This window comes from Periplaneta americana, chromosome 6, assembly GCF_040183065.1.
Source record: "Periplaneta americana isolate PAMFEO1 chromosome 6, P.americana_PAMFEO1_priV1, whole genome shotgun sequence".
Taxonomy (NCBI): domain Eukaryota; kingdom Metazoa; phylum Arthropoda; class Insecta; order Blattodea; family Blattidae; genus Periplaneta; species Periplaneta americana.
The window spans coordinates 56,049,965-56,117,475 of record NC_091122.1 but is presented as its reverse complement, the minus strand read 5'-3'; the positions used below and the strand labels follow the sequence as shown (position 1 = coordinate 56,117,475).

General features: G+C 35.5%; 1 protein-coding gene across 1 annotated transcript; it reads right to left on the bottom strand.

Annotated features, from left to right (window-relative positions):
* Nucleotides 1-9,306: 9,306 nt before the first annotated feature.
* Nucleotides 9,307-46,027, bottom strand: LOC138702244 (serine protease gd-like). The gene is made up of 6 exons (XM_069829832.1): nucleotides 45,857-46,027; nucleotides 37,709-37,807; nucleotides 35,264-35,437; nucleotides 16,848-16,969; nucleotides 13,454-13,621; nucleotides 9,307-9,501 (listed from the first exon to the last, which is right to left on the bottom strand). Exons 1-6 carry the CDS (start codon nucleotides 46,008-46,010, stop codon nucleotides 9,307-9,309), a joined length of 912 nt encoding a protein of 303 aa, XP_069685933.1. The 5' UTR covers nucleotides 46,011-46,027.
* Between the last annotated feature and the right edge of the window lie 21,484 nt (nucleotides 46,028-67,511).

Below are 67,511 nucleotides of genomic sequence, written 5' to 3'. Positions count from 1 at the left end.
AAGAAGATAGAAGGAAAACAGAGAAGAAATTGGAGAGAAGAACAGTAGAATGTGGAGAGGAAATAGAGGAGAATATAGAGTGAAATTATAGGATAAAATACAAGGAAATTAGAGAGAAAAATAGGTAGAAGTATAGGTGGATAATAGACGCATAATAGAGTAGAAAATAGAGCAGAAAATAGAGGCAAATAAAGGAGAAAATAGAGGAAAGGCAGATGAGTAAACAGAGGAAAAAATGTCTGAAAAGAGAGAATATAGAGGAAGTAGGTGGAAAACGGAGAGAATATAGTCCACACCTGTGGAGTAACTATCACGCGTCTGGCTGCGAAACCAGGTGGCCCGGGTTCGAATCCTGGTCGGTGCATGTTACCTGGTTGAGGTTTTTTCCGGGGTTTTCCCTCAACCCAATACGAGCAAATCCTGGGTATCTTTCGGTGCTGGACCCCGGACTCATTTCACCGGCATTATCACCTTCATATCATTCAGACGCTAAATAACCTAGATGTTGATACAGCGTCGTAAAATAACCCAATGAAATAAAATAAATAAAGAGAGAATATATAAGAGAATATTCACAGAAAATGTAGAAAAAAAAGAAACGGGAAATATAGAGGATAAAATGAAGGAAAAATGGATGAGATTGTAGACGGAATTAGGGGAGAATGTTGAGAAAAATAGAGGAGAACACGCTGGGAAAATAAAGAAAATATTTATGAGAAAATAAAGGAAAAATAGACGCCAATATGGGGGAAAACAGTTGAGAAAATACAAGGGAAGTAGAGCATAAAATAGAGGGAAAGTAGACGAAAGTTTGAAGGAAATAGAGTAGAAAATAGAGAGAAAATAGGAAGAAAATTGAGGGAAAATATATGAAAATATAAGTGAAAGCAGATGGGGAATAGGAGAGGAAAATAGAGGAAAATATACAAATAAAATGGAGGAGAAAATAAAGAAAAACAAAGAAGACAAGATAGTGTGAAAATAGAGGAAAAATAGAGAGAATATTAGAGGGAAAAATATAAAAGGGCGAAGGAGAATATAGCTGGAAAATGGAGAAGGTAGATGAGAGAATAGAGAGAACAAATAGCGTAAAATAGACCAAAAATAAGGCAGAGGAGAAAATGAGGGAAAATTGAGAGAAAATAGAGGAGAAATTGTCGAATAGAGGAGAAAATAGAAAAAATATATAGGGAAAATAGATGAGACAATAAAGGGAAAAGAGATGAGAAAATAGAGAAGAAAATACATGAGAAATAGAGGAAAATATTGGAAAAAAATATGGGAAATTAGGACAAAAAGGGGAAAAAGAGAGTAGAATGTACGTAGACGAGATAGTAAACGGACAATAGAGGGCAAAATACAGGAAAAATGGAGAATAAAACAGGAGAGAGCTCGAGGACAATATAAAGTGGAAATAAAGGATTAACTAGAAAGAAAAATAGAGGAAAAAATTGAGGGGAATATAGAGAAAATAGGAAAATATAGGCGATAAAATGGAGGGAAAATAGAGGCAAAATAGACGGAACAGAGGTAAAATAGAGAAAATAAAGAGGGTAAATAGAGGAGAAAATGGATGGAAATTTGAAGGAAAATAGCAGATAAAATAAAGGAGAAATTATATTTAAAAATTGCAAGACAATATAGGGAAATAGAAGATAATATGGAGAGAAAATAGGGGATGAAATAGAAAGAAAATACGGGAGAAAATGAAGGCAAAATATAGGCCAAAATAGAGGAGAAATTATGAGGAAATAAAGGACAAAACAGACGGAAAATATAGGGAAAATAGAGGATAAAGTAGAGGGCAAAATGTTATGTTTTATTTAACGACGCTCGCAACTGCAGAGGTTATATCAGCGTCGCCGTATGTGCCGGAATTTTGTCCCGCAGGAGTTCTTTTACATGCCAGTAAATCTACTGACATGAGCATGTCACATTTAAGCACACTTAAATGCCATCGACCTGGCCAGGGATCGAACCCGCAACCTTGGGCATAGAAGGCCAGCGCTATACCAACTTGCCAACCAGGTCGACTAGAGGGCAAATACAGGAGATAATATAGGTAAAATAGAGAAGAAAATGGAGGAAAAATGATGAGAAACTAGAGCAAAAACTAGACTAGTAAAGAGTAAGAACTAGAGGAGAAATTACAGAACATACAGAGGAAGTAGAGGATTAAAATAGAGAGTATATAGGAGAAAATAGATGGAAAATAGAGGGACAATAGAGTAGAAAATACATGATAAAATGGAGGGAAAATGGAGGACAAAATAGATTAGAAAGTAAGCGGAAATGGAGTGAAAATAGATAAGAAAATAGGAGAGTAAATACAGTAGAAAATGGAGGGAAAATGGAGGAGAATATGGAGAGGAAATAGAAGGGAAACTAGATGGAAAATAGAGGTGAAATAGAGAAGAAAATAGAAGGACAATAAGAAGAAATTTTTTAAAAATAGTGTGGAAAGCAGAGTGAAAATACAGGAGAAAATAGAGGGAATGAAGGGGAGAAGATAGAGGTGAATAATAGAGGGAAACTGGAACAGAAAATAGAGATAAAATGGATTAAAGAATTGAGGTTAAATATAGGACAAAATAGAGGAGAAATTAGAAAGAAAATAGAGAAAAAGTTAAGTAAAAATAGCGGACAAAAAGAGCGAAAATAGGGTACAAAATAGAGGAAAAATAATGGGAATGTAGAGGACAAAGTAGAGGGTAACTAAAGAAACAATAAAGGGAAAACAGATGGAAAATAGAGAAGAAATAGAAGATGAAATATACGAAAAATAGACAACGTAGCGGAGAAGATAGAGTAAAAACATAGAGGAAAAAAATTGATGAAAATTGAGGAGAAAATATAGAACAAAATAAAGCAGAAAATATAGGAACAGTAGAGGCGAAATTTGAAAGAACGTACAGGAAAAATATTCGAGAAATAAATGAGAAAGTCCACACCTGTGGAGTAACAGTCAGCGCATCTAGCCGCGAAACTAGGTGGCCCGGGTTCGAATCCGGTTGGGGCAAATTACCTGGTTGAGGTTTTTTTCGGGGTTTTCCCTCAACCCAATACGAGCAAATGCTGGGTAACTTTCGGTGTTGGACCCCGGACTCATTTCACTGGCATTATCACCTTCATATTATTCAGACGCTAAATAACCTAGATGTTGATACAGCGTCGTAAAATAACCCAATAAAATAAAATAAATAAAATATATGAGAGAATAGAGGGAAAGGAGAGAGAAAAGAGTAAAAATAAATTAGATGAAAAGGAGATAAAACGGAGCAGAAAATAGAGGGAAAATAGAGAAGAAAAGAAAATAAAGGTGAAAATAAAGAGGAATATAGTGGGTAAATGGAAGAAAAACAAAGGAAAGAATAGAGGAGAAACTAGAAGATAATATAGTTGGGAAATAGAAGGAAAAAGGGAGAGGAAAATAGATGAGAATATAGAGGACAATCTAGAGGGAAAAATAGAGGAGAAAACTGATAACAAAATAGGAAAAAGTGAGAGAGAATATAGAGGGAAAATGTAGGAGGAAATAGAGGGCGGATAGAAGAGAAAATAGAATGAAAATAGATGAGGATTAGAGGATAAAAGACGAAGGAAAGAATATAAAGAAGAGAAAATTGAGGGATAAATACAGAATAAAAAATAGAAAAAATAAAGGATAAATTAGACACAATATGAAAGAGAATATAGAGGGAAATAGAGGAGAAAGTGGTAAACAAAAGAGAAGAAAATAGAGTGAAAATAGATAAAATAGATGAAAACTGAAGAGTAATATAGAGGGAAAGTAGAGGATGTAAGAGGAGAAAATTGAGGGAAAATAGAGAACAAATATAGGAGAGAGTAGAAGAGAAAATATACGAAAAAATAGAGAACGTAGAGGAAAAAATAGAGGGAAAATGGAGGAGAAACTAGACGAAAATTGAGGCAAGACAGAGGAGAAAATAGAGAGACAACAAGAAAAAATAGAGGTTAAAATGAAGGATTAAATAGAGGGAAAAACAGGAGAAAATGAGGGAATAGAGGAGATAATGGATAGAAAATTGAGGAAAAATGCAAGAGAAAATGGAAGGAAAATAGAAGAGAATATAGGCAAAATCACCGAGAAAAGAAAACAGAAGAGAAAATGGAGATAAAATAGAGGAGAAAATAAAGGAAAAATATAAGAGAAAATAGACGAGTAATTATGGCGGAAATAGAGCAGAAAGCAGAGGAAAAGTATATCGAAAATAGAGGCCAAAATAGAGAGAAAATAATGGAAAAGTAGAGGAGTAAATAGATGAAAATAGAGAGAAAATTGAGGGAACTTGGAGAACAAATTAGAGGGAAAATGGAGAAAATAGACGAATAATAAAGCAGAAACTAGAAGGAAAATAGAGCAAAATTACAAGACAAAATTGATGAGAATATAGACGGAAATTAGAGCAGAAAAAAGAGGGAAAATAGATGGAAAATGGCTTAGGAGATATAAATCAAAATACAGGACAAAATAGAGGAGAAAATATACGAAAAATATAGAACGTAGAGGAGAAATTGAGTGAAAACAGAGGAGAAAGTAGAAAGAAAATGAGGAAAATAAAGGAGAAAATAGAGATAAATTAATACAGAATATAGAGGGAAAATAAAGAAGAAAATCGAGATAAATTAATGGAGAATATAGAGGGAAAATAGAGGGAAAATAGAGAAGAAAGTACACAGAAAATGGAATAGGAACTGGAGAGAAGACAGAGGAAAAATAGAGTATAATGAAAGGAAAAAATAGCGGAGAAAGTAGAACAGAAAATAAAGATAAAATAGAGAACAAAACAGAGGAACTGTAAAGTAGAATAACAGAGGAAAAATAGAACACAAAATAGAGGTAAAATAAATTAGAAAATAGAGGAGAAAATAGAGGGATAATAGAGGAGAAATAGCGGAAAAAAGAGGGAAGTAGAAGAGGAACTAGAAGAAAAATAGGGGAAAAATAGAGGAGAACATAGAGGGAAAATAGAGAGAATATAGAGGAGAAAATAGAGGGAAAATTAATGGAAAATAGCGTAGAAAATACAGAGTAAATTACATAAGAAAACAGAAGAGAAAATATAAGAAAAATAGAGAACTTATAGGAGAAAATAGGAAAAGTAGAGGAGATAATAGAAGGAAAATAGTGGAGAAAATAGAGAGGAAAATAGAAGAGAAAGTATAGGTTGAGTGGAGGAGCAAGTAGATACAAAATATGAGAAAAATAAAGAAGAAATACAGGGGAAATAGGGGAAAATTACAGGGAAAATGGAGGGAAAAGTTAAGGAAAAAAGAAGTGAAAGTAGATATTAAACAGTGGTAAAATAGAGGAAAATTAGGGAAGATCATACAGAAGAAAGTAGTCGGAAAATAGAAGATAAAGTAGAAAAAGGTGGAGGAGAATGTAGATGAAAAATGAAGAAGTTATAGGAGAAAATAGAGGGAAAAATGGGGGGAAAGTAGATCAGAAAATAAAGATAGGCAGAGGATAAAAAGGAAGAAAAATTGAGAGGAAATAGAGGAAACAATAGAGGAGAAAATAGAGGAAGAATAGAGGTATAATAGAAGAGAAAAAAGAGAAAGTAATGGGAAAATAGATGAGAAAATGGAGAGAAAAAGATGTTAAAATAGAGAAGAAAATAGAGGAAAATATAGGAAAAAATAGAGGAAAGTAGAGCAAAAATAGAGGAAAAACAGTAGAAAGTAGGGGAAAAAAGAGATAATAGAGGACAAAATACAGGGAAAATCGAGAATATAAAGAGGATATGGAGGAGAAACTAGAGGAGAAGAAAAAGAGAAAATAGATGGAAAAATCTATGAGAAATTAGGGCCAAAATAGAGGTGAAAATAGAGGAGAAATTAATGAGAAAATAAAGAGAAAACTGAGGGAAAATAGATCGAAAATAGAGGCGAAATTAGAAAGAAAATGGAGGAGCAAATAGAGGAGAAATTAGAAGGAAAATAGAGAGAAGATAGAAGAGAAAGTAGAGAGAATAATATATAGAAGATGAAATAGAGGAAAAATGGAAGAGAAAAGAGATGGAATTAATCTCAAAATCCTAGACAGAGTCAAAGCTAGATACATAGAAAGAACTCTATGCACATCTCAAAGTTTATTCCAACCATACTTAGCCTATATACTAGTTGGCCGGAACAACGTCTTTCATAGAAGACCTGATGCTAACACATAACTTATTGCCAACTCCAGCCAATATAAAGTTCCCAGACGAACAACTCCAGAAAAACTCGGAAATTTTTCCACACTCCAGCCATGACCAGCGAGGAATGGAAAGCAGCCAACTCCGATCTACGCCATCTCTACGCGAGAGGGGCAATACCGTATCTGCACCAGAAAAGGATTTCACCAGGTATCCAGCAACTGTGTGTGTGGAATTTGTAGCCTCCAGTATTCGTCATATCACATATTCGAGTGCACACTAAGAACTCTGCCGATCTCACATTAAGCAAAGGACGAAACCTCATTTTAATCTGTACACATTGTTTAATAAATGTATGGAATTTATTTTAATTTTTATTTATTTCAATTTAGTTTCATTTATTTCATTTCAAATTCAATCATTTAAATTTATTTTATTTTAAATGATTATTCTCCACAAATTTTATAATATATCATAACATTGTACAGCCCCATGTTTGTAAATGTATTTAATTTTAGTGAAAAAATGCAAATTCATGTGAAGAAGAAGACATGCATGTAATAAACCTAACTATGCCGGCTTTCGACTAATTTTTTAATTAACCATACATTTAATATTAGAAAATACATAATGGGTATTTACTTATTTTGATGGACACCAGGGCTGAGGTTTGACAATTTTAATCGGATTTTTTTTTTTAATTTTTTAACGGTTTGTTAGATGAATTAAAATGCGTGTAAAAATTTTCAGTTCAATCGGACTCCTAGTTTCGACGTTAATTTTATTTGAATTATGGAAATTTGTGTTACATCAAAATGTTTCATGCGTATTGTATTTATACACAAGAGTCCTGATTCAAGGCATTATTTTAACGTTGAGAAATTCATTATATCTAGGTTAGTTCAAGTACGGTACAATACATTTGTGAAAATCAGACATTTATTCATATTTTTTAGTTACATAATATATATTTTTTTAGCTTTTAATTTTTTAGATACTTAAGATTTCTCAACATTAGATCTCAGATAATGCATAAGAATGTATGTCCATGTTTGAATTTGGTAAACACTCCACGGGCTCGGGTCAAGCAGAATTTTCATTTCACAGCTCCCGAATATTTACTTAAAACTGTCAATTAAGAGTTAGGCTGTATCACAATAATGACATAAAAAATACACGTTGAAGAAGCTAAAAATAAACAACTAAATACAATAAAATTGTAAATTATCTCAGCCTAGGCTAGTCTATTCTATTCTAAACCACGCTTTGGTTTTCGCTGCCGTCTGGCAACCTCCCAGTGTTAGGAATCTATGATGAGCTCCATTTAAAAAAGTATAACAGGATTTGTCGGTCATAGACTTAAGTCTGTCATCATATGGAATACTGCAATAAATAGTTTATAGTTGTTGTACATATACCATTTTCCTTAGATTCAGTTGAAGTAGCACAAGATAGAATTTCAGGTAGTGTTTACAGATCTTTACAGGGATGTATATAAGAAAGCGGATACTTACAATTCAACATTACACACCTTTCTGCAAATCATAATCATGCACTATAATAAAAAGAAATACTGGAAAGATGTCGGTAATTTCATAGAAGCAGTGTACTGGGTACAAAGGCAAACCATGAAGCACATCTCAATGACATCATGCTTAAGATGCTATGACAGTTGGGGGGGGGGGAGCGACAGCGTAGCCCCCCTCCCCAAACAAAATTACATTATTCCGAATTAGGTTGGGATATGGCTAATACATTACATTATTATGTAGAATATGGGATTGAAAGCGGATAGATTCTCGGCTGAGTCAAAGGAATCACCTGAACTTCCCGTGCGCTAGTTTCGTCTTCCCTTATCCTATGATAAGAAAAAAATATAATACCATTTCTACTACCTATATATCATTATGAGATCAGTTAGGATGTGTCGTATACGCTTATCCACAATAGCTGGAATTTAGTAAACCTTATCAAATTACAGAGATGTCATACGACCATAACCTCAATAAGTTACGAAGAGATGTAACTCATAATGAACATAAAATTTACAACACTCCCGGACTAAAAGAGTCGATAATTTTTAGTTTGTCTGTCTCTATAATATGTGAATAATTTAAATACCGAACTTGTTAAATTTAGCACAAATTCCAAAACTTGGATATTTGACACTAGTTGAATTAAAAAACCAATCTACAAAACTCACATATCATTAAAAACGAACATATTACTGTATAATAATACACTATACAATTTATTTGTTAAAGTACAATTAACTTACATGTAAAGTTTTTCATTTTCCTGATTAACTTTTAACACTGATTGCCCATTTGCCGATTAAACTACAATCATGTTTACTAATTTAAAAATGTCATTATTAAGCCTTTTATCTTAAATTCGGCACTACTCACGGCAATATTACCATAAATACCTTTCAGTATATAGAAGTTTTTACCTTTTGTAAAAATATTTCCAAATTCATGAATGTCTGTATGGTTGTGAAACTTGGACTCTTACTTTGAGAGAGGAACAGAGATTAAGGGTGTTTGAGAATAAGGTTCTTAGGAAAATATTTGGGGCTAAGAGGGATGAAGTTACAGGAGAATGGAGAAAGTTACACATCGCAGAGCTGCACTCATTGTATTCTTTACCTGACATAATTAGGAACATATAATCCAGACGTTTGAGATGGGCAGGACATGTAGCACATATGGGCGAATCCAGAAATGCATATAGAGGGTTACTTGGGAGGCCGGAGGGAAAAAGACCTTTGGGGAGGCTGAGACGTAGGTGGGAAGATAATATTAAAATGGATTTGAGGGAGGTGGGATATGACGATAGAGACTGGATTAATCTTGCTCAGGATAGGGACCAATGGCGGGCTTATGTGAGGGCGGCAATGAACCTCTGGGTTCCTTAAAAGCCAGTAAGTAAGTAAGTAATGTGAATATCCATGTCTGAAGTGAATATAACTGTGTCATCAGCATACTGGGCGAAGCGACAGTTTTTGTGGCGAGGGAAATCTGTCAGACAGGATTGAACTCTGAAGCTTACATCCAAAGACAAACATGATCCAGGTATGATCTTTGCTCTAAGTTAAAACTTCGCATTCGAAGATAAGGAAGTCTGTTTCTTTTTACCCTTTACGTTAACATCTGAGTGGACGTGATGTATTCTTGCACTCACCATTTAGAAATCCGGCGCAGTATGTCTTGTCAGAGGTGAACTGTGGGTAGAAATCTCGGTCACTGAACAGGCAGACATCTTGTGCCACGATCGGCATCTTTGGCATCTTCAACTCCTCTGTTACTTTCCCTGTTTCATCATAGCCCCAGCCTGCAACCTATGTAACAGGAGATGTGACAACACAGCTTGATAATTATTGCATTTGAAAAGTCTGGGAAACGGACTGTCTTAATTACTGCTGTTGATCGATCAAAATATTTAATCGATTAACGATTTGAATTTAATCGATTAATCTTTTTGATCGATTTGAAAAAATGTTTTAATATACTGTAATACCCAATTATTGTTCAATTTAACTTGTGTTCGGTGATAAGTATAAGTATTAAATGTTGTATATTTAAATTTAAATCCAAACATTTCATCGAGTTTACCTCTCAAATTCTCATATGACATACACTTTTCACAGACCACAGAAAACTGATTATTTTTCTTTATCAAACTAAACACACAACCTTCATATAAAAAATCAGTACAGAAACTGCAAAACTATAGCGGTCGAAACAGAAGACTGGCCCTTATTGTAATCGAATTACCAGATTTTAGAAAGAGAAGAAGGTAGTTACGCTCTCACTTGCACACAGTGTAGACATGGCTATTTTGTAAGGGATGAGGGGGACGAATCTCAGAAAAGTATGTACCGTATTTCATTTGCTAGGAAGATGAGCTGACAACAAGGTGAAAGTTTTCTTGGAAAACCATAAAACTTAATAAGGGTTTCGCATTGTGTTTCAACTTTCAATAGATGTAGACTAGGTCACTTCCTCATATCTCCAGGTCTTTCTGAAGTGTTTGTGCAAAGATTTTCCCTATGCTACCTGGTTTACAGTTAAAAAAGAACAGTACTATTGTGCTTTTAAGTAATCAATTTTCGAGAGAGAAATACTGTCGGAATATTTAGTATGAGTTTGTATTAACAAAATAATAATTAATATCAACTACAACCGATTAATTTCAATTGACTCGATTATTCGATTAAATATTTTTGATCGAATAATCTTAGAGCAGAAATTGATCGATTAATCGATTAAATCCAGGGACGTCGCTAGGGGGGTGCGAAAGGGTGCGCAAGCACCCCATAAAAAATCGGAGCACCCCTTTCTGCACCCCAAAGGACAATTTATTAACAAAATACTAGGCATAAATTATTTTGAAGAACAAAAACAAACAAACAATTTCTTGGATGTGAAAAAACAACTATGTCCCATAGTGTATCGTAATGGATGTGATGAGCAATAATAATAATAATAATAATAATAATAATAATAATAATAAACAGATGTATAGTATGCGCGCAAGTGCATGAGAGAACATTTTGGATTTTTTATGTACCAAATGTTTACAGCTAGCACCCCATTTTTAAATCTCGCACCCCATCCGCACCCCCTTGCTCTGATCCTGGCGACGTCACTGATTAAATCCCACAACACTAGTCTTAATAAATACGTATAATGAACTTAACATATTGCAATTCTATAATTTCAGTCATTAAATGAGGTTGAAAGGGTTCAATGACAAAATTTCTCGTGGATATGGATCTGAAACGAGAAACAAGATAAACTGGAACACCTGTCTACCTTCAGTACTGTCTGAAAAATCCATAGTGACAGTGCCAGAGTGCCCTAAAGTTCGTAGACTAGAGTGACCGGATTTACAAAATAAAAAAAACGGAACACTTATTAAAGTTGACATGAATCCATATTTTACCTAAATATTAATTTATTATTATCAAAAACTTTCCCTAATTTGTTATGAATATAAAACCAATGCAAGAAGGAGAAAAAAAAATTACGTGCAATGTCTTATCTGAAGTGATTTCTTAACAATACAATCGAACCTTTCAACGCAAGTAAACAAACATTGATAATTGTACATAATGGCAAATGAAAAGCCTTGTAAAAATCAACAAACTGCTTCGGGATGAATCCTCTTGCTCCGACCATCAAGCCTATTTACTTGTGTTTATATTATGTCAGTGAGCAAAAAAATGAACAATCTGATGTTATTGTTGCCTGATAGCGTCATAAATTAATAATTAATTACCTGTAGTAGTTTGTTAATTATTTATTATCTTAAGAACCAGATTTATTTATTAAAGAATTAAGAGATAATAATGAATCGGTTATTTGGGAAACTACAGGAGTCCATTTTTTTTAGCCAAAACGAGTTTATTGTGTTTCTAACATATATATATATATATATATATATATATATATATATATATATATATATTTGCACTTTATTCAATATTTATATAAATGACTTACCCTCCCTATTAGAGGAATCAAACATGTAAACAGCACTATCTGCAGATGATATAGTTTTGTGGACTTCCGGATCTTACAGACATAGAGACAAAATTCAAAATTCTGCTCTTAAAGCTCTAAATCAACTACATGAATGGAATACATCAAATTTGATGACACTCAATTTAAGCAAAAGTAACTACCAAATATTTTCACTTGGTAAAAAAGAAAGAGAATTCAATATCCAATACAATGGTCAACACCTTCCTAGGACTTATGAATCCAAATATCTTGGAGTTATTTTCGATAGTAAGTTAACATGGAGCAACCTTTTGAAATACATTTCTGAAAAAGCTCGTAAAAGATTCTCCCTTCTAAAAAGACTAGCAGGAAAGGAATGGGGATGCTCTAGGAATACTTTGAACACTACATACAAAATGTTTATACAGCCAGTGCTGACATACTGCGGAGAAATTTTAATTACTTCACCTTTCATAAACGACATAGAATATGTTCAAAACCAAGCTCTCAGACTCATTACTGGTGGAATCAAAACAACTCCAATAGATTCTATGAGATTCCTCACTAATATTAACAACATCAAAATGACAATAGAAGAAAAAGCACTGATTCAATATGAAAAACTTATTAGATTACCAGGAAACAATTGGCATTCATACAGTCCTCTCTGTAGATTGAAAACTCAAAAAAGTTTCATATCCATTGTTCAAGAATTAAAACAGAAAATCAATATCCCGTACTTTCAATACTTTCTGAAAAATCCATAGTGACGTGCCCCAAAGTTCGTAGACTAGAGTGACTAGATTTTCAAAATAGAAAAACGGGACCCTTATTAAAGTTGACATGAATCCATATTTTACCTAAACATTCATTATTACTGCTTATATTATGTCAGTGACTGTTGTCTGACACTGTCATAAATCAATTAGTAGTAGTTTATTAATTATTTATTATTGTATTTATTTATGTCTTATTTATGTCTGTATTTATTAATGAATTAAGAGATAATAATGCATCCGTTATCTGGGAAACCACGGGAGTCCATTTTTTTAAGCCAAAACGAGCTTATTAAGTTTCTAACATTAATACATGTATTTGCACATTTATAAGAGAAAGTAGACATGTTCGCCTTATTTTAAGTGATGATATCATGACTGCATTTCCCTGAAGAAGATGAAATCAAAAGATTTTTAGAAGATATATTTTCCTGGCCTAGTCATAACAGAGATGACGCAGCTCAGAGGGTGTAGTATGGGACTTCAATAAGATATCTGTGTTTTCACTTTAAAACTTTTTAGAACTTTCCTTTTCATTTTGTAATATGAAGGACGAATGTCGGTACCTATACCATTCACACGTCCCACACCGTGGCATCTCGGTCTAAGGCATCCTGCCTAGGACTCGCATTACGGAATGCGTGCTGGTTTGAGTCCTCATGGAGGAAGAAATTTTCTCATGAAATTTCGGCCAGTGTATGGGACCGGTGCACACCCAGCATTGCGATGCACTTGGGGAGCTACGATAGGTAGCGAAATCTGGTTGTGAATGCCAGCTATAACGGCTGGGGGGATGATCGTGCTAACCACACGATACCTCCATTCTGGTTGGATGATCATCCAACTCTGCTTCGGCATGTGGGCGTGAGACCAGAAGCCGGCTGGTTGGTCTAGGCCCTTCACGGGCTGTAGCGCCACGGACTATTATTATATTATACTATTCACACCCTGTATAGATGGAGAGTGAGGAACAAAGAAAGAAATGCCACATGGAGGCTGAGGTACTGACCGTGCCCTGCTGGTTGACAACGTTGGCCAGGTCGGCCTGCTGGCTGTCCCACAGGCATATGGGGCGCACGTACTTGGTGAAATGGACGGGGCTGGTCAGGATCAACAGCGCCAGGTCTGAGCGGTAGTTGGACGAGTTGTAATCGGGGTGCAGCAGCACCTTCAACACCTGCACAGCAAATGTTTAAACAATGGCAGGAGGGATATGAATCTTATGTCACGGGAAATGAATCAAAGACTATGGAATGATATCTTTCAAAAGTTAAATGGTTAGCAGAGTCTCTATTAAAAATGTCTAATGTACTCACTGCGAAACTTACTCCATGTCTTAGTTATTTACTCTTTCATTTAAGGTAGAAACACATTATTGCCACAGCACGGCACGAAATGTGATTTCCTGTGCTGTCACGTTCTGCATTCAATGTGTGGTATTCGTTTTCTCCATTTATTTACGTTGCTCAGAATCACACTGTTCCCACGCCACGGACGCCACGTCCTCTCCTGTGTAGCACTCGTGCCATCACGTTTAGATTTTCTGTTGCACCGGACATCGGTGGATGGTGGAGAGCACGTGCAGTTTCATTATGGAGTAATACATGATTGAAAAAGTAAGGCAACATGAATTTTTGTACAATTTTATGTGCTCTAATTACAGAGACTTGAACATGAGAAACATATGATGTGAGGAAATAGGAAGAGAATTGAATATGAGCGATGAATACTATAATTATGTCAATTTATCCAGCATTAGTGACTATCGACTGAACTAACCTTTTTATTTCCATTATTATTATTATTATTATTATTATTATTATTATTATTATTATTATTATTATTATTATTATTGGTACAGCAGAGTAGATGTGACTATACATATTAACTACAACAAAACATGTATCTTAATTTTGCGATCTACTTCGACGAACAACATTTAATGACAGAGCAAGAAGAAGACAATGAAAACACAGCAGCAGTTGCAATAAAATTATCGCGTCCTTTATCTGCGCCATCAAGTTGCTATACATTTCCACCACAGGATGATGCTCTACGAACTGCAGGACTGTCCCCATCAACAGCACAAGACATAAGTGTAGTTACGCTCACAAATTGTGAGCCAATAATGGACAATGATTATTATCGCTAAACTATTATCAGGGTTCGTTCAGTTGTACAACAATGGATATTATTCAAGAAGCCACTTCTCGTAGATATGAAACTTCATTGAAATATTATAATAAAGAGTTGTTTAGTTTAGTCAACTGTCCGAAGACAGGTCTGAACCTCACAAGTGATACCAACAAGACACTACTTAAGAGGCAACTAGGCCAGGAGATAATGGGGTAGGGTGGCCAGTTCCTTTCCCCCTCCACTGCATACATCGGCGACTAGCTATATATTACACTAGTCAGACTTCAGATGCACACAAACAATTGTTCTTCCTCTGACACATATCGTCAAGTGAGATGTACTGCCTGATAATAGATGTACATATCAGCCAGAACTTCAATCAGAGGTAGGCCTAATTAAACAGTATTATTATTTAAATTTGTAGCATGAATTCACTTTAAACATACGACTAATTTTTTCTCCAGTGTTCACTGCTATTCGAAATTGAGTGTTCTGTTTCTATATTTTCGCTTTTATTAGATTGTAAATAAATTCAAATTCTTCTTTATTCATTCTAAAGTGCATATGAAAACTTGTTCCAGTTTAAACAAGGTGTGAAATTCACCAAATTCCTCCGGTTTCAAGTTTATGTCATGCACCCACTTCCAACACTTTTTTTCCTGAATGATAATAGGCGAAGCCGCATTTTCGATGTCTTCTTCAAACTCTGAAGAACTGCTGAACTAATAATCCACTCACCTTCCATCTCTGCTACAGAAAAGCAACTGAATAAAAGAGCGACTGAACAGACTGTAAGTGTGAAGTGACATGGCGTGGCGATAATGTGCACACAACGCGACACAGCACATGCCTTCCAATTTATATGATCTCACAGGAGAACACATGCCGTGGCAATAATGTGATTCCACCTTTACACACTGATTCACTGATTGATTAACAGGCAGACAGAGAGATGAGAAAGAAATACAGAAGTCATGTCATGTCAGGTAAGGTACAGACAGACAGATAGACAGATATTTGTTCGATTGGTCAGTCAGTCATGGTGAAGAAAATGTTCTCGTTACGCAATTTTTTGTCTTATTAATTGTGCTAACAAACGATTAGGGAAAATACGGGAATTTTACTTGAAGCAAGTAAAGTGATAGGTTTGGAAGTAAATCCCGAAAAGACAAAGTATATGATTATGTCTCGTGACGAGAATATTGTACGAAATGGAAATATAAAAATTGGAAATTTATCTTTTGAACAAGTGGAAAAATTCAAATACCCGGGAGCAACAGTAACAAATATAAATGCTACTCGGGAGGAAATTAAACACAGAATAAATATGGGAAATGCCTGTTATTATTCGGTTGAGAAGCTTTTATCATCCAGTCTGTTGTCAAAAAATCTGAAAGTTAGAATTTATAAAACAGTTATATTACAACAGGTTGTTCTTTATGGTTGAGAAACTTGGACTCTCACTTTGAGTGAGGAACATAGGTTAAGGGTGTTTGAGAATAAGGTACTTAGGAAAATATTTGGGGCTAAGAGAGATGAAGTTACAGGAGAATGGAGAAAGTTACACAACACAGAACTGCACGCATTGTATTTCTCACCTGACATAATTAGGAATATTAATCCAAACGTTTGAGATGGGCAGGGCATGTAGCATGTATGGGCGAATCCAGAAATACATATAGAGTGTTAGTTGGGAAGTCTAAGGAGAAAAGACATTTGGGGTGGGCGAGGCATAGATGGGAGGATAATATTAAAACGGATTTGAGGGAGATGAGATATGATGGTAGAGACTGGATTAATCTTGCTCAGGATAGGGACTGATGGCAGACTTATGTGAGGGTGGCAATGAACCTGCGGGTTCTGTAAAAGCCATTTGTAAGTAAGTAAGGTATGTATCAGCTCCAATTGGAGCAAATAATGTTGTTAATTCATATTAGATCAGAAAAGTTCTCAGAGAATTATATGTATCAGTGCTTGTTCCTTAATCGTTATGAATGTTATGGTAAAGCATACGTGAAAATGGCGCTGTTTTGGGGTCAATATTGACACAGCCATAAAAAGTTAGATATCTTACAACTTCCCTCTCATAACCTGATGGCTAATGAGCAATACATGTACAGGTCTTGAGGCTGTAAGCAAGGAGCAAAGAAAGCAACAATTTGGTCAGGCGGAAAATTTTCAGGTAAAATTGTAAGGGGACAATTTTTTGGTCAGTCAGTTTGTAAGGTAGCCAATCAAGTTAGGTCTATTAGACTCAACTCGCTCACCTGTTTGACTTGCAAACCACCTTCACTCCACTGGTTCAGGTGGTACTTCCCCAGGTAGACGAACAAAATCTCAGGGTCTACTGGTCGAACCACGCTTGAGCCTTTGCTTGCACAGTGGGCCGCTGAAAATAAGCAAGAATGCCAGTCCTTAACATGTGTACACAAACTGAAAGATGCTTTCAGCATGCAGTTTTTGGGTACATGTACAATGTTGTGGAAGGATATACCGTTTAGTACACAGAGTGGCGCACTTAACTCTTTCACCTTTGATAGCAAGTGAAATATTTCAGATATACACAAACCGACAATTACAAGTTAAATTACATCGAAGGGACATCTGATACATGTACTGTATTTTATACATGAAATAATTTTCGAGATATTAGAGTCAACTTAATTTTTTAAAATGGGAACCAACTATGTTTTACATTGCAAATGTTGCGTTAGCACTTTCTAATAAGAACTGACCACTTTACAGACTGTTTGAATGTCACCGGTAAGAGTAAACGTAAGCAATGTCTGACGCACCCTTCCTTATGTCAAAGTTCATAATGTTGACGTAATTGAATTTATTTTATTGGGTTATTTTACGACGCTGTATCAACATCTAGGTTATTTAGCGTCTGAATGAAATGAAGGTGATAATGCCAGTGAAATGAGTCTGGGGTCCAGCACCGAAAGTTACCCAGCATTTGCTCGTATTGATTTGAGGGAAAACCCCAGAAAAAACCTCAACCAGGTAACTTATCCCGACCGGGATTCGAACCCGGGCCACCTGGTTTCGCGGCCAGACGCACTGACCATTACTCCACAGGTGTGGACACGTAATTGAAGATCGAATACACCCATCGTACTGTACAGCTCGATTCAACGTTATTGGCCACTGTCCTTGGTTGTTTGGCTAGTGAGCTAGCTGTGTGTTGCGTCATAAGAAAGAAATTTAATCACAAATGTGCATAGGAGGGGAAGAGGGAAGAGGAAGAATGAAAATAATATCTATGCTCGTAGCTGAGAAGAAACTGTAAGTCATCATGACATTGTTTAGTCAACAGACATAGTGGTTAGTAATGGGACGTGTGGAAGAATATCGTGTTTTAAGGCAGAGTGTACCGCGACATGATAAGAAGCAAGTGTTAGGTGTTATGATTGCGCGGCCTGACCTGTGTGACCCAGCCTGCCAGTAGTGATGAGGAACTCCCTCTTAGTCTGTCTACTTACTTTTTACAGGGGCCAAAATCCCTGAATCAAGCTGTATATTACTCAATGCAATCCTTATTTCTTCATATCATATAAATTACTGGGTGTTCAGTTCAAAGTGTGTCATGGCTCGCTGTGTGCCGTCATATGGCTAGTCGATGAGCCTAGAGAATTCAATCTTCCTACACTTCCGCAGAGGTGTATTACCTACGTGTCAGAGAAGTTGCTTAGCAAGTACGGCGTTCATTCTGAAGAGTATTTACCAACATATAGTGACGTACTAAAAAATCCAAGATGGCCGTACTTCAGTCTTACCAACTTTGAACGTAAAGCACTAATATTAATTCTTTTCAATAAATTGAAGAAATTGTCAGTGGAGAGTATTTAAAAATTGTGGATGATCAGAATAAAACAAACTCTGAGAAAAAGTAAAACAATTTATACCACGAAAGATGGTATTATGTGCCATAAATCAAATTTGAAGAACAATTTAAATGGTCATGTCTTAAAAAAAGAAAAGAAAAAAAAAATTATTCTTAAAAACTACATTACCATCATCACTATTATTTTCCATTTCTTTTGCTGCACATATTCCTCCTTAATAGATATAGACACGTATGTATAAATACAATTTAAAGATACAATAAGAATTGTGAAATTTTATTTTTAACTAACCAAGTAATGAAAATTTAAAAATCATACTTACTGTACTTTTCACGACCAATCTCTATACAAAAATAATAATTAAGCTTTAATTTTGTATAATAAGGATTTGTTTCAACCAAATGAAAGGACAACTTAAGTATTTTTATTATTTCAGGATTAATGGAGAAGGGCGATGTAATTATATATATATATAATATTGTTGTATAACATTATGGAATGCTGACAAGTTGATGTATTGAATCAGCATTACACAATTCTAATATCCCGACTTTTGCCTCAGGACTAAGGGAATACTTCTTCGACAAAGGACAGATTGGAAATAACTTTATTTTATTTCTTCATTATACAAATTTAACATAAATCACAGTTAGGCAACAACAAAAATACACAATGAACAATCAACTGTATTATTTTCTGTGTAACAGCACACTTACTTTATTTTTCTGAAAAATATAAAGTGATATAAAAAGAAAATAACTATGGTTTTGGACAGACATATTATGTTTGCTCCAGCATTTGCATCAGCCAATAATTCTTAAAGTAGTCATTATATTACCAAATTTCCAGACGTCCTCTTCCTTAACCAACCTCTTGATAATGTTTGGTGGCATCATAGGATCCTTTGAGACTAAAAGAAAGACAGAATTTGGTTTAACACAGAAATTGTCAATGTTAAAAGGGGATCTGTGCATGTTTTATATAAGAAAGTAATTACACATAGCCCCATTTAACAATAACTGAATTAATTTTTAGTAGAATTATAGTGGACATTATGGTGACAACACTGGACTGGACAATTAATCATGTAAATATCAATAGAAAAAGGGGGGGGGAATTAAAACTAAAATAAAAAATATATTATGTTGTACACAGAGTGAAAATTAATACTGCATAAATAACATTGTACCGGTATCAAAAATATGACATCAGGCCTTGAAATAGAAATGTTGAAAATAAGCCAAACTTTCAGTGCAATCTAGCTCAAGGATCTGGCAAGTTTCGTAGCAAAATACCACCCTCACAGAATTCTTTGCTTTTGAAGGTACACAAATCTAACTATATCACATTTCGTGAAAAAAATAGTGGTACTGATACAATACATCATATTATCAGACACTTTTACTTTCCTCTGAATTAATAGTGGCCTCTGATATGCCTGTCTAGCTGGAAGTCATTGTGCAAAATGTTAAACCCTCATGGCATGGATGTCGGAGAGGTTGGTGTATCTGAGAGACCAACGAAATAAGCCTCACTGGCTTCTTGGAACACCACGATAGCTAATCCCTAAAAGTGAAACTCTATCGTTACGTCCTACGCAACAGAAAAAACACAACTTGAATTTATCAATGATGAGATCGTCTATGGCCTTCTATGCCCAAGTAGAGTCGGGCAGACTGCCTCATATTATCGCCCGTTCTCGGTTGCGTAATCACCGCAGTCCCGAGCAGTGCGCGAGTACCTAACGTAGCCAAATGACTCATTGATAGAGAACACGAGATTCTCTTGGTCCCGAGATTACCGATACTAGGCAGTGTTGCCAACTGGACGGAAATTCCGTCGAAATTGACGGAATTTCAACGTAGCGGACGGGAAAAAAAATGGCTTTGACGGGTGACGGATTTTCTGGCGGGAATTACGATTTACATCGTCTTTTGACATTTTTAGCTGCTGCCATTTTTAATTGTTTAATTTTTGGGAGATTTTGCTTTTTATTTGAACAACCCTGCCTGTTCCGTGCTATGTTTAAGAATGTCCTGTTTCAAATTTGCTCGTAATCAAGTCAATGTTGACGAATAATTATTTTAATCAGAATCAGTAAGTAAGTTGTGTTAAAATTGCTTGTATATATATTGGGTATTATTATTTTATTTTTAATTTTGACGGATTCTGACGGATTTCCAGGTGTTATACTGACGGGGGTACAATTTATGTGTTGGCAACACTGATACTAGGTCATTCCCGACAGTCTCGGAGGTCTAGGCGGGACTGTAGTACTGATAAGAAAGCAATATCGCTCGGGCCGTGCTCCTATAGGAAGCATTGGCTTATGCATTTCCCGGTTCTTTAAATATATATCACGTCGTAGCTCCTATAATACTTAATCAATCGCGCTGTATTTTTTTGGATTGATAGCTCAATGTATAAGGAAAGCATAGAAAAACAAATCGAACTGAAAATCTTTTTTGGAAAGTGAAAAAAAAATAATTAACTTCGATGGAGATTGATCTGTTCAGACTTCACATCTGGTAAGCGGCAAACTTTTTTGTTTTTCACGTTAGATGGGGGGTCAAAGCGAGACAAATGTTGAGAAAGGATGGAAATTACTTTTAAAGGTGATGGCCACTCAAAATCTTAACTGGTTCTCGAATAACGGCGAGTTAACTTGTTAGCGCAGGACTCATGACTCAAACGTTTGTTCCGTAAAATTTGTACGGAACCCTTCAACGCATGAAAACTCGTTATTGTACGGATAGTATTAATTGGTATTTTAATAAAGGTAGTTGAAAATGAGGCTATGTAGTCCAAGATGGTTTACACTTTATAGTAATTAGGCTACCTTTTATAGCAACTAAATAAAAAAATTGTTTGTAACACAATGATATGAAAAATGAAAATATTAAAAGCTGGTTCCCAATAAACCGAGAACGGAAACGGCAACGAGAACTAGAACGGAAATATTTTTAAAATAAATGTATTTAAAGGTAAGCATTCACAATTAACTATTCAGAATGCTCACATTTAAATACTGTATATTTATTTTAACATTATTTCCGTTCTCGTTTCCGTTCCCGGATTATTGTGAACCAGCCTATACTATAGAAAACTACAGTTTCTATTGGTGTGTACGTTATAAATTATTGTTACAGAACAATCATTATTGTATTCTAACCATGTTACAATATAAAATTATATAGGCCTATATGATTTACAATAATTATCCTATGTTATAGGAACGAGAATAACAAATTAAGAATTAATCAGATTTCTAATACTTGTACCTAATGATAACTTACAAGACAGTAATAAATAATAACCATCATAATAATCCTGATAATCATAATCTTAATCATCCTAATGATTACGATAATGATGATAACAGTAATACTAATAATAATAATAATAATAATAATAATAATAATAATAATAATAATAATAATAATAATAATCGCTATAGAGTAACGGTTAGCACACCTGACTGTGAAACGATCGGCTTCCGGTTCGAATCTTGGTTGGGACAAGTTAAGACTGGTTCACAATAAAAACCGAGAACGGAAACGACAACGATAACGGAAATATTGTTAAAATAAATACATTTAAATGTGAGCATTCACAATTAACTTTCACGTTCCCGTTTCCGGGCTCCGGCAATCTTCTCGTTAATTGTGAATGTTCACATTTAAATATATTTATTTTAACACTACTGTAGCTGTACCCGTGCGTTCCGCTGCACTTATTAGAAATAAATATAAGGTAATTACATAATTAAAATAGAACATTGGGTCCAGGGAACATTCGTGTTTGATAGAAGAATAAATCGTTTAATATGTTACTTAATTTAAATTGTATTTAAATAATTAAAATGCTATCATTTTGGTCCAGAGACCACTCATTTGGTGCAAATATAACTCGTTTAACATTTTTATAAATTAGTCTTGAATGCATCCTTTAATAAATCACTCCAAATTAATAGAGTTGATTGTGTAAAAATGTAAGAATTCACGATCTCCTATGCACTACTACCATAGAACGAATAAATTTGTTTTTCTTCCTACTAAAAAATTTAATATTTTGCACATAGCAGTTACGGAACAACGACACTATAATCTGAGGCGGCGGTGGAAATTTATTGTATTGTTATTTTAAAACTCTTTTATATCCTTAAATATCAGTCCTATCAAAATTTTGCCTGGAATAAAACTTATCGAAAATTATTTTTGAAGAAACTTCTGTTATGTAACATTTTTCACACAAATCAATAATAAGCGAGATATTTCGGTTTATTTAATTCAGGCCCCCTTACAACCGCCCTTTTAAATAAAGTATTTTGAATGCTACATAGCCAAAAATCTAAGTTATAACGAACTTAATTTATATTCCAATTTTCACCGAAATCCGTTCAGCCATTATCACGTGAAAAGGTAACAAACATCCAGAGAGACAGACAGACAGACATACTTAAATATCAGTCCTATCAAAATTTTGCCTGGAATAAAGCTTATCGGAAATCATTTTTAAAGAAATTTTTGTTATGTAACATTTTTCACAAAAATCAATAATAAGCCAGATATTTCGGTTTATTTAATTCAGGCCCCCTTATAACCTCCCCTTTTAAATAAAGTATTTTGAATGCCATATAGCCTAAAATCCAAGTTACAACGAACTTAATTTATGTTCCAATTTTCTTCGAAATCCGTTCAGCCACTATCGCGTGAAAAGGTAACAAACATCTAGACAGACAGACATACAAACAAAAATTTCAAAAAAGCGATTTTCGGTTTCAGGATGATTAATTATATATGTTAACACCTATTGTTTTTGGAAAAACGAAAATTACCAGAAAAATTTCGCTTACAGATTTATTATTAGTATAGATTATTTCTCGTTGTCGTTTCCGTTCCCGGTTTACTGTGAACCAGCCTTTACCTGGCTGAGGTTTCTCGCCTCAACCCAATGAGAGCAAATGCTGGGTAACTTTCGGCGCTGGACCCTGGACTCATTTCGCTGGCATTATCATCTCATTCAGACGCTAGATAGCTATAGCAGTTGATAAACTGTCGTAAAGTAACTAATTCAATAATAATAATAATAATAATAATAATAATAATAACCCTCTTTTATTCTCTGTTGTTATGATAAAGCAAATATAAATGACACTCAGAGGAAACGCAGAATAAATATGGGGGGAATGCCTGTTATTATTCGGTTGAGAAGCTTTTGTCATCCAGCCTGCTCTCAAAAAACTTGAAAGTTAGAATTTATAAAACAGTTATATTACCGGTTGTTCTGTATGGTTGTGAAATTTGGACTCTCACTTTGAGGAACAGAGGTTAAGGGTGTTCGAGAATAAGATTCTTAGGAAGATATTTGGGGTTAAGAGGGATGGAGAATGGAGGAAGTTGCACAACGCAGGACTGCACCCATTGTACTATCACCTGACATAATTAGGAATATTAAATTCAGAGGTTTGAAATGGGCAGAACATCTAGCATGTATGGGCGAATCCAGAAATGCATATAGTGTGCTAGTTGGATGGCCGGAGGGAAAGGACGTTTGGAGAGGCAGAGACGTAGATGGGAAGATAATATAAAAATGGATATGATGGTAGAGATTGAATTAATCTTGCTCAGGATAGAGACCGATGGCGGGCTTATGTGAGAGCGGCAATGAACCTGCGGGTTCCTTAAAACGCTTTTGTAAGTAATTATGATCAATTTGTGAAAGGATCTACTCTATTTCGTAATTCTGTCCTTCCCCTTGCAAAAGTGTTTCCATTTCACATTCAGCATTTTATCAGTTGGGAAACAGAAATATCTTTTGTCAGAGTCTTTGGTCCTTTATAATAATATGAATAAGTATTATTTTATTTCGTCCTTACACAGCGCAATAATTACCCATCCTGATGAAATGAACATGCCGTTCCATAACAACGAAACATCCAGATGTGAACGTGCAATATAATAATAATACAGTCGTGTTATATCCATTACTATAGCGTATACAAAACACTATCAAATGATTAAATATGGAATGTCAACAAAATGCTGATAGCGAGAAAGTATATCATAGCTCCAACCATAACTTGTTATTGTTTTAGACTAGCTTAGGATTAGGTAACGGCTGAAAGTGCTGCATTATTTTGCTTCTCCAAAAAGGCAATATAGTTCATTAAAATAGTGTGACTTCTGTAAGAATGTCGACAATCATAATGTGCTGTATTATTTATTGCATACCACACTGCTGTGCCTTCTTAAATTACTTCATGAACATTAATATTTCAGAAAGAGTCACGAATTGCAGTGATGAGCGGCAATTAAGCCGGCAGTCAGTGTAAGCATTTCGTAACGATAAGTCGGCCGTGCGATAACAGGCCGGGACCCGGTATTCCTCGTTCCCGAGAGTGCCAATCTCGAGAATACGACTCTCGGAACTGGCGTTATCGGCCAGCTAGTCTCGCCTACGAGACGAGCGGGAGTAAGAGGCTGTTTGCCCGACTCTATGCCCAAGGTTGTGGGTTCGATCCCGGGCCAGGTCGATGGCATTTAAGTGTGCTTAAATGCGACAGGCTCATGTCAGTAGATTTACTGGCATGTAAAAGAACTCCTGCGGGACAAAATTCCGGCACATCCGGCGACGCTGATATAACCTCTGCAGTTGCGAGCATCGTTAAATAAAACATAACATTTTGGAGATCGTCTAGCATCCTTGTATTTGAATGTACAGCAATCTATCTGTAGGCATATCATATTTAAAAAAAAAAAATAGTGGGTTTTGATATGAGGTGTCTGATCACCAGAGCTATTTTCACTTTTCTTAAATTAGTGGCGGCCTCTGATGCACCTGTCCTGCTGTATGTCGTGCACAATGGTAACCCTCATGGCATGGATGGTGGAGAGGTTAGTGTATTCGAAGACCAGCCTCCTATGACACACCTTGGGCAATGATTGTGTTGATAAATTGGTGTACACAACTCGCTTCATATGGCTGAATGACCAACAGTCAATTAACCACCATTTGGGGGGGGGGGAGGGGAATTACTTATGAATTGAATGTTTACGTCACCAACATCGCAAGATGAAGATTATACTTATGAATTACTTACATTTAGAGAATCACCTTTCCAAGTGTTGTTTATTCCTGTTTGCATTGTCTGGCAATGGTAACTCCATTCAGTCTCAGTCATGTCTACAAAATTCACATTTAAACATAATTAATGCAACTTAAAATCACAGTTCATTACTCAGAGTCTACAGAAATTATATTTACCATTAGCTGATCTCGTCTCCTTTTGTTATGGGTTTGTATTCTGCAATTTTATTGTGGTAGAAAGCATTATACATAATAATAATCAAATGACCTAAATTTCTCAACCCAACAATAAGCTATCTTTCCACCCACTTCTGGATTGTATTCATGGCACCATAGTAATCTTCGCCAGTCTTCAAATTGGATACAAAAAGTTAAATCTGCATCTGTAAAAGAAACAAGATATTTAGATTCTAGATAGAACACATAATAAAAGTTACTACACTATATATAGTTTAATAGTATTGTAGTTACATTACTAGGTTCCAGCTTGTACAATGACCAGTCTTCCTTCCACAGCAGGTCGATGCATAACTCCTTGAACCTTACCACCAACGATACTGGTTTGCTCCATGAATGTGTTGCAGTCTATGAAATATACATGGAATTAATAATGTTACAACATTTATTCCCTTTACTATCTTAAAATATTGTAATAAAGCCTGCCATCCATAAAAATCCACGTTTCATCCAGAAAAACAACAGACTTTGGGCCCTCACTTTTCATATTTCTCACATTCTCTTAAAATTAATATTTTTACTTTCTCTTACTTATGTGAGATTGCCCTCTTTTTTTCAATTTAAACCACATTTCCTTCAAAATTGTCCTTAATGACGAACGTGATCCTTCAAATGCAGTATGTATCGTAGTTTCCTGTTACATGGCCCAGCACATAGAAAATAGTACCTGTAGTGATAAATAAGAAGTAATTATAAATGTAAAGTCTACAGTCTTTTAACTTATTAAAATTATAAAAAAAGAAAATGTTACTGCCATAATTTTCTTCATCTCGATTCGGTCTATCATATACAAATCTTGCAATGACTTCCTTGGAAAAATTATCTGATGCCGGTTATAGATTGTGGATATGTCTTGTTTTTCCCTGGTGTAGACAGCATATGCCTCTTTTCAGATTTGGTAATAATTATTTCTACTGCATTCTATGAATGCTGTGATAAAAGTATGGAGATTACATATTTTATTTACAGTATTTACTCACAAATGGCTTTTAAGGAACCCAGAGGTTTTTGCTGTCCTCACATAAGCCCACCATTCGTCCCTATCCTGAACAATATTAATCCAGTCCCTAGCATCATATTCCACCTCCCTCAAAATATTATCCTCCCATCTACGTCTCGGCCTCTCCAAAGGTCTTCAAACTAACTCTATATGCATTTATGGACTCACTCATTCGTGCTACATACCCTGCCCACATCAAACGTCTGGATTTAATAATGTTAGGTGAAGAATACAATGCTTGCAGTTGTGCATTGTGTAACTTTCTCCATTTTCCTGTAACTTCATCCCTCTTAGTCCCAAATATTTTCCTAAGAACCTTACATTCTAACACCCTTAACCTCTGTTCCCCTCTCAAAGTGAGAGTCCAAGTTAATGCTTCTTATACATACATGCCTGTGGTGTAACAATATCTGGAACAAGTAAACATATAATATGCTCCTTTTTAATTATTCCTATAGCCTTAAAGATTATGGTAATACACTGAAGTACTTGGGACAATAATAAAAATATTCTTCTGCGTTATTGAATACCTATTTTTTTTTTTTTACTTAATTTCTAACAAGAATATTTTTATACATACGAAAGGTTATCAGTGATGGGACTTTACTTTATTTGGGACTTGTATTTCTAAGTAAGCTTAAAATTTTTCAAAATTCAGTTGCATGTAAACTCAACCACATGCATTAGTTTATCATGAAGTTGCATTAGATTAGGTTACAGAAAAGTCTCCGTATGTTAAATTATGTGTAAATATTTTTTAACACACTATCATGGATGCATCCTCATGGAATAAGATCTGTAATGATCCTGTCAAATATTATCTATAAAAACAGGTAGGCCTACTTACAAGAGATTTGCAATTCTTGCCATTAGAACCACTTTGGTTAGACAGATATCTTCCTATTCTGCTTCAGCCTTCAATTGTCTGTACATATTAACTCTGTACTTATTGTAAGCTGCTCTGTAACGAAAGTATTTTCTTTCTTGATGTAGGCCTATAAGTTCTTCAGACTCTTTCCTTCTGGACATGTTATAACCTTAAAATAAAATGGTTATTGCATTTTAAAATATGAACTACACATTAACCTAACTTCAACCTTGATTTTATTCACTTTCATTAGACTGAATATTTGTAAGGTTATGTAAAAATTACATTACGTAATTCTCCAAAATAACTGCACCATAGAAGACACTATTTTCTTTTGTTCCACTGACTTGTGTGAGATGATAACACATGGTTTTAGTTTGGAGCTATAAATACTTTCAACATAAAAGTCATTTGATACCTGTATATTCTAATGGATAGTTGTAAGTTTTTATAACAGCAAACTAATAAACTACGTGTTTATCACTATATACATCTCTCATAAGCCAGTGAAACATGCCTTCTTTGATGTAGCTTCTCTGGAGAATACCTTATATTATGATAAAAATGTAATTTTTATATCATATAATTTATTTGTATGTGAATAATGTTTTAAAGTTAAAATAATGCTCTTACCTCAGCAGAATCATCTGTAGGCCTAATTATAAATTTCACTATTCTAGAATATAAGTATGCCTATGTAATATAATATCTTAATACATATTAAATAACAGTGAATCTTAATACAACACAACATTCTAATATGTTAATTTATTGTAATATTGCAATGTAATGCTCCAAAATTTCTACTTACCTAGAAACATACAATACCGGTAATTCTGATAATAACAATAATTGCACCACATAGTTGTATTATGTGATGTGATGGAAATAGTAACTTCACGTACAACTCGCAATTTCCGGAATATATTATATATATTATAATCGCGATATAAAATACACGTAAATATTACGTTTGAATAAATCTAGTGCATTTTAAATCGAGTAGCAAGTAGGCCTGAATAATAATTCCAAGTGTACCAACATATGAACTACAAAATGACTAACTATCATGATATCTAGAACATGTGGATATTGAAGTAAGTGTTGCCAGTAGTGAAGTGAACCTGGGGGCTGCAAAAACACTAGATTTCAGCTGGTGATCACGTAATGGGGGAAAAATGTTGAAGTTGCATCTTAATACCTCAAGATATGCTGTGCCGACATGGTAATGCCCAACGAGTTAGAAAGAATCTTTCTCTTTCTAACTCGTTGGTAATGCCGGTAGTGGCAGGAATGTGAACTGTTTGGAAACATGTGCTGAGGTGGGTTTTTTCCAACGAGTTAGATACTATAGAGAGGCTGAAGACCTCTGATAAGCGCTCCCTGCGGAGGCCAACAGTACTATGGATCGTTCCCTAAAAAACATGGCGATCTATAGTACCGCCAGCCTCCACAAGGAGTGCTTATCAAAGGTACACTGCAACGAGTTGGTACATGTATTATATTTTTCAGATACATAAATATTTAATTTAAACATTTCGCTATAGGTTTTGTAAAAAGCTGATTTATAAATGAAAAAGTAATAATTAAGACTTTAAAATTTCCAAAAATGTCTCATTCCCTCGGATTTAAATGAAATGTACCGTAAATCATAATATTCGTTGCTGGATAATTAAACCCTCTCAATACAGGTACCATTGCCGCAGAGAATTATAAGATAAGACGGACTGAGCATAAGCGAAATATCTGTATTAATAAGTTTGTACCATCAAGAGTTTAGTATTTATTGTGTTTATATGGGCTACTCCAATTTTCTTTTTATTAATGTGTAGGGCTCTTTTTGTTAACAAAGAGGAAAGTTAGCGCTTGCATCACACACAATTTGTCATTATTGTTCAAAATAATGTAAGAACAGTTTTATTCTGCAAAAGCCTCTGCCTAGATGCGAGACACGTGTGAGATCAATGTTTGTTTCAAACAAAGACGTTGTAGTTATATATCTAGACACACAATTGGCGCTGGTGTCGTGTACAAATTTGAAACCTCTCGCGCAGGTTCGCGCGACGCCATGTTTGGGGAGCATTCGGAGTTTAGAAAATACCATTGAGTATATAGGCATTTTCTTAGTGGATTTCCTCCTTCACTGTAATATAACTAAACTTATTTACGCATTTTCTAACGTATAATATAAAATAACAGAAGTAAATCTAAATATTGTAACTAAGCATTGTTTTAAATATAAACGCCTTATATTGCTCATAAATAGACTTATTAGTTTATTTCTATTTCCTAAGACCGAATACATGGAATATTTTTACTTGTGTTATTATATACGTTAGAAAATACGTAAATAATTTATTTAAATTATATTACAAAGAGAGGAATGTCCGTTAAAAATGTCTATATACCCAACGGTATTATCCTAACACCTAACGCACTGTAATAATAATAATCCTCAGTGTTTTGAGAATCAGAGGCGATATGACTCTTCTACTGCAGACATTGATTGCAATTCTCTCATTCTTACATCATTCTCAATGACACAATATTGTCAAAATGTGATTGTATTCATTGCTGGGTTAGTTGTTAAATCATTAAGAAAAATATGGCGTAATAAATCTAAAGACTCAATTTATGGTACGTAGGCTACCACCAGTAAACAAAATCTCTTTTATTTTTTAACGAAAGAATAATGGGAGTCTTGTCATACCATCATCTGAGATTATAGAAATATGTCGCTTAAGTGAAAGAGCGATTATACAGATGCTGACAGTTCAATGGCATATTACTATCCACTCTTACATCGTATGAAAGCAATGTGCTCTAAAAGTAGAATACTTGTGCAATCTTTCTGTACTTATAGGAACATATTTTATAAAATGGATCCCAGATTCCTCCCGATAACCATATTTTAAACTTGTTAAACTGACCATAAAAGTGCATAAAGATCTACTGACGTAGCTCAGTGGGCTAAGGACTGTCAGTCCGGAGTTGCGCTCGGTCGCAGGTTCGATTCCCGCTGATTTCCTGGTTGGGTTTTTTCTTATATCCCCAACCGTAAGGTGAATGTCAGGTAATCTATGGCGCATCCTTGGCCTCGTCTCGCCAAATATCATCTAGCTATCATCAATACCATCAATGCTAAATAATCTAGTAGTTGATACAGAGTCATTAAATAACCAAATAAAAGAAAGTACTACATAAAGAGCAGATGTTAGCACACAGCTTCAGATTACCAGTACAACACGACTTTACATAAAAATGTTGTAAGACAATATTTAACGGAGTCAATAATAATAATAATAATAATAATAATAATAATAATAATAATGATGATGATGAATCAATAGGCAAGAAGTTATGTACACTAGGCCTGAGTTTTATTACGTGACTAATTGACTAATGCATGCATGTGACGTTTATTTCATACTACAGCTGTGATAATAAGCTATTGCACGGTAGGCCTACTTATATTTCTAACTAAAACATTAGGGACGTGTTTCTATTTTACAGGTGTAGGCCTATATTATGTGATATGGAAGCGAATAAATAATAATTGTTTATTTCTCGTCCACATCAAAGCAAACGTGTTTACAATATAGGCCTAATGTAATGTCTTACACAGGCAGTGTTTTGTTAATAATAGTTAATACTAACAATTTTCTTTTCATCTAAACTATTACTACAATATGCATTTGTATTTCTGTTCGCTCTATTTTGTCAAATAACTATACAACATCTTTAGTTACGGTATCAAATTTTTGCAGTTTTCTTTCGTTTCATGTCAAACTAACGGTAACTAAGCTTGATTATGTCTTTAACGTGGTTGCTTTAAATGTTAATTTTCATTTATCCATTCAGATTGATTTATAAGAGGCACCAAACATATATATTAAACATTCAGCATTGTATAGTGCAGCCGTCTGCTAGCCGTGCTACTCCCAAAACATGGCGGCGGATGCAAGCTTCAATTTGTCCCTACTCTAAACTTCTGCGCAGCCTCAGCTGTAGTGGCTCGGTTTCAAATTATATTAGACTACACGATGTCTCCATCACGCGACAATATTTGTTTCAAATTATATTAGACTACACGATGTCTCCATTACGCGACAATATTTGTTTCAAATTATATTAGACTACATGATGTCTCCATCACGCGAAAAGAAGTGTACCTAGCTGTGGCTCCTGTTGTTTCTGATAACAATGTTAATCGTAAGTATCTTATCGTTTCAATAAATGTGGTGAGTTATGATCATGAGTAACTTTCTATTAGTGTCATTCTTTAATTATCATGTTGCATGCTAAGAGGGTATTTGTAGTTTTAATAATTGCAGTTTTCAAAATTTCTCTGTGTTAATTCCAATTTCAAATGCATTTTTCTCAATAACTTAATTACTAGATATTTTTTTTTTAATTTTCGCCACTACCTTTCCTATATTTTACTCCTATTAGTTACATACGTCGTTTCTCTTGAAATCACCTGGTGAGCACTGAATTACATAATTTCATATTAGGTTAGATTAGCTGTAAGGTAATTAAATTTGTGACGAAGTCAAAAAATTATTTATTTTTCTTCTGCCGATTAAATTCATCAGTCTTTAGGTGCTTTGCTTTGGTTGCATCGAGTATAGCTTGTCATTTAATATCTGGGCTATATTTAGTGAAATTAATAAAACATAGGCCTACAGCTGTTATAAAACGTAAAGTTTTGTGTGTATTTTACTTTTTACTTATTAACATAGTCTTAATATGTAACTCAATTCACAATAATATTAACTTCATCACAGTCATTTCCTACAACATCCGAGCCACGCCCCTTTGTTTTGACTAACCGAAACATGGCGGACCAATGTTCAATTGTCTTCAACTTTTTGAGGTCTTTGTCCTCTCTATAGTATCTAACTCGTTGGTTTTTTCTTACTGTCGGGGTATGGGGAGAGGGTCAAGACGATTACTTACGTATTTGTTGACATTAACTTCGACAGTCAACATGGACACAGAGCATTTGATTTGTATTGTGGAATGTTCTGTATGCAACCGATGATAACAAATACCCTGCGTAAAACAGTTCGAAAGAGATTATGGTAGTACACAGACCATACAGACCGCCATCTGTTGCTACGACGTTCAAGTTATACCGTACATGTTCTCAAGTTCAGATTGAACGCCTTGATTAACACGTTCGCTGCCGACTGTATTGTTGCAAAATCTATCCCCAGGAGCCGATTAGTTTTTTTGTGTTTATTTATCATGTAATAGTGTCTATGAATAATTTTTAGCCTCATATACAATTTTGAGCACAGACAATGTTTGAAACCTTGATGACGCATTTACGAGTCACCGGCACCACGTTAATAATTCCAATATCAGTGCCATTTGACGCGTTTACGCGTCACACTTATTTTTGTTTTTACGTGACCGTATATTGAAATACTGTTAGAGAAAAACAAATTAGGCCTATCTTACTTCATTTGTGGTAGATTCCGAAACAGGGATCGACACACAATCCAGGTTGACCAAGGCAATCAAAACAGTAGAATGTTGATTCTTTTCTTCTGCCATTCTCGTAACACACTTTGCAGCGTTTCCTATTTTTTTTTTTTTTTTTTTTTTTTTGCCTTTCTCATTAGCGCGTTGTTTTGCAGACAGGTGTTTCACAGCTGGTGATACCAGTTTGATTGTTGGACTGCTGAGTGTTGCATACGAGAGCAAATATCGTGTTACTGAAAGTCTGAAATCATATAACGAAATCCTACTCCTTGTGGTGATGCAAATTATGTGCGTTCAGTAACATTATTTGGAAGAGGTGGATGTCAATTTTTTTTATACCACCGAACTGTTTTTCTTTCACATGGGTAATACGAAAGCATTTGATCTTGCCGATCGACACCTGACATGTGATTATTATACTTTTCAATTGCATGCGGCTTTTGTACTTTTTGCCCTCTTTTATTTACTGTTTCAACAATACTGTCTTCAAATTCAGTCGAGATAAATAAGACGTCGAAATATCCACATTTTGAACTGGAGTGGCTACTGGAGTAGTACTTGAATTATTAGATGTTTCAAAATCAGTTTCACTTTCACTATCACTCTCACTTTCACTTTCATTTTCACTTTCACTTTGGCTTTCATTTGGATTGAAATCACTGTCTGTCCGAATCAGGCATTGAAGTATTCACTGGACGCACAATTTCGTCATTCTTGCAAGTTTATCTGGCGCACTTTTACGATTTTTTGCATTTGAAGGACCTGGAGGCGTCTCAAAATTATCATCTAATTTATCATCCATGATTCCTCTACTTAAATGAGCGGAAGGTAATAACCAAGAATGATAATAAGTAGCAGCACCCTTCCAGTAAGTAATACTACATAACAATACAGGATAACCAAAATACTGAAGGAATAATGCGCGGGAAAGCAAGAAAACAACTATGACGTGCATGCGCGTCATTGGCATATGGCGCTAGGATCGTGTGACGTGTATACGCGTCGAGTGGCATTCAACGTGTTAATAGGCAACTTCTCTGACATAAAAGCTGAAACTCGTTTCAAATCGCTGACTCACAACAGTGACGTCATGACACACTTTGAAATGAACACCCAATAGTTTTTATTTTTCAGTCAATCACTTAACATGATAAGTGATTGACTGAAAAATATAAACTAATTTATATGATATTATTTCACAAACTTACCTGAACTCAACATGACTTTTAAATTTAAAAAACTTATTTCTTCAGTTCTGTACTGAACAATTGAACGATACGACATTGGCGATGTGTTTCGGAACGGCTCTCTAGAAGGTTAACGTATGTGGAGGTACAGTAAGCTATATTATTTCACTAGTGTCTAGTACAATTAACTGGTATCAATGTTTTAAACGTAAAATCAATTTAACCTGTCAATAATTTCTAGGCATATTAGTGCACACTGGAGATTTTGTGTTCGTTTTTTGAGAATAATTGTTTATTTTTTATTGTACACTGTCTTTATATCTCGCTTCATCATGTGCAACATTTTCTTAGTATAAAAATGTACAGCACATAGTGATTGTTATTTAATTGACGCACAACTCTAACCAGAGAGCAAAGGGCTATAATTATACTTTTTCATACCTATATGTTTTCTTTGAAATTATATAAAAAAAACTAGAATAAAAATATAAATTGAATAAAAAAGTTGGTTTTCTAAATTTAAGTGAACACAAATTTAACTCTTTTCTTCAAAAGTATTGAACCAATTTTTTTTACTTGATTATTTAACGACGCTGTATCAACTACGTGGTTATTTAGCGTCGATGGAACTGGTGATAGCGATATGATATTTGGCGAGATGAGGCCGAGGGTTCGCCATAGGTTACCCGACATTTGCTTTACAGTTGGGGAAAACTTCGGAAAAAACCCAACTAGGTAATCAGCCCAAGCGGGAATCGAACCTGTGCTCGAGAGCAATTCCAGATCAGCAGACAAGCACCTTAATCGACCGAGCTACGCCGGTGGCTGAACCAAATTTCATGAAATTTTGATCATACCTCTATATTTTCATATGGAATAAATTCTAAAAATTACATGAAAATCCATGCAGTAGAAAAAAGTTCTTGGCCGCTTTCTCTCTGCTGCGTTGAAGCGAGACACTTACCCGTAAGAATTGTCTTAGGACCGATTAATGATCCTCCACATTTGTAGACTGGGTTCAACTCTTTGGACTGGTATAGGGCTGCATGCCACGGGAACTGCCCCCTTGCTGTATTTTGTCCGTGGCTCACGAGGGGCGCAGGCTGTACAGACACCAGTCCACACTGGGCACTCCCATCTGCCACACAATGGAATACGATTGTAGTAGCCTACCTGTATTTGGTGTTAATTCTACATCCAACATCTCTAGGCAAGGGTTATATAGACATCATACCGAGGAATGATAGCAAAAAGTAACAAGTCAGTCTTTTATTTTTCAGCATTAACTTCCCATGATTGTATGATAGAAGATTCGACGAGAACGTTAGGATGTAGACCTTCGCTCCCCCCCCCCCTTGCAATATCGCATAACACAATATCAATAAGGCGGTTGCTGTCATCTGCGATACAACGAACTTTTTTGTTGATTTCGAGTTCGTTATTTTTTTTCTGGTTATTATATGCTTATATAACTCTCGCTAAGTGCTTTTATATTTTATTTTATCAGTCTTAGTTATTATTTTATTATTGCTAATATTTTTGTTTTATTATTATTATTATTATTATTATTATTAATTAATTAATTAATTTGTATTACTATCTTTATATTATCTCCGTCACTGTTATTCTTCTTCTATTATTATTATTATTATTATTATTATTATTATTATTATTATTATTAATTTGTATTACTATCTTTATATTATCTCCGTCACTGTTATTCTTCTATTATTACTATTATTTTCAACATTATTTTATTGATATCTATAAAATTTATGTCGACTCTACTGCACTGTACCCGAGCACGAGCATATGCTCATTTCGGGTATCTATTCATATGTACCATTTCAAATGTAAATTATGAATAAATTTGAATTTGAATTTGAAAAAAAAAAAAGAAAGAAAGTCAGATAAAACATGTGGAAGTAGGAAAATAAACATATTCAATCTAGGAGAGAAAGTAACTTGTTTGAGTGCATAAATAGGCTGACAGTAAAGAACAGTTCTGAAACAAATGTTATAAACCTATCAGAATGAAACAACTTGCTTAAAAATCCAACAGAGCTTTCTAATTCTGGTTATAGACATCAGACATACTCAATTAAAATAAACTTTATTAATAAATCACAATCCTTTAGAGTTATTTGATACTCGGGCATGGGTTCGATTTCTGCTTGGGGTTCCCCCCCCCCCCGAAGCTTTCCCCAACCATAAGACAAATGTCAGGTAATCTATGACGAATGCTCGGTCTAATCTCGCCTAATGTCATCTCGCTATCGCGAATTTCATCGACGATAAATAACTGGGTAGTTGATAGGGCTTTATTAACTGACCAACTAAAAAGAAGTTGGTAGCGATATTCCATATTTAATTTACACTCTGTATGGTATACATTCAAAAAATAAATAAATAAAATTAATCATTAACAATATAAAAGATAAATTACATTAAATTTATTTCACTCTCAATCATATTCACAATCCCGATAATTTTTTTATATTTTAGTTGGTTATTTAACGACACTCTATCAACTACTAGGTTATTTAGCATCGATGAGATTGGTGATAGCAAGATGAGGCCGAGGATTCACCATAGATTACCTTGCATTCATATTACGTTTGGGGAAAACCTCGGAAAAAAACCAACCAGGTAATCAGCCCAAGCGGGGATCGAACCCGCGACCGAACGCAACTTCAAACCGGCAGGCAAGCACCTTAACCGACTGAGCCACGCCGGTGGCTATCCTGATAAATAAGAACCAAAAGAACCAATTCCTTAAAAGTGTAAATACCACAATAACACTCAACCATGAACATTAGCGTTTAATGCAATTACAGGAATTCTATGAATTCTCTGTCACTTCTTTTTGGGTAAAGCATCGCATTACCTAAGTACGAGTATATCACACCCCATACAGCCCAGACTTGGATCCCTGAGATTTTTTACTTATTCCCAAAACTAAAATTGCTGCTGAAAGGGAAGCTATTGCAGAATGAGGGGAACATTAAGGAGAAAGTGACGAGGCAACTGAAAAAGGACATTGCAGATTGTTTATATTTACTGGGTTATTTTACGACGCTGTATCAACATCTCAGGTTATGAAATGAAGGTGACAATACCGGTGAAATGTGTCCGGGGTCCAGCACCGAAAGTTACCTAGTATTTGCTCGTATTGGGTTGAGGGAAAACCCCGGAAAAAACCTCAACCAGATAACTTGCCCCAACCAGGATTCGAACCCGAGACACCTGGTTTCGCGGCCAGACGCGCTAGCCTTTACTCCACAGGTATGGACAAAAGTTGGCATAAGTGTGTGAGGTCCAAAGGGAAGTGTGAAGCGATTTCAAAAGGAATGGGGCTCCTATGTCTTAGGCTAGATATATTAAAGAAAGAGTTCCTAACTTTCCATACCTGATTCTGTTGGGGGTTCCTCCTCATCTTCTTCTTCAACTCTTTCGCTCACTTCTGGAGGCAGTGAGGAAGGTGGTGTCTTGGTACTCGGTGCAGTACCTGAAGACGAAAATATCACAAACTCACATCTAACCTTTTATGATACAATAAGGGAAGGTATTATCAGATGACTTTGATGAGATAACATTCATTTTTCTGTTCCCCTACTCCACACAAATACAGGAACTGTTCCAGACACATCCAACGTGTTCACAATTTATCCTTAACATTTACTTGGCAACTTCTCATCTCTGTGTATTGAGTCAATGCAAAAGTTGGTAATGTTTTTTGCTGTGACGAAAATTTTCGTTTGACATGGATGGAAGACCAAAATTAATCAGTAATATATTCTTCTACATTATCTATGACTCTGTCCCAATGCTGGGGTAGTTTTTCAATTCCGTTCCTGAAGAAATCTGCTAGTTTGGAGGTAAAATAGTCGTCAAGCCAAGTTTGTAAAGCATCTTTCCTTAAGAGAACGGAAAAGATCAAAATCTGAGGGTGCAAAATCGGGAGAATACAAGGAATTTGGGATCATCTCTCAAACAAGTTCCTGGATAGCTGCTTTCGTTATGTCAGTGGAGCAAGAGCGTGCATTGCCATGTTGGAGCAGCACTTGATGCAGTTTTCCCGGTCGTTTTGCTTCAACTGCGGCCGCAAGGCATCTGAATTGTGGAAAATAAATGTAAGCAGTTGCGGTTACATTCCTGGGAAGCAATCCATAGTACATGATGCCTTCTTCATCCTACCAGATGCATAACATGATCTTCTGTACACTAACTTTTGTACGGGATGTTTTGTGTTGAAATGACAGAACTATTTTCTTGCAGTTCTTTTTCTGATGGCATTCTCCCCGTACACGGCACAAATGTTTCGAGCTGCCTCGTCTGCCTTTGTTCCTCTATTAAACTTACATAGAGGAATATGTCGGAAGTATTCTTTTTTTTCCACTTGACACTTCATCTTCTTTAGAGCACGTATAGCACAAACATTCCCCAAATCAATCCGCAAAATTCAAGACTTATATACAAGCACAACAATTCAAATAACAAATGACAAACGATAAACAACAAATGACAAATTATAAACAATCTCCTAATGCATAGTAGTCATGAACAAAAATGCTACAAACTTATTTATGAACCTAATATAAAGCAACAATTTTATTTTTGCATGTTAATTTGATAGAACTTCTTTAAATCAGAACTTCAACTACTTTATTTTTCTTTTGCATCAGGGTAAGGCATAAACTGAATCACCACCACCACCCGCCATCGATTCCTGTCCTGAGCAAGATTAATCCAGTCTCTATCATCATATCCCACCTCCCTCAAATCCTTTTTAATATTATCTTTCCATCTACGTCTCGGCCTTCCAAAAGATCTTTTTCCCTCGGGCCTCCCAACTAACACTCTATATGCATTTTTGGATTCGCCCATACGTGCTGCATCCCCTGCCCATCTCAAATGTCTGGATTTAATGTTCCTAATTATGTCAGGTGAAGAATACAATGCATGCAGTTCTGCATTGTGTAACTTTCTCCATTCTCCTGTTACTTCATTCCTCTTGGCCCCAAATATTTTTCTAAGCACCTTATTCTCAAACACCCTTAATCTCTGTTCCTCTCTCAAAGTGAGAGTCCAAGTTTCACAACCATAGAGAACAACCAGTAATATAAGTGTTTTATAAATTCTAACTTTCATCTTTTTTGAGAACAGACATTATTATTATTATTATTATTATTATTATTATTATTATTATTATTATTATTATTATTAACTATACCAGTTTGTGTTCGAGACGTCAGGATATTGATTACACTCTCTTTAATAATGCTACTAATGTTTTCATTGATTGTGATTCTTTTATACATAACACCTACCTTAGAATTCCCGTGAAAGGTTTTCTTGGTCAAAGAATTTTCTTCACTAAATTATTTAAATCTCTTTCTCCAGTAGCCAAGTGTATTAAAAGTGCTAATTTGCAAGATCTGATTTGATTTTACTTATGCATGATATATCCTTAATTGTTATTTAATATCTTTTATTATTTGTTAGATATTGCCATTTATTTTGTTGCATTTGATGAATGATTAATGTTGACCATTATATTGATTGTATTTCATCTCACTGCCATTTTCTGTCATTCATTCTCATAATCATTTGTTCTGTTTTTTTTTTTTTTTATTTTGTGCTAAACTGTAATTGGCTTTGTCCTGTTGTTTTGCACATTAATATTCGAAATAATTAAATAAATAAATAAATAAATAAATAAATAAATGAAATAAATAAATACATAAATAAATAAATTAATAAATACATATATAAAGAAATAAATGAAATAAATAAATGGATTAATAAATAAAATAAATAAATAAAATAAATAAACAAATACATAAATAAATAAATAAAATAAAATAAATAAATAAATAGGCCTACATAAATAAATACATACATACATAAATACATAAATAAATAAATACATGCATAAATAAATAAATACATACATAAATAAATAAATATTATTATTATTATTATTATTATTGTTATTATTATCATTTTCGCTATTATCATTACTGTGACAATCATAATCGTCAAAATTTGTTAGGCATAGGCAGGGATTTAGTTGGAAAATAAAAACATCTGCATTCAAATAACATTTTAAAATTTCCACGTTCACTTCTGGAATTCAAAGCCTTTTGTCGTCATCATCATCATCATCATCATCATCATCATCATCATCATCATCATCATCGTCAAGGTTTAAGCCTCTAAAGGCTTGTTTCGGTCTCATGCATGAAACATTTGTTGAGTCCATCTTTTCTTTGGACTGCCAATGTTTCTTTTGCCTGTTGGTCTGTAATCTAACAGCAGTTATGGAATGCGGTATTCTTCCATTCTTTCCACATGTTCCCTCCACTTAGTTCTATATTGGTGTATCTTCTCTGTTAGTTTAAAGATGCATAATTCCTTTCTTGTGTCATCATTTCTCCTTTTATCTAACAAAGTGTAGCCAGCTATACTCCTTAGGAATCGCATTTCGGCGGCCTCTATTTTTCTCTCTTCACTTTTTCTTAATGTCAAACATTCCGAGCCATATAGGAACATGGGCACTGCCATTATTTTATAAAATTTTATTTTAGTTTCTTTCCTAGTTTGTTTGAGGTTTCTTTTTATTGTTCCACATATATAGTTAAATTTGTCATTGTCAATAACAATTAGCAAGAAGTGATCAGTAAGTAACATAGCAACCATTATGAGATTGCAAGAATTGATCAGTATGTAACATAGCAACCATGACGAGAGAGCAAATTTGCGATTTATAATCATTCTTTCTTTTACTTATGGGTTCACAATTCCAACGTCTTTCCTGCAATTATTTAATAACTTAAAGGAAATCATAAACTAAGACGTTGATTCCGTACTGTGCATCACAGAAAGGATACTTTGAAATAAAACGAAACCCTGCATAACACATCTGAAGCGGAGGGACATTTCGAATACAGGTAACATGTTTTTTTTTCTAATAATCCAGGGGCACTACAGTCCAACTTGTATAATTCCAACGTTTTAAATTTGAAATCGTGAATAATTCGAACTTTTCGCGCGGTCTTCCTCCTATAAAACGCAATGTAAAAAAATTGTTTGTAGCCTAATTCAAATTTTTTCGGCAATTCTAAGTGAAATTCAATGAAATTCAGTTCCTAAATTATGAATGTCAGGCCACAATATAGCGCGAGCAAACTGTAGTCGTATCTTCTGATGAAGAAGGAAGGAGCCACCGGCGTTGCTCAGTCGGTTAAGGCTCTTGCCTGCCAGTCTGAAATTGCGCTCGGGCCCGGGTTCGAGCCTCACTTGAGCTGATTACCTGGTTGGGGTTTTTCCGAGGTTTTCCTCAACCGTAAAGTGAATGCCAGGTAATCTATGGCGAATCCTCGGCCTCATCTCGCCAAATACCATCTCGCTACCGGTATCACCAATCTCGACGCTAAATAACCTCGTAGTTGATACAGCGTCGTTAAATAACCAACTAAAAAAAAAAAAAGAAAGGCCAGAATATCCCGAGAAACCATTGCCTACAATCGGCCAGACCATGGGCCACATCCAGGAATTAAGGTCCTATGTTAGAGGGTAACAAAATGAGAGTGAAACAATTTTACGATCGCTGTTAAATAAACTGAAAGAATTTTGAATGAATCAAAGACTAAAATAAATGTTAACACGAAACAAACAAAAGTATCGAGTTTTAATTTTTGTAAATTGAATGTCCTGTACTTTGGTAATATTGTGCAAAATTTTGAATAAATAGTTTCATTTATTCTATTATTGCATTGAATTTTTATACAAGAGGAGAGGCGAACAATTCCCTTATAGTCTTCATAAATTTAGTTGGTTGTTTTGAACCTTTATCTCGAAAAAGTTAGTGTACGTAAATCAAAATGACTCTGGCATAGAAAGCAAGAAAACAATTCTTTGGTCGGCGGGAAAGGGCACATAAATAAAAAAAAATGAATTTTTCAGGAGAGACTTTTTTTTAATTTACTTTTAACTGAATGTAAGTTCAATAATGAAATTCATGTATGTTGGTAAAAGTAAGACCCTTTTCAATTTAATAAACAAGAAATTTTATTATTTCAAAAATTAGAAAAAATACTTGACTTATGTGATTAGATACAACAGAAAAATCGACTTTTTTTTACTTCTGTGCCTTTTCCCGCCGACCAAAGAATTGAAACTTGCATATTATTTTGTTAAACTTGGATAATTCGATTTTTTAACGATCTCTTGAACTTCGAATTGACCAGGTTGGACTGTATTTTCGGTAGTGCACTTATAAATGCTTAACATCTATAGCAGTGGTCGTCAGCACTCGCTGAAATTTGCAAAGGGTAAGCGGAGCCATCCCATGTGCCCCATCGTGCAGCAGAAAGAGGTAGAGAGCATACCCGCTAGCAGCTAAGAGTGGGCTATTCCATATGAAATCGATCAGTAAAAAACCTCGCATTATTTTTATACTCTAATTTTTTCCCTATTTATACAAGGTGCTGAGGAGAGTACATTTTCAAAAATATACTATCGAAAGTCAAACGGTTTTCGTATTGTTGAGTGACAAATTTAGCGTATTTTATAAAAACAAGCCTCTTTCAGCGCTCAGAACTCTGGAACCATTTACTGCATAACATTGAACGGGAGCTCATTTTCAAGCTGACATTTGGTATGTTATGATAAGAAAATAATACTTATTTTTAATGTATACAGAGAGACGGATAATCTGATTTTACTTACTTTTAGGCTTTTTGCCCATTTGTAAAAATGTAAAAAAAATATTGAGAAAAAACCTTGCATTATTAAGAGGGATTCGGCATTGCTAGCTTTGTGGTATGGCAATAAGTTTCGAGGGTATTAAATAGATTTTTTTCACACGCCTGGACTTGAACGGCGCAGTACCGCACGCACTGGCCGAGAGCTGAAGATAAGCGAGCGTTGGGCGTCATTTTACTCCTGTGTTTATGAAAACTTGTGATAAAGCTAGCCCAGCTATGCGCTACTAGACGAAACATTACGTGTTTGTCTCCTGGCCTTGCTTGTCTCGGCTAGCTCCCGTCTCACAGTCAGCTGGTTAGTTCACGCGTGTACTATTTATTTTCTTTATTTGATATTTTCAATACTTTCTTATCAACAAACCATCAGTAAAAAAATAAGTTTATTTGTACTTTCAATGCGGAATCTAACATATATTTTAAAAATATTTTTTCGTGGGCAAAGGTGTCTTAATTAAGAAAAATCTAAATTTCTCCATTTCCATAAAAAGTAAGAAAAACTGTTTATATGTCAATATAAACTTTAACTTTTCAGCATCAAAATAAACCATGATTTTGATCATTGGGTGAAAGGGTTTCGGAGCTACAACAGTAAAAAGTTGCTAATTTTATGAAAATACGATAAATTTAAATATTTTTAATTTAAACACTATGAAGTTCTGATGCCTCAAACTTTGCACAAAGCATTGTATCACAGTTCTCTACATACAAAAAAAGTTTCATTGTATTTAGAAATTGTAAGGCCAATTTTCTCTATATTTCGGTCGATTTGAGATGGAATAGCTCGAGTGCACCATGGTGCACTGCGTTCTCCGCGGGTAAGGGACGCTAGCCCCAGGGTGCACTGTGCTGACGACCGATGATCTATAGCATCACAGAATTGAATACACGCATATCAGTTCTCACCTCTCATTCAGTCACAACTTGTTCCAAAATTCGAATAAAATAATTAAATATTAAACAAATCAAAACTTAACAAAATAAAATTTGAACAAACTAATTCTTGGGATTGGGAGTAAGCAGTGCCGTTTAAATGCATGATCGAAATTGGTGGCCACCTTGGATCATAAGGGGTCTCAAAATCACGACAATAATAATAAATAGGCCTAAAGGTCCAAACCTTGTACCAGAACAATGCAAGGAGTCCATTATCGTACGTATCTTTAAGAAGGGGGACAAGACTAACTGTAGTAACTTTCGAGGAATATCACTTTTGTTGACGTCGTACAAAATTTTGTCCAATATTCTTTTGAGAAGATTTACTCCATATGTAGATGAAATTATTGGGGATCATCAGTGCGGTTTTAGGCGTAATAGATCAACTACTGACCAGATATTTTGTATTCGACAGATAATGGAGAAAAAATGGTAGTATAAGGGTACAGTGCAATCAGTTATTCATAGATTTAAAAAAGGCATATGACTCGGTTAAGAGAGAAGTTTTATATGATATTCTTATTGAATTTGGTATTCCCAAGAAACTAGTTCGATTAATTAAAATGTGTCTCAGTGAAATGTACAGCGGAGTCCGTATAGGTCAGTTTCTGTCAGATACGTTTCCAATTCACTGTGGGCTAAAGCAAGGAGATGCACTATCACATTCACTTTTTAACTTTGCTCTAGAGTATGCCATTAGGAAAGTCCAAGATAACAGAGAGGGTTTGGAATTGAACGGGTTACATCAGCTGCTTGTCTATGTGGATGACGTGAATATGTTAGGAGAAAATCCACAAGCGATTAGGGAAAACACGGGAATTTAATTGCAAGCAAGTAAAGAGATAGGTTTGGAAGTAAATCCCGAAAAGGCAAAGTATATGATTATGTCTCGTGACCAGAATATTGTACGAGATGGAAATATAAAAATTGGAAATTTATCTTTTGAAGAGGTGGAGAAGTTCAAATATCTGGGAGCAACAGTAACAAATATAAATGATACTCGGGAGGAAATTAAACACGGAATAAATATGGGAAATCCCTGTTATTATTCGGTTGAGAAAGTTTTATCATCCAGTCTGCTGTCAAAAAATCTGAAAGTTAGAATTTATAAAACAGTTATATTACCGGTTGTTCTGTATGGTTGTGAAACTTGGACTCTCACTTTGAGAGAGGAACATAGGTTAAGGGTGTTTGAGAATAAGGTGCTTAGGAAAATATTTGGGGCTAAGAGGCATGAAGTTACAGGAGAATGGAGAAAGTTACAAAACACAGAACTGCACGCATTGTATTCTTCACCTGACGTAATGAGGAACATTAAATCCAGACGTTTGAGATGGACAGGGCATGTAGCACATATGGGCGAATCCAGAAATGCATATAGATTGTTAGTTGGGAGGCCGGAGGGAAAAAGACCTTCAGGGAGGCCGAGACGTAGATGGGAAGATAATATTAAAATGGATTTGAGGGAGGTAGGATATGATGGTAGAGACTGGATTAATCTTGCTCAGGATAGGGACCAATGGCGGGCTTATGTGAGGGCGGCAATGAACCTCCAGGTTCCTTAAAAGCCAGTGAGTAAGTAAGTAAGTAAGTAAAGGTCCAAATCAAGTGCAGCAAAACTTTATTCACTGATCAATGCTTGTGCCCTGATTGTTTCAACACGTGAAAGCCAGAGTGACTCTTGAAGCTGTATGTCTGAAACTAAAATGCAGGCAATGTTCACAAAAACAAGTAAATAATGCTGGGCAGGAAAAAGTGGGCCAGATTCTGTCCTGTACATTTGAAATGTCTCGAAATGCCTCAAAATGAGGATGGTTGGTCATCCGAATCGGTAACCCTGGACCCTGACTGACCTGGGTCAGCGGGGCAGATCTGGCGGCCGTTGAAACTGATGCTGCGCAGTCGAGGTACATTCCCGCCCTCGGAGAACGTCACGAATATCCGCACAGACAGGGGTGGAGGTGACGGCTGCACCTTCTTGCTCAGGTTGAGGATGGTGAACTGCATGTTGTTCTTCGTCTGTACCTCGCCCACCCAGTTCTGGAACCAAACAGCGTGATGGCGTTAGGGAGTAGAGAAGACTGATCACGTGGTGCTTAGGCCGTATCTCAAAGCTACATTTACAACTGAAGTGAACTAGATTGTTGACTAAATAGCTGGATGTGACATCAGACGCTACGATCCAAAACTACGTAGTGAACAGCAATCAAGACCGTAGTAGCTAGTAATTGAAAATGCTTGCACAAACGATACATCATTAATAATTGGGGGTTATAAAATCTGACGATGCTTTGGAAATAAAATGCGAGTCCAATGTAGAATAACACGTTGATTAGAACATTGACATTGTTGGTACCTGTGTTACATTCTTTAATATTGTAATATTTCAGGCTCTTAGCTTTTCCACATTTATTTCGATTGCTGACAGCCAAACGTAATTTTTCATAGATATCTTTTGAACATCTTTTACAATTCTACATCTTTCTACTGTTTTTTGGACAAATTTCAGAACACGGATTCCTTCCTTTCCCCTCTTACTTCAAAATTCCAACCTTGTGCACACAAAATAAATTATTGGCACTGAAAAGTGCCTTTTCGTTAACATGATGATGCGCATTCGACAAACGCAGACAAATCTACTCTTTTTTAGTATTGTACGATATAATTGTCAGTGAGGAATTCGTATACTGAAATTTTCCCCGTTTCTTTTCTAGCGTCTCAGGAAATTACCATTCAGTTCATAAACCTGAGACTTAGGTTTCATGAACTGTTTACTGGAAAACTGTTTATAAACAAAAAAGTCGAATTTCCAAAAAATAACAGCTGATAACTAGTAATTAAGCTGCATTAGGACACTGCCTTCTTAATTTAGTGCTATACCAGCACCGTGATGTCATGATTTTTAGAAAAATAGTCTATGAAGAAGGCCGTGATTCCAGCATACATGTTCAAACAGCGTGGTGGCGTAAGGGAGTAGACAGGAACATAGGCGGAGAGAGAACCGTTTCCTTGTGGGGGGGGGAAGCAAAAACTATAGAATCCCGATATAACGAGATTATGGGGGACATCATTTATCTCCTCCCCCCGTTTTAGCTTGACCTTGGTACAGTATATCGGAATATAATCATTTAATAAAGGTATTGTAAAATAAAGTAAAATTGTAACAAAATACGAGTACAAAGACATTTCACTTTTTTTCCTCTTGTACAGAGGAGGAACCTGAAGAGGCTTATTGTGCTTACCACTCTTATTTTGTGAAGGACCTGGTAGCTGAACGGCCGTGCTCTTGTACAAGTACAGCACGCCGCACCGTAAACTTAACCCAGGCTATTGTATGGATGATGATGTGTAAATTAATGATGGCGAAATGAGTTCGAGGTCCAACACCGACAATTAACCAGCAATTATACTTCACTTACGATGGAATAAATATATTACATATTTATGCAATAGATTACATACAACAATTTATATCTTTGTTATACTTCAATCATATTTACCAATTAATATTTTACGTCTCATTTATTTAGCTTTATTTCAATCCCTTCTCCAGTATGGAATTTTAGGGTTGGAACAGGCTTGTATTTCTAATCTCACTCCACTAATACTTATTCAGGAAAGAATAGTTAAAATATGCCTTAATAAACCAATTGATTACTCATCCGAGCTTTTGTTCAATGGTTTTAATGTTTTGAAAATTAAACAGATTTATTATATTGCCTTATTAAACTTCATACATAAGAATCGTAATAAATTCAAATTGCATCACCATAAATATGGAACTAAAAGATCGGATTTTATACGACTAGAGGAACCAAAGCGTTTCACAAGCACAACTCTGAGCCATTGTACCTACTTTGGTCCAAGGTTATACAATAAAATAATTGATAAATAGGCTACCCAAATTTGGAAAATTTTAGTATCAGAAATTAAAAAAATAGCGTTAGGAATTTAATTTATGTATATGTATTTGTATGACTTAAATTGTTAAAATTGAAATTGTATTTTTAAATTTAATTTATTCCTGTAATTTTTTTTCTTGACCTAGTTTGTGTTAAATAATTATCTTTGTTTGTGTTTATCTTTGTGTTTAGATATCTCCCTGAGCACGAGATTTACTCCTTCAGGGAAGAACTAAGATTGTATTTTTGTACATGTTATTTTACTAACAATAAACAACAACAATTGGTTGAGGAAAAGCCCCAACCAAGTAACTAGTCCCAACCAGGATTTGAACCTGGGCCCGCTTGTTTCATGGCCAGACGTACTAACCATTACTCCACATCAGTGGACCAATTTTACATTTACTTTATCTGTTTATTTAAAAAAAGCAAGACATCATAATATGATATATCTTCATATTATGAAATGTAAATTCTAATTATTTTATTTAATCTCACGTCTTTAAGTTCACACATTATACTGGGATCACTTTTCTTTTTTCTGCATTGTTGTGCAGTATGTTATTCATATTTCTCCAAGTGGCGGCTGAACACCTGCAGACTTCTAACACATGAGTACAGGGTGTTACAAAAGAAACATTACAGTGTTTTCATTCCTCAAAATATATAGAAATACTTGTACTTCCTTACTTACTGGCTTTTAAGGAACCCGGAGGTTCATTGCCGCCCTCACATAAGCCCGCCATTGGTCCCTATCCTGAGCAAGATTAATCCATTCTCTATCATCATATCCCACCTCCCTCAAATCCATTTTAATATTATCTTCCCATCTACGTCTCGGCCTCCCTAAAGGCCTTTTACCCTCCAGCCTCCCAACTAACACTCTATATGCATTTCTGGATTCGCCCATATGTGTTACATGCCCTGTCCATCTCAAACGTCTGGATTTAATGTTCCTAATTACGTCAGGTGAAGAATACAATGCGTGCAGTTCTATGTTGTGTAACTTTCTCCATTCTCCTGTAACTTCATGCCTCTTAGCCCCAAATATTTTCCTAAGCACCTTATACTCAAACACCCTTAACCTATGTTCCTCTCTCAAAGTAAGAGTCCAAGTTTCACAACCATACAGAACAACCGGTAATATAACTGTTTTATAAATTCTAACTTTCAGATTTTTTGACAGCAGACTGGATGATAAAAGCTTCCCAACAGAATAATAACAGGCATTTCCCAGATTTATTCTGTGTTTAATTTTCTCCCGAGTATCATTTATATTTGAAGAGTCCACTGCAAGAATGATGGATGTCACTTACTTGTCGAAAATGAACCAAGACTGTCAATGCATAGCTTAAGACATATAGAATGTACATACAGAGTTATATGGCATTAACACTGATATTGATTATCCAATAATGATCGGAAAATCACAGGCTTTGAGCTCTAAGCATTTCAAAACTTTCAATTGCTTCTCCTGCAAAATGTATTCCAAATGACATCATTCTTGCAGTGGACTCTTCATTTGTTACTGTTGCTCCAAGATATTTGAACTTCTCCACCTCTTGAAAAGAGAAATTTCAAATTTTTATATTTCCATTTCGTACAATATACTCGTCACGAGATATAATCATACACTTTGTCTTTTCGGGATTTACTTCCAAACCTATCACTTTACTTGCTTCCAGTAAAATTCCCGTGTTTACCCTAATAGTTTGTGGATTTTCTCCTATTTTTCTTTTACATTCAGAAATTTAAAATAAATATTGTAGTCCAGACACATGATCTGAAGACATTAATTAATCAATTTAAGCACAGAAACTTAATCATAAACAAAAGTAAGAATATTTTCTAACGTTAATAGAAAAATAAAAGAGTTCGACCAAGTTTGGGGGGGCAGTGCCCCCCATGCCCCCTCATATTTCCATCTATGGAACAGGAAGAAGAGCCACCAGCGTAGCTCTGTCGGCTAAGGGTCTTGCCTGCCGACCCGTAGTTGCGTTCGGGCGCGGGTTCGATTCCCGCTTGGGCTGATTACCTGGTTGGGTTTTTCCGAAGTTTTCCCGAACCGTAAAGCAAATGTCAGGTAATCTATGGCGAATCCTCGGCCTCATCTCGCCAAATACCATCACGCTATCACCAATCCCATCGACGTTAAATAACCTCGTAGTTGATATAACGTCGTTAAATAATCAAGTAAAAAAAATGGACAGGAAGAAGAGAAGATTGATCACGTGATGCTTACTATATGCTGAAATTGCTTATGGCCACAACTCAAGCATTCTGTGAATATATTGTGTATATACTCATTGCAGACACCAACCAGCTTGTTTGGTGTTCAAATAATGTTAGCCATTCAAGGGGACAATCACACTCAGGCTGGTATTACACTATCAAAGCTCTCTGACAAAGATCTTTTATAAAATGTAAATGCATCTTGTTAACTTTCATAAAAGTTCTGCCTAGCTTTAAACGAATACGGCGGAACGTAAATATTGTTGGACTGTTACTACGACAAAAACGCTGATAATGAGAATATGAAGTAAATGAAATATTATAAAATACAAAACATGGACTACAAAAACAGGCATAAAAGAAGAAATATGTACATAAAAACAGCAGAGACTATAACTGCTGCACAGGAGTAATGCAGGAGTCTGGGCAAACTGAAAATTAACTTCATCCGTTCTCAAAAAGTTTAAGTAACTTTCAATTGTACCTTTTTTTTTTAAAGTGAACTGTGATGGATACTTTTCTTGTCACGTCTTGCAGTCTATCGTTTAACCTACAGCCATTTTCCTCCTCCGTTTCTTTTTCAGCAATATGCATACAGGCTTGTTTCCGATCTCTGTTAACGAATTTGACTGACATAATGTACATCAGGAGTCACATGACAGCTGAACTGTGGCTCGAGGTGACAGACCAGTAGTGAGTGATCTCACAGTCAGAGTGTACGGTGTATCTCAGCAGAAATTCCCAAGAAAATCGAGCCTTTGGGAGGGGTACATTACGACCCTTTCCAATGTGAAGTACAGTTAAGTGAAAATAAAATAAGCTGCTATAAACGAGGTTTCATTATTTCCAAGAAAGGCATCTTCTGTGTACTTAATAAGATTGGTGAAGCTCGAATGGGATTAATTTGTATCATCTCTTGGGGTGCGGCGACTTGTGATGGGGGTGGATTTGCTTGCTTTTTCCACTCTGAAATTAATCCCATCCGAGCTTTGCCAGTCTTATTAGGTACACACAAGATGCCTTTCTTGGAAATAACGAAACCACGTTTTTTGCAGGCTCCAGGTAGCTCAGTTGGTAGAGCAGCTGGCTATGGACTGGAAGGTCCGGGGTTCGATCCCAGGTGGTGGCAGGATTTTCTCTCGTTGCCAAACTTTCAGAACGGCCCCGAAGTTCACTCAGCCTCCTATAAAATTGAGTACCGGGTCTTTTCCGGGGGTAAAAGGTGGTCAGAGCGTGGTGCAGACCACACCACCTCATTCTAGTACCGAGATCATGGAAAGCATGGGGCTCTACCTCCATGCCTCCCAAGTGACTACATGGCATGTTACGGGTACGCCCTTATCTTTTTTTTTAACCCTCGATTTTCACATAACTATAAATTGGCATCGGAAAGAGTTGTTATGTACCCCTTCCAAAAAGGCTCGATTTTCTTGGGCATTGCCACTGTGATACACCGCGCACTCTGATTATGCAATCCCTCACTACTGGTTTGTCACCTCTCGCTGCAATTCAGCTGTCGGTGTGACTCCTGAGGCACATGCCGTCATTCAAATTCGTTATCAGAGATCGGAAACAACCCTGTATTGTAATATTTTGAACTAATTGTAGCTAAACATGCATAATACTTTTCGTCATTCATTTTTTCATATCTGTAATAATATATATACAGGGTGTTTCCGAGGTGGTGTTACAAACTTTCAGGGATGATGGCGAAGGGCACATGTTTCAATTTGAGATCAGGAACCATGGTCTGGAAATGACTGAGTCGAAAGTTGTAAGCAAAAATAGTTGTGTGGAAATGGAATTGTAATTTAACACCACGTGCCCTCCTTCCCTTAACCTTTGGAATAGTCGTGGAAAAATGGTATGGGCCGGATGTCTCCTACGTGGGTACTCGCCCGATACAATCTGTGAGCTTGTCTACTGTTCCCATTGGCTCATCCATATTCGAAAATCAGGTCTGCTTATTCAGCTCTCGTGTACTCCTCCATTTCACTAGAACTGATCGACTGGACACTGCAACTTGTACACATACACTGCTGTCTACAGACGTGCATATCAGGACCGACCATGTCCGTTACACATAACGCTATCTGCATTGCTTTAGTGTAGTTTCCTGTCCCCATCCCTCAGACAGCGCACTGAATGGAATATTGTAAGTAGACAACGTAAACAACGTCAGATGAATACAGTATGTGTAAGATGTACAGATAAATATACATAAATAAGGTGTACAGAGGAATAAAATTATTTCATTTCCACACAACTATTTTTGCTTGTAACTTTCGACTCGGTAATTTCCGGACCAGGGTTCCTTACTTCAAATTGATACATGTGCCCTTCGCTATCATCGCCGAAAGTTTGTAACACCACCTGGGAAACACCCTGTATATATATATATATATATATATATTATTTGATTATAAATGAAGGCTGATGATCCTTGTTCCTTAATTTTATATTATCTTTGATAAAATATTTTATATAGAGTAATATATTCAAAATCCCACGTTTTATCACAGAACTTTGGTAAAATATTTTACCATATTCTCTGTCAAAGAACTTTGATAGTGTAATACCAGCCTTAATATATTTAGATATGCAAATAAAGGAATATCTGGTGGCTGGATGAAGGAGAGGAGAAAAGAAGAGAGACGTCGAACCCAAGAGAGGAGAAGATGGCAGAACAGAAGAGAAATAAAGAAAAAGATAGGGACAAAAAGAGACTAACAGAGTGAAAGAGAAAAATAGATGGGAAGGGAGATATTGAATCACTACATGATGTTGCGAAATTATTAACAATTATATTGGCCCCAACTACGAATTGGGATCCTCATATAAACTCTCCTTGTACGAGATTATCTAGAGCCATCTAGTTGCTGAGAAATAAAGAAAATGGTCAGAAAGACCTTTCAAGCACTTCTTATCAGTGCAATGTAATACCATAATTACATTATGGGATTCATATGTGAGATAATAGCAGTGGGATATATACGGTAAGGTCCACACATGTGGAGTAACGGTCAGCGCGTCTGGCCGCGAAACCAGGTGGCCCAGGTTCGAATCCCGGTCGGGACAACTTACCTGGTTGAGGTTTTTTCCGGGGTTTTCCCTCAACCCAATACGAGCAAATGTTTGGTAACTTTCGGTGCTGGACCCCGAACTCATTTCACCGGCATTATCACCTTCATATCATTCAGATGCTAAATCACCTAGATGTCGATACAGCATCGTAAAATAACCCAAGAAAGTAAAAATATACGGTAAGGAATTTAATCCTGCAGGAAAAAAACTAATGGTACTGTTACTGATCCTTCTTATGATGCCCTTTGTAGACATCTATTTGTTATGGGGTCTACTCTGGCTGACATTTATATGTTTCAGTGTTTAATCAAAGTTAATAAAAACTTAAATCCATTTCAGGTGAAATCCTGTACGCACCACTATCTTTAATTACCAGTTGCATGTTACCAATACAAGATTAAATGTAAATACAAGGTGGTTTCACATTGTGCTTTAAACGTGTTTAATAAATTACCACCAAAAGACCGCAATTTAAAATATATTACTAGATTTCACACTGCACATAGAGTGGCTTGCAAATAATTCATTTCCAAGCCGTAATGAGATTTAAATAAAAATGTAGGCATAAATGTTTCTGTTTAACTTCCATTTCATTGTGTGAAATAAAATTGTAAATTTACTCATTGTACTTTCTATTTGACACTTCTCATTACTTAGAAAAGACAAGAGCTACTATAAGAAGAAGAGAGAAGCAGAGAAGGAGGAGAGGAGAAAAACTAAATTAAAGGCGAAAGCTGCAATACCAAGCAGAGAGAAGCAGAGAAGGAGGAGAGGAGAACAACTAAAAGGCTGCTATACCAAGTAGAGAGAAGCAGAGAAGGAGGAGAGGAGAACAACTAAATTAAAGGCGAAAGCTGCAATACCAAGCAGAGAGAAGGAGAGGAGGAGGAGAGGAGAACAACTAAATTAAAGGCGAAAGCTGCAATACCAAGCAGAGAGAAGCAGAGAAGGAGGAGAGGAGAACAACTAAAAGGCTGCTATACCAAGCAGAGAGAAGCAGAGAAGGAGGAGAGGAGAACAACTAAATTAAAGGCGAAAGCTGCTATACCTAGCAGAAGAAGCAGAGAAGGAGGAGAGGAGAACAACTAAAAGGCTGCTATACCAAGCAGAGAGAAGCAGAGAAGGAGGAGAGGAGAACAACTAAAAGGCTGCTATACCAAGCAGAGAGAAGCAGAGAAGGAGGAGAGGAGAACAACTAAATTAAAGGCGAAAGCTGCAATACCAAGCAAAAGAAGCAGAGAAGGAGGAGAGGAGAACAACTAAATTAAAGGCGAAAGCTGCAATACCAAGCAGAGAGAAGGAGAGAAGGAGGAGAGGAGAACAACTAAATTAAAGGCGAAAGCTGCAATACCAAGCAGAGAGAAGGAGAGGAGGAGGAGAACAACTAAATTAAAGGCGAAAGATGCAATACCAAGCAGAGAGAAGCAGAGAAGGAGGAGAGGAGAACAACTAAAAGGCTGCTATACCTAGCAGAGAGAAGCAGAGAAGGAGGAGAGCAGAACAACTAAATTAAAGGCGAAAGCTGCAATACCAAGCAGAGAGAAGCAGAGGAGGAGGAGAGGAGAACAACTAAATTAAAGGCAAAAGATGCAATACCAAGCAGAGAGAAGCAGAGAAGGAGGAGAGGAGAACAACTAAAAGGCTGCTATACCTAGCAGAGAGAAGCAGAGAAGGAGGAGAGGAGAACAACAAAATTAAAGGCGAAAGCTGCAATACTAAGCAGATAGAAGCAGAGAAGGAGGAGAGGAGAACAACTAAAAGGCTGTTATACCAAGCAGAGAGAAGCAGAGAAGGAGGAGAGGAAAACAACTAAATTAAAGGCGAAAGCTGCAATAACAAGCAGAGAGAAGCAGAGAAGGAGGAGAGGAGAACAACTAAAAGGCTGCTATACCAAGCAGAGAGAAGCAGAGAAGGAGGAGAGGAGAACAACTAAATTAAAGGCGAAAGCTGCAATACCAAGCAGAGAGAAGCAGAGAAGGAGGAGAGGAGAACAACTAAATTAAAGGCGAAAGCCGCAATATCAAGCAGAGAGAAGCAGAGGAGGAGGAGAGGAGAACAACTAAATTAAAGGCGAAAGATGCAATACCAAGCAGAGAGAAGCAGAGAAGGAGGAGAGGAGAACAACTAAAAGGCTGCTATACCTAGCAGAGAGAAGCAGAGAAGGAGGAGAGCAGAACAACTAAATTAAAGGCGAAAGCTGCAATACCAAGCAGAGAGAAGCAGAGGAGGAGGAGAGGAGAACAACTAAATTAAAGGCGAAAGATGCAATACCAAGCAGAGAGAAGCAGAGAAGGAGGAGAGGAGAACAACTAAAAGGCTGCTATACCTAGCAGAGAGAAGCAGAGAAGGAGGAGAGGAGAACAACAAAATTAAAGGCGAAAGCTGCAATACTAAGCAGATAGAAGCAGAGAAGGAGGAGAGGAGAACAACTAAAAGGCTGTTATACCAAGCAGAGAGAAGCAGAGAAGGAGGAGAGGAAAACAACTAAATTAAAGGCGAAAGCTGCAATAACAAGCAGAGAGAAGCAGAGAAGGAGGAGAGGAGAACAACTAAAAGGCTGCTATACCAAGCAGAGAGAAGCAGAGGAGGAGGAGAGGAGAACAACTAAATTAAAGGCGAAAGCTGCAATACCAAGCAGAGAGAAGCAGAGGAGGAGGAGAGGAGAACAACTAAAAGGCTGCTATACCAAGCAGAGAGAAGCAGAGAAGGAGGAGAGGAGAACAACTAAATTAAAGGCGAAAGCTGCAATACCAAGCAGAGAGAAGCAGAGAAGGAGGAGAGGAGAACAACTAAATTAAAGGCGAAAGCCGCAATATCAAGCAGAGAGAAGCAGAGGAGGAGGAGAGGAGAACAACTAAATTAAAGGCGAAAGCTGCAATACCAAGCAGAGAGAAGCAGAGGAGGAGAGGAGAACAACTAAATTAAAGGCGAAAGCTGCAATACCAAGCAGAGAGAAGCAGAGAAGGAGGAGAGGAGAACAACTAAATTAAAAGCGAAAGCTGCAATACCAAGCAGAGAGAAGCAGAGGAGGAGGAGAGGAGAACAACTAAATTAAAGGCGAAAGCTGCAATACCAAGCAGAGAGAAGCAGAGAAGGAGGAGAGGAGAACAACTAAATTAAAGGCGATAGCTGCAATACCAAGCAGAGAGAAGCAGAGAAGGAGGAGAGGAGAACAACTAAATTAAAGGCGAAAGCTGCAATATCAAGCAGAGAGAAGCAGAGGAGGAGGAGAGGAGAACAACTAAAAGGCTGCTATACCAAGCAGAGAGAAGCAGAGAAGGAGGAGAGGAGAACAACTAAATTAAAGGCGAAAGCTGCAATACCAAGCAGAGAGAAGCAGAGAAGGAGGAGAGGAGAACAACTAAATTAAAGGCGAAAGCTGCAATACCAAGCAGAGAGAAGCAGAGAAGGAGGAGAGGAGAACAACTAAATTAAAGGCGAAAGCTGCAATACCAAGCAGAGAGAAGCAGAGGAGGAGGAGAGGAGAACAACTAAATTAAAGGCGAAAGCTGCAATACCAAGCAGAGAGAAGCAGAGAAGGAGGAGAGGAGAACAACTAAATTAAAGGCGAAAGCTTCAATACCAAGCAGAGAGAAGCAGAGAAGGAGGAGAGGAGAACAACTAAATTAAAGGCGAAAGCTGCAATATCAAGCAGAGAGAAGCAGAGAAGGAGGAGAGCAGAGGCCAATAAATTAAAACAAAAGCTGCAATACCAAGCAGAGAGAAGCAGAAAAGGAGGAGAGCAGAGGCAAATAAATTAAAACAAAAGCTGCTATACCAAGCAGAGAGAAGGAGAGAAGGAGGAGAGCAGAGGCAAATAAATTAAAACAAAAGCTGCTATACCAAGCAGAGAGAAGCAGAAAAGGAGGAGAGCAGAGGCAAATAAATTAAAACAAAAGCTGCTATACCAAGCAGAGAGAAGGAGAGGAGGAGGGGAGCAGAGGCAAATAAATTAAAACAAAAGCTACTATACCAAGCAGAGAGAAGGAGAGAAGGAGGGGAGCAGAGGCAAATAAATTAAAACAAAAGCTGCTATACGAAGCGGAGAGGAGGAGGGGAGCAGAGGCAAATAAATTAAAACAAAAGCTGCTATACCAAGCAGAGAGAAGTAGAGAAGTAGGGGAGCAGAGGCAAATAAATTAAAACAAAAGCTGCTATACCAAGCAGAGAGAAGGAGAGAAGGAGGAGAGCAGAGGCAAATAAATTAAAACAAAAACTGCTATACCAAGCAGAGAGAAGCAGAAAAGGAGGAGAGCAGAGGCAAATAAATTAAAACAAAAGCTGCTATACCAAGCAGAGAGAAGGAAAGAAGGAGAGGAGCAGAGGCAAATAAATTAAAACAAAAGCTGCTATACCAAGCAGAGAGAAGGAGAGAAGGAGGAGAGCAGAGGCAAATAAAATTAAAACAAAAGCTGCTATACCAAGCAGAGAGAAGGAGAGAAGGAGGAAAGCAGAGGCAAATAAATTAAAACAAAAGCTACTATACCAAGCAGAGAGAAGGAGAGAAGGAGGGGAGCAGAGGCAAATAAATTAAAACAAAAGCTGCTATACCAAGCAGAGAGAAGCAGAGGAGAAGAAGAACAAATGGGCATAATGCAAAAGCAAGGGCCGTTATAAGAGCAAGAAAGAACCAGAACAGAAGAAAAGAAGTTGGGCGTAATACAAAAACAAGGGCGGATATAAGACCAAGAAACAACCAGAACAGAAGGAAAGAAGTTGGGCGTAATACAAAAAAAAAACAAGGGCGGATATAAGACCAAGAAACAAGCAGAAGAGAAGAAAAGAAGTTGGGCGTAATACAAAAACAAGGGCGGATATAAGACCAAGAAACAACCATAACAGAAGAAAAGAGGGGCGTAATACAAAAACAAGGGCGGATATAACACCAAGAAACAACCAGAACAGAAGAAAAGAAGTTGGGCGTAATACAAAAACAAGGGCGGATAGAAGACCAAGAAACAAGCAGAACAGAAGAAAATAAAAAGGGCGTAATACAAAATCAAGGGCGGATATAAGACCAAGAAACAACCAGAACAGAAGAAAAGAAGTTGGGCGTAATACAAAAACAAGGGCGGATGTAAGACCAAGAAACAACCAGAACAGAAGAAAAGAAGTTGGGCGTAATACAAAAACAAGGGCGGATATGTGACCAAGAAACAAGCAGAAGGGAAGAAAAGGCGAAGGGCGTATTACAAAAACAAGAGCGGATATAAGACCAAGAAACAAGCAGAACAGAAGAAAAAAGTTGGGCGTAATACAAAAACAAGGGCGGATATAAGACCAAGAAACAAGCAGAAGAGAAGAAAAGACGAAGGGCGTAATACAAAAACAAGGGCGGATATAAGACCAAGAAACAAGCAGAACAGAAGAAAAGACGAAGGTCGTAATACAAAAACAAGGGCGTATATAAGACCAAGAAACAAGCAGAACAGAAGAAAAGAAGTTGGGCGTAATACAAAAACAAGGGCGGATATAAGACCAAGGAACAAGCAGAACAGAAGGAAAGAAGAAAGGCGTAATACAAAAACAAGGGCGGATATAAGACCAAGAAACAAGCAGAACAGAAGAAAAGAAGAGGGGCATAAAGCGAAAACAGAGGTGGCCATAAGATGAAAAGAGAAACGGAGAGGAATTAATTCAGCTGACCTACGTTGGCAGGCCTGTCCAGCTTCACGTCAAGGCGCAGGCCCGTGACGAGTTGGTCCACTTTGAGCAGGATGACACCGAACCAGCGACCAGGTTACACCTCGCGGCCCTCGTACGAGAATATGCTGGGACAGGGCGAAGGCGGATGCTGTAGACTGGAGTGCTTGGCGGGCGAAGACAGGGGTAGCACCAACAGCAGCAGCTCGAGCGCCAGGGGACCAAGCCCCATTCCTGTATGAATCATCGAACAGTGACTGAATGACGATTACCAGAAAAAAAGTAAAGGGAAGAGAGAGTGAGAGTAAAGAAGGAGTTTAGTAAGAAAGCATGAAGGGAATAGATAAGTAACGATAGAAGAGTAGGCAGAAAGAAAAGAAAATTAATTAGTAAAGTAGAGACAAATTTCTCTATTAGATTAATATTACGTAGAGCCTCATACAGGAGTCACCTTTTCGACCTTGAATTTTTATTTTAGTCTTGAAATTATTTGATCAGGATATTAAATGATTGTTTTTTGATTTAAAATGATTATTCTTCATATTTTATAACACAGAACATTGTACAGTCCCTTGTTTGTAACTGTATTTAATTTTTGTGGAAAAGCGCAAATTCATGTAAAGAAGACGACATGCATGTAATAAACAAACTATGCAGACTTTCGACTAATTTTTTAATTAACCATACATTTAACATTGCAAAATACATAATACGTATTTATTTATTTATTATGTTGGACACTAGGGCTGAGGTTTGAAATGTTGACAATTATTTTAATCGGGTTTTTTAACGGTTTGTTAGATGGGTTAATAGGTGTGTAAAATTTTTCAGTTCAATCGGACTGCTAGTTTCGAGGTTAATTTTATTTTAATTGTTGAAATTTGTGATACAATCAAAATGTTTCATGCGTATTGTATTTATACACAAGAGTCCTGCCTCAAGACAATATATTGTCACCTGAATGCAAGAACTAGGTAACTCGAAATTTGCGTTTTTTAGTTACCTCTTTTATAGCATAGAAAAAATCGCACAAAATGTAACGCAAGAACTAGGTAATTGATTGAACAATACCAGCTACATCTATTTTCCAATGCAACAAATAGGTAAAAGAAAACGAGACATATACCTTAGTGCAATAAATAAGTAAATGGGCAATGTCACAAAATATAAAAATCAAGTTACCTAGTTCTTGCATTGGGGTGACATTATTATCGTTGAGAAATTCATTATATCTAGGTTAGTTGAGGTACAATAAATTTTTGAAAATCAGACATCTATTCATATTTTTTAGTTACATAATATATATTTTTTTAGCTTTTAATTTTTTAGATACTTAAGATTTCTCAACATTAGATCTCAAATAATGCATGAGAATGTATGCCCACGTATGAATTTGGTGAAAACTGCACGGGCTCGGGTCAAGCCCGTGGGCCTTGGCATGACTGAGTTTCGGTTGAAATTTACTTAAGCCTGTCGGGTTCGGGCCTTAAAGAAACGATATCCTTTGTCCCGTGAATTATATATTGATTACAGAATAATACGAAGATGTCAATGCATGCACGATTACATGTCCACCTGCTACCTATCCAGAACTGTAGACTACCAGTTTATTCATTTATTCATTCATTGACTGATTTATCCATTTAATTAATTAATTTAATTATTTTTTTATTTAATTCATTTCCTTAATTTAATTAATTAATTAAATTTAGTTTAAAATTATTAATTTAATTTAATTTAAATTTACTTAATTATTTTATTTCATTATTTGTTTATTTATTTCAATTTATTTAATTGTATTTATTTATTTTATTTTAAACTATTTTATTAATTGAATTGAATTTAATTTAATTAATTTATTTATTTTATTTATTTAATTATTTATTAATTTATTTATTTTAATTTATTCAATTTATTTAATTTAAATTAATTAATTTTTTGTTTTAATTAATTATTTATTTATTCATTTATTTGATTTAAGTTACCTTATTTAATTAATTTAATTTAATTATATTAATTAATTAATTTATTTAATTTGATTTAATTTATTTATTTAATTAATTTATGTATTTATTTATTTTTTTATTTATTTCAGGTACTTATTTATTTAATTTAATTTAATTGATTTAATTAATTTATTTATTTACTTTAATTAATTAATTTTATTTAATGTATTTAATTAAGTTAATTAATTAAATTAATTAATTTAATTTATTTTATTAATTTAATTTAATTTAATTTAATTTAAATTTAGTTATTTATTTTATTTTATTTATTTAATTATTTATTAATTTATTTATTTCAATTTATTCAATTTAATTTTATTTATTTATTTATTCTAATTAATTAATTTATTTATTTGATTTAAGTTATCTTATTTAATTAATTAAATTAAATTAATTAATTTAATTTGATTTAATTTATTTTATTTATTAATTTATTTAATTTATGTAATTAATTTATGTATTTATTAATTTATTTTATATTAATTTATTTATTGTAATTTATTCAATTTATTTAATTTAACTTATTTATTTATTTTAATTGATTGATTTATTTATTTGAATTAAGTTATTGTATTTAATTAATTAAATTAAATTAATTTATTTATTTATTTATCTAATTAATTAAATTAATTAGTTAATTAATTTAATCTGGTAGAGATAAGGTCATCAGGCCTTCTCTTCCCCTCTACCAGATGATTACAACTACAATATTAAGAATACAATTTACAATTATAATTACAATTAATATCGAATTTACAAATACAATAAAAATTAAAGCACTAAAAGATTAACTGATTAATAGAAGCTAGACAGTTTATTGTAAAAGTTAAGAAGAGAGAACATTTTTTTTATTAATTAAATAAAAATTAAACCTACTCTACGCAGTAAGAAAATACTTAATAAGTTTGCTTTTGAACGCTACTAAATTCCGACAGTCTCTGATGTCACTGGGTAGAGTATTCCACAAGTGCGAGAGCGAGATTGTGTATGATGATGAATACGATGATGTCTTATGTGTTGGTATGGCTAGTATGCGGCTATTTTGCGTGCGTGTGAAGAGATTGTGATATGACGACAGGTAACTGAAACGGGAGGCAAGGTAGGTAGGTGTAGAGGTGTGAAGGACTTGGAAAAGGAGAACAAGGGAATGAAAATTTCTACGTTCGTCAAGTCGTAGCCAGTTCAGAGTTTGGAAGGATGGGGTAATGTGGTCAGCGCCACGGACATCGCAGACGAAGCGAACACAAGAATTATGAACACGTTGTAATTTTTGCGACTGGTTGACATTGAGGTCAGTCAGTAGAAAATCACAATAATCGGAGTGGAGCATTACTAGTGTTTCCACTACTTTCGACTTCGTATTTCGTAACGGAGTTTGTTTCGTCTCTACTCTGTCTTAAAGGGTTAGGTACAGCTTACAGCAGTAAAATGATTACGTGATTACAAAGAAGAGCTAAACACAATCAAATACACAGCACAAGAAAACGGATACAACCCCAAAATAATAGACAAAATAATACGTAAGACAAAAAACAATCACAAAAAATATAATAATACAACACAAAAACAAGAACACAAAAAATACATCACACTAACATACGAAAACAAAAGCATACACAAGATTGCAACCTCATTCAAGAAATTAAATTACAACATCTCATACAGAACAAATAATACTCTACAAAAACATCTCAACACACACAGAAACAAATACAACCACACAGGCGTATACAAACTCAAATGTAACACCAAGCAACAACTTCTTCATAGGACAGACAGGAAGATCATTTCAAACACGTTACAAAGAACACATCACAGCCATAACAAAATTACAAAACACCTCCACATATGCAAAACACATCACAAATGCTAACCACACCTACAGAGACATCAACACAGGCATGGAAATACCACACATCCAACCAAAAAGCCAGAAACTCAACACACTAGAACAATATGAAATATACAGACACACAAAAACACACCCTAATGAAATTCTCAACACATAACTCAATTTCAGAACACACACACTCTTTGACTCCACATTACACTACAAAAACACACCCCCCACAGGAAACAAAACAAGAGGCGCCAAGATCAGCAACGATCAGTTCTGAATAAGACCAATTTTTTTTTTTTTTTTTAAATTCAGTTGACTGTGCGGTGATGGAGCATTTCTCACATAACTCAAAACTATCCAACATTCTGTGATGAAATTTTTTTGTGTGTATTTATGCATGTCATATCTACAATAAATTCTCCTCTGCTACATTCATCTAGTAACTTCAGGGAGACAACTTTAGAACAAAAAGTTACTAGATTTGTAATTAGAAATTTGTAAAAAATAATTCTTTAATGAAAAAATAATGACAGCTCTTCTTCCTTAATTAAAAAAAAAATGTTTAAACATATTTGTGATCAGAATTGAACTAAATCGATTTGGGGTATGAATATATACATTCTAAAGAAGTGAAATAGTCAATCTAAATATTTTGGAAAATTTTCCATGATTTTCAGTGGAGTCTCCCCTTGAGCAGAGGAAGCAGAAGTATACACACGAAACGGAGCGGGTAGACGACTCAGAGCTCTACCGTTCAAAGCGAATATACAGGGACTTCATTTTATTTATTTCAATTTTTATTGTACCTGAATTTTTTAATGTACTTCACTCCCACCCCTTCTACTAATGAAGTTCAACCGTCCTCCACACAGATCCAAGACCGCATATACAGTCATAGTAGCCTTACTGTCATAGTACACAATACGTTCCAAAAATATGTTCGCATTTTCCAGTGACGAAAGAGTTTCAATATTGAATCATTTTCGCACAGGTACTGTCGTCCATTTGCCTACGTCGTATCCCGGTTTCCCCCTCCAGTTTTTATTCTCCAGCTAGTGGCTGGGCTGTCTTAGCTCTTTTCTGATAATATTAATTTCTGTTAGGAATTGGACGTCTACGTAATATTATACAACTGTTTAAAATAACTTAAATAAAAGGGCCTCGTTAAGTAATTAACTGTCTCGTGATTTTCTCCCTTTCTACGACCCTACGACATAACCAGTTGGACGGATAGTAGATAGTATGTCTGAGTAATTTTATCTTCTCGGGTCGGACAGAAGTGAAGATTGAATTTACAGTACGTAAGGTACTCTTTTATACAGTAGGTACAGAATTATTTCAACACGAGTTACTAGTACGAAGGACGAAACTGGTAATTGGGATTAGGTACAATAGTCTATAGTGCGATAATATGCACATTAGAACTGAAGCCTGTATCGAAATGAACGGCCACCATTTTCAAAAATGTGTTTAAATATCCATATTTTGATTATTTTTCCATTTAACTTTATTCTCTATATTGTATGCTAATGTGCTGTAGACAGTATAATATACACAGCATAATGAATACATCCACATGGACAGCTCAGTTCGTGAGTAAAAACATTCAATGTTAATACTGTACTGTATTTTGATTAAACAAAAACGTAATGAAAATGATCAGACTCAAAAGCGCGATATTTCCTAGTTTACGTAAATGGATGAACTACTTTTCTTCCCTCCTATACCTAATAAAGTGATTTGTTTGTATTTTACGCCAGTAACATCGAACTCCAGTCGTGGAAGGGGGTAGCAAACGGCATTGATCCAAAGGTATAGCCAGGTTAATATTAAAAATGTTAGTAAAAATGAAATGATGTCCCTGTAGTATGATCCATGTGCATCTAACTTGTACTCAAAGTAACCAAACGCAGGGCTCTAGTAATCAGACAGCAATAGCACTGGCCTTTGTTTTGAAATGCCGTGTATCTCAAACTTTGTTTACCATAAAATTATTGTAAAAACCAAGTAGACAAACAACACAAAGACTCAGTAAAAACACAATTTCTTCTGCCAGTAAGCAATGAAACCACGAAGTGGAACAAACTGTCTCCGTGACATCCTAATTATGCTAGGCTTTCAATTAGGGGCTCGTCTTTACTTAGTAACGTCCTTAACTCAAGTTCTCTAATGTGTTTCCAAAATACATAAAGCAACGATACGCATACCACCAAGTTCTTACATAAAACTAGCTTACGTATATAATTTACATTACGAAAGAGTTGAAAAGCGAACAAATTGCATATAGGCAAGGGAAACGTGCACAGTAGATGGTCAAACGGATGACGCATCATTTCGTTTAGACAGGCAGCTTATATTAGGTCAAGATGATAATGATGATGATGATAATAATAATAATAATAATAATAATAATGATGATGATGTTTTCCCTGGCAGAGTTAAGGCCATTAAGCCTTCTCCTGTACTTAACCAGTGGTCCCGGGTTCGATTCCCGGTTGGGACAAGTTACCTGGTTGAGGTTTTCTCCGGCGTTTTCCCTCAACCCAATATGAGCAAATGCTGGGTAACTTTCGGTGCTGGACCCCGGATTCATTTCATCGGCATTATCACCTTCACCTCATTCAGACGCTAAATAACCTAAGCTGTTGATAAAGCGTCGTAAAATAACCTACTAAATAAAAATAACAAGTGGTTGGTGTAGACAATACGTAGTAGTTACATTGCAGATGATACTCAAAGTCGAGTAACCCACTAAGGCTGGTTCACAATAAACCGGAAACGGAAGCGACAACGAGAACGAGAACGGAATATTGTTAAAATAGATGTATTTAAATGTGAGCATTCATAATCAACTATTGTGAATGCTCACATTTACATATATCTAGTGTAACGATATTCCCGTTCTCTGGTTTTATTCCGCTGAACACGACTGAGTGAGTCGTCTGTGCTACATTTGGTTTAATTTCTTTGTTGTAACCCAAAGCTACGCGAATCTGGGTATCTGCAATGTAGGCCTACTACGTATTGTTTGAAGTTAAACCACTTCACACTATGCACATGAACCATGCCGTCAAGGCACCAATAACGTTCCGTTTATTAACGTCTGTTTATCAGAATGACCCACTGTGATACATTTTTGAAAAGGTCTTGACGAGTTTGATTGAAATACTGAATAATAAATAATATATGGTGTCATCACAGTCTACTATATACAGTCGCGAAGCTCAATATGTAGTAAAAATGCAAACATGGGTAGTTGCCCATCACTAGGATCGCTACTATCGCCTCATCATCGCAGATCTCTCTCCTAGCAGACGACAAAATATGTTACACTTTCGTTGTCGTGTTCTTTTGGAAAAATTAACACCTTCCTTCCATTATTGAAATATTAAATGCATAAAGTTAATTTATTATTTTAATGAAGTATATTAAATTCCACCATAAACTCTAAGATACCTGCAAGAAATAAGTTAATATAATTTTTGTTTGTGCAAAACGAACTGAAATTTACTGTAATAGCTTCACTCATTTAAGATTATAGCGATAATTAACTATGAAACCAATAAATATTAATTTGCATTTCTCTTTACAACAATAATAATGGAAATATGAATTATTGAGAGTAACTTACGTGTACCGGTACTTGTAGTGTATGCTTACGTAGTTAACAAAGTGGGATGAGGTTAAGCAATAATAATCACACCAGAATTGGAAATAAAACGTGATCAATACATTTTATTGTAACAGACTTTTTCTACGTCTCTAGTAAAGCAACACATAAAAATAACAACAAAATTAACAGCTATAATTAAAAACAGATCCTTTGAAGAAAAAAGTAGACCTAAGCAATAATAATCCCACCAGAATTGAAAATAAAACGTGATCAATAAATTTCATTACAACAAACTTAATTTTTCTACGTTTTTAGTAAAATAACACATAAAAATAATAAAAAAATTAATAGCTACAATTAAAAATATATCCTCTGAAAAAAAAGTAGACCTAACCTTTATTTCTCTGGAAATTTAGCAGCCTAAGTGACAGGACTTTGACCGGTATCTAATGTCCTTTCGGTTAGACTGAAACATTTCATTGTGAAATTTAAGGATATAATGTATTCTAACAATCACAAAGAACTTCAAATTAACAGTTTTGTTTCTGCACAGCATTCTTGTGGAAACCCAGGAACCTTTCTGAATCTTTCGGAAATCGGACAAAGGATAACTCTGGCCTCTTTCTCTTACTGTTGCTACAATTTATAGTACTACAAACGTCTCCTCCTTGTCCCATATTATTATTCCAATTATTATATTTTAGCCATTAACATTTTCATTATAACCAATAACGAACATTTCACAAGCATCAATGTGAAATACGCAACGAGCTAGCACTCGATATAAATACGACACAGTCCAAAGTCGACCATGGACAGTCTATTGTTTCTAGTTGCTAACCGCTTGGAGCGCTTTATCACGAGATTTGCAAAAAAACACCTCAAGCTTCGCGACTGTATATAGTAGACTGTGGTGTCATTTCAAAAAACAATGTTAATATTCCGTATCTCATTAATAAATAACGCTACAAGGTTGCCGCCTCATCAGTATTATTTCCCTCTATCAGTTGTACACCTTTTGTATGAAACAATTTTTCATTTGGTTCTTGCATACAAAGTTATTTAGGGTGGTCAAGACCATAGGCGGAGAGAGAACCGTTTCCTTGGGGGGCAAAGCAAAACTATAGAATTCCGATATAACGAGGTTACGGGGGATATCATTTATTTACTTCCCTGTTATAGCTTGAC

What these genes read in the sequence shown, in the direction of transcription:
- LOC138702244 (XM_069829832.1), bottom strand. Translation starts at nt 46,010, where the DNA reads ATGCAGTTCACCATCCTCAACCTGAGCAAGAAGGTGCAGCCGTCACCT. An exon ending in GATCTGCCCCGCTGACCCAG is followed by an intron (nt 37,808 to 45,856) that starts GTCAGTCAGGGT and finishes TTTCGTCTTCAG; the next exon opens with GTACTGCACCGAGTACCAAG. An exon ending in TTGTCAACCAGCAGGGCACG is followed by an intron (nt 9,502 to 13,453) that starts GTCAGTACCTCA and finishes CCTGTTACATAG; the next exon opens with GTTGCAGGCTGGGGCTATGA.